The following is a 72,089-nucleotide window of genomic DNA, read 5'->3' on the forward strand; positions in this document are numbered from 1 at the left end:
ATTATCGATGGATTATATTTTTTTGAATGTTTTGATCAGGGAACACTTAATTTTGTGCTGGGAAACACTAATTGGTTCCACATGGAGACACCAGTCTACACATTCGTATTTTCTAGGGAGAAAGCTAGAATAACTGCGGTAAACAAACATGATGTTTCTGTTTGTATAGATGACATTTTATGCACTGGCTTAAGGAAAAGACTTTGTTTTACTCCAAAACCATTTTTACTGCGATTTTCCCGGTTCATTGCATACGAATTCCACCAAACTTAGTCCGGATATGACTGGATGAAACCAGAAATATCCGGTTGTGTTTTGGCTAACTCAATCCCAGATATTGTGAAAGCTTCTTTATTGGTGTTTTCCGGATAATATCAACGGATTTTATGGTTTTGCATGTTTTTTATCAGGGAACATTTAATTTTGTACCTTAGAAACACTAATAGGTTCAACATGGAGACACCAGTCTACACATTCGTATGTTCTAGGGAGAAAGTTAGAGGAACTGCGGCAAACAAACATGATATTTCTGTTTGTATACATGACATTTTATGCACTTGCATAACGAAAAAAACTTTGCTTTTCTCCAAAACCATTTTTACTGTGATTTTCTCGGTCCATTGCATACGAATTCCACCTTGCTTTGTCCGGATATGACTGGATGAAACCAGAAATATCCGGTTGTGTTTTGGCTTACTACAACCCAGATATTGTGAAAGCCTCTGTGTTTATGTTTTCCGGATACTATCAACGGAATTTATGTTTTCGCATGTTATTTATCAGGGAACATTTAATTTTGTGCTGGGAAACACTAATTGGTTCCACATGGAGACACCAGCTCTACACATTCGTATTTTCTAGGGAGAAAGCTAGAGGAACTGCGGCAAACAAACATGATATTTCTGTTTGTATAGATGACATTTTATGCACTTTCCTAAAGAAAAGACTTTGCTTTTCTCCAAAACCATTTTTCCTGTGATATTCTCGATCCATTACATATGAATTCCACCCCACTTTGTCCGGATATGACTGGATGAAACCAGAAATATCCGGTTGTGTTTTGTCTTACTATATCCCAGATATTGCTACAGCCTCAGTGTCTGTGTTTTCTGGATATAATCGATGGATTTTATTGTTTTGAATGTTTTTATCAGGGAACCTTTAATTTTGTACCGTAGAAACACTAATTGGTTCCACATGGAGACACCAGTAACACATTCCTATGTTCTAGGGAGAAAGCTTGAGGAACTGCAAATCGATATGGTATGTCTGTTTGTATAGATGACATTTTATGCACTTGCGATGGAAAAGACTTTTTGCCTTTCTCTAAAACCATTTTTACTGTGATTTTGTTGGTCCATTGCATACGAATTCCAACCCACTTTGTCCGGATATGACTGGATGAAACCAGAAATATCCGGTTGTGTTTTGGCTAACTCAATCCCAGATATTGTGAAAGCTTCTGTATTTGTGTTCTCCGGATATTATGAACGGATTTTATGGTTTTGCATGTTTTTTATCAGGGAACATTTAATTTTGTACCGTAGAAACACTAATTGGTTCCACACGGAGACACCAGCTCTACACATTTGTATTTTCTAGGGAGAAAGCTAGAGGAACTGCGGCAAACAAACATGATATTTCTGTTTGTATAGATGACATTTTATGCACTTTCCTAAGAAAAAGACTTTACTTTTCTCCAAAACCATTTTTACTGTGATTTTCTCGGTCCATTGCATACGAATTCCACCTCACTTTGTCCGGATATGACTGGATGAAACCAGAAATATCCGTTTTCTTTTTTTTTGGCTTACTATATCCCAGATATTACTACAGACTCTGTGTTTGTGTTTTCTGGATATTATCGATGGATTATATTGTTTTGAATGTTTTTATCAGGGAACACTTAATTTTGTGCTGGGAAACACTAATTGTTTGCACATGGAGACACCAGTCTACACATTCGTATTTTCTAGGGAGAAAGCTAGAATAACTGCGGTAAACAAACATGATGTTTCTGTTTGTATAGATGACATTTTATGCACTGGCTTAAGGAAAAGACTTTGTTTTACTCCAAAACCATTTTTACTGCGATTTTCCCGGTTCATTGCATACGAATTCCACCAAACTTAGTCCGGATATGACTGGATGAAACCAGAAATATCCGGTTGTGTTTTGGCTAACTCAATCCCAGATATTGTGAAAGCTTCTGTATTGGTGTTTTCCGGATATTATGAACGGATTTTATGGTTTTGCATGTTTTTTATCAGGGAACATTTAATTTTGTACCTTAGAAACACTAATAGGTTCAACATGGAGACACCAGTCTACACATTCGTATGTTCTAGGGAGAAAGTTAGAGGAACTGCGGCAAACAAACATGATATTTCTGTTTGTATACATGACATTTTATGCACTTGCATAACGAAAAAAACTTTGCTTTTCTCCAAAACCATTTTTACTGTGATTTTCTCGGTCCATTGCATACGAATTCCACCTCGCTTTGTCCGGATATGACTGGATGAAACCAGAAATATCTGGTTGTGTTTTGGCTTACTACAACCCAGATATTGTGAAAGCCTCTGTGTTTATGTTTTCCGGATATTATCAACGGAATTTATGTTTTTGCATGTTATTTATCAGGGAACATTTAATTTTGTGCTGGGAAACACTAATTGGTTCCACATGGAGACACCAGCTCTACACATTCGTATTTTCTAGGGAGAAAGCTAGAGGAACTGCGGCAAACAAACATGATATTTCTGTTTGTATAGATGACATTTTATGCACTTTCCTAAAGAAAAGACTTTGCTTTTCTCCAAAACCATTTTTCCTGTGATATTCTCGATCCATTACATATGAATTCCACCCCACTTTGTCCGGATATGAGTGGATGAAACCAGAAATATCCGGTTGTGTTTTGTATTACAATATCCCAGATATTGCTACAGCCTCAGAGTCTGGTTTTCTGGATATTATCGATGGATTTTATTGTTTTGAATGTTTTTATCAGGGAACCTTTAATTTTGTACCATAGAAATACAATTTGGTTCCACATGGAGACACCAGTAACACATTCCTATGTTCTAGGGAGAAAGCTTGAGGAACTGCAAATCGATATGATATGTCTGTTTGTATAGATGACATTTTATGCACTGGCTTAAGGAAAAGACTTTGTTTTACTCCAAAACCATTTTTACTGCAATTTTCCCGGTTCATTGCATACGAATTCCACCAAACTTAGTCCGGATATGACTGGATGAAACCAGAAATATCCGGTTGTGTTTTGGCTAACTCAATCCCAGATATTGTGAAAGCTTCTGTATTGGTGTTCTCCGGATAATATCAACGGATTTTATGGTTTTGCATGTTTTTTATCAGGGAACATTTAATTTTGTACCTTAGAAACACTAATAGGTTCAACATGGAGATACCAGTCTACACATTCGTATGTTCTAGGGAGAAAGTTAGAGGAACTGCGGCAAACAAACATGATATTTCTGTTTGTATACATGACATTTTATGCACTTGCATAACGAAAAAAACTTTGCTTTTCTCCAAAACCATTTTTACTGTGATTTTCTCGGTCCATTGCATACGAATTCCACCTCGCTTTGTCCGGATATGACTGGATGAAACCAGAAATATCCGGTTGTGTTTTGGCTTACTACAACCCAGATATTGTGAAAGCCTCTGTGTTTATGTTTTCCGGATACTATCAACGGAATTTATGTTTTTGCATGTTATTTATCAGGGAACATTTAATTTTGTGCTGGGAAACACTAATTGGTTCCACATGGAGACACCAGCTCTACACATTCGTATTTTCTAGGGAGAAAGCTAGAGGAACTGCGGCAAACAAACATGATATTTCTGTTTGTATAGATGACATTTTATGCACTTTCCTAAAGAAAAGACTTTGCTTTTCTCCAAAACCATTTTTCCTGTGATATTCTCCATCCATTACATATGAATTCCACCCCACTTTGTCCGGATATGAGTGGATGAAACCAGAAATATCCGGTTGTGTTTTGTCTTACTATATCCCAGATATTGCTACAGCCCCAGTGTCTGTGTTTTCTGGATATTATCGATGGATTTTATTGTTTTGAATGTTTTTATCAGGGAACCTTTAATTTTGTACCGTAGAAACACTAATTGGTTCCACATGGAGACACCAGGAACACATTCCTATGTTCTAGGGAGAAAGCTTGAGGAACTGCAAATCGATATGATATGTCTGTTTGTATAGATGACATTTTATGCACTTGCGATGGAAAAGACTTTTTGCCTTTCTCTAAAACCATTTTTACTGTGATTTTGTTGGTCCATTGCATACGAATTCCAACCCACTTTGTCCGGATATGACTGGATGAAACCAGAAATATCCGGTTGTGTTTTGGCTAACTCAATCCCAGATATTGTGAAAGCTTCTGTATTTGTGTTCTCCGGATATTATGAACGGATTTTATGGTTTTGCATGTTTTTTATCAGGGAACATTTAATTTTGTACCGTAGAAACACTAATTGGTTCCACACGGAGACACCAGCTCTACACATTTGTATTTTCTAGGGAGAAAGCTAGAGGAACTGCGGCAAACAAACATGATATTTCTGTTTGTATAGATGACATTTTATGCACTTTCCTAAGAAAAAGACTTTACTTTTCTCCAAAACCATTTTTACTGTGATTTTCTCGGTCCATTGCATACGAATTCCACCTCTCTTTGTCCGGATATGACTGGATGAAACCAGAAATATCCGTTTTCTTTTTTTTTTTTTTTGGCTTACTATATCCCAGATATTACTACAGACTCTGTGTTTGTGTTTTCTGGATATTATCGATGGATTATATTGTTTTGAATGTTTTTATCAGGGAACACTTAATTTTGTGCTGGGAAACACTAATTGTTTGCACATGGAGACACCAGTCTACACATTCGTATTTTCTAGGGAGAAAGCTAGAATAACTGCGGTAAACAAACATGATGTTTCTGTTTGTATAGATGACATTTTATGCACTGGCTTAAGGAAAAGACTTTGTTTTACTCCAAAACCATTTTTACTGCGATTTTGCCGGTTCATTGCATACGAATTCCACCAAACTTAGTCCGGATATGACTGGATGAAACCAGAAATATCCGGTTGTGTTTTGGCTAACTCAATCCCAGATATTGTGAAAGCTTCTGTATTGGTGTTTTCCGGATATTATGAACGGATTTTATGGTTTTGCATGTTTTTTATCAGGGAACATTTAATTTTGTACCTTAGAAACACTAATAGGTTCAACATGGAGACACCAGTCTACACATTCGTATGTTCTAGGGAGAAAGTTAGAGGAACTGCGGCAAACAAACATGATATTTCTGTTTGTATACATGACATTTTATGCACTTGCATAACGAAAAAAACTTTGCTTTTCTCCAAAACCATTTTTACTGTGATTTTCTCGGTCCATTGCATACGAATTCCACCTCGCTTTGTCCGGATATGACTGGATGAAACCAGAAATATCTGGTTGTGTTTTGGCTTACTACAACCCAGATATTGTGAAAGCCTCTGTGTTTATGTTTTCCGGATATTATCAACGGAATTTATGTTTTTGCATGTTATTTATCAGGGAACATTTAATTTTGTGCTGGGAAACACTAATTGGTTCCACATGGAGACACCAGCTCTACACATTCGTATTTTCTAGGGAGAAAGCTAGAGGAACTGCGGCAAACAAACATGATATTTCTGTTTGTATAGATGACATTTTATGCACTTTCCTAAAGAAAAGACTTTGCTTTTCTCCAAAACCATTTTTCCTGTGATATTCTCGATCCATTACATATGAATTCCACCCCACTTTGTCCGGATATGAGTGGATGAAACCAGAAATATCCGGTTGTGTTTTGTATTACAATATCCCAGATATTGCTACAGCCTCAGAGTCTGGTTTTCTGGATATTATCGATGGATTTTATTGTTTTGAATGTTTTTATCAGGGAACCTTTAATTTTGTACCATAGAAATACAATTTGGTTCCACATGGAGACACCAGTAACACATTCCTATGTTCTAGGGAGAAAGCTTGAGGAACTGCAAATCGATATGATATGTCTGTTTGTATAGATGACATTTTATGCACTGGCTTAAGGAAAAGACTTTGTTTTACTCCAAAACCATTTTTACTGCGATTTTCCCGGTTCATTGCATACGAATTCCACCAAACTTAGTCCGGATATGACTGGATGAAACCAGAAATATCCGGTTGTGTTTTGGCTAACTCAATCCCAGATATTGTGAAAGCTTCTGTATTGGTGTTCTCCGGATAATATCAACGGATTTTATGGTTTTGCATGTTTTTTATCAGGGAACATTTAATTTTGTACCTTAGAAACACTAATAGGTTCAACATGGAGATACCAGTCTACACATTCGTATGTTCTAGGGAGAAAGTTAGAGGAACTGCGGCAAACAAACATGATATTTCTGTTTGTATACATGACATTTTATGCACTTGCATAACGAAAAAAACTTTGCTTTTCTCCAAAACCATCTTTACTGTGATTTTCTCGGTCCATTGCATACGAATTCCACCTCGCTTTGTCCGGATATGACTGGATGAAACCAGAAATATCCGGTTGTGTTTTGGCTTACTACAACCCAGATATTGTGAAAGCCTCTGTGTTTATGTTTTCCGGATACTATCAACGGAATTTATGTTTTTGCATGTTATTTATCAGGGAACATTTAATTTTGTGCTGGGAAACACTAATTGGTTCCACATGGAGACACCAGCTCTACACATTCGTATGTTCTAGGGAGAAAGCTAGAGGAACTGCGGCAAACAAACATGATATTTCTGTTTGTATAGATGACATTTTATGCACTTTCCTAAAGAAAAGACTTTGCTTTTCTCCAAAACCATTTTTCCTGTGATATTCTCCATCCATTACATATGAATTCCACCCCACTTTGTCCGGATATGAGTGGATGAAACCAGAAATATCCGGTTGTGTTTTGTCTTACTATATCCCAGATATTGCTACAGCCTCAGTGTCTGTGTTTTCTGGATATTATCGATGGATTTTATTGTTTTGAATGTTTTTATCAGGGAACCTTTAATTTTGTACCGTAGAAATACAATTTGGTTCCACATGGAGACACCAGGAACACATTCCTATGTTCTAGGGAGAAAGCTTGAGGAACTGCAAATCGATATGATATGTCTGTTTGTATAGATGACATTTTATGCACTGGCTTAAGGAAAAGACTTTGTTTTACTCCAAAACCATTTTTACTGCGATTTTCCCGGTTCATTGCATACGAATTCCACCAAACTTAGTCCGGATATGACTGGATGAAACCAGAAATATCCGGTTGTGTTTTGGCTAACTCAATCCCAGATATTGTGAAAGCTTCTGTATTGGTGTTCTCCGGATAATATCAACGGATTTTATGGTTTTGCATGTTTTTTATCAGGGAACATTTAATTTTGTACCTTAGAAACACTAATAGGTTCAACATGGAGATACCAGTCTACACATTCGTATGTTCTAGGGAGAAAGTTTGAGGAACTGCGGCAAACAAACATGATATTTCTGTTTGTATACATGACATTTTATGCACTTGCATAACGAAAAAAACTTTGCTTTTCTCCAAAACCATTTTTACTGTGATTTTCTCGGTCCATTGCATACGAATTCCACCTCGCTTTGTCCGGATATGACTGGATGAAACCAGAAATATCCGGTTGTGTTTTGGCTTACTACAACCCAGATATTGTGAAAGCCTCTGTGTTTATGTTTTCCGGATACTATCAACGGAATTTATGTTTTTGCATGTTATTTATCAGGGAACATTTAATTTTGTGCTGGGAAACACTAATTGGTTCCACATGGAGACACCAGCTCTACACATTCGTATTTTCTAGGGAGAAAGCTAGAGGAACTGCGGCAAACAAACATGATATTTCTGTTTGTATAGATGACATTTTATGCACTTTCCTAAAGAAAAGACTTTGCTTTTCTCCAAAACCATTTTTCCTGTGATATTCTCCATCCATTACATATGAATTCCACCCCACTTTGTCCGGATATGAGTGGATGAAACCAGAAATATCCGGTTGTGTTTTGTCTTACTATATCCCAGATATTGCTACAGCCCCAGTGTCTGTGTTTTCTGGATATTATCGATGGATTTTATTGTTTTGAATGTTTTTATCAGGGAACCTTTAATTTTGTACCGTAGAAATACAATTTGGTTCCACATGGAGACACCAGGAACACATTCCTATGTTCTAGGGAGAAAGCTTGAGGAACTGCAAATCGATATGATATGTCTGTTTGTATAGATGACATTTTATGCACTTGCGATGGAAAAGACTTTTTGCCTTTCTCTAAAACCATTTTTACTGTGATTTTGTTGGTCCATTGCATACGAATTCCAACCCACTTTGTCCGGATATGACTGGATGAAACCAGAAATATCCGGTTGTGTTTTGGCTAACTCAATCCCAGATATTGTGAAAGCTTCTGTATTTGTGTTCTCCGGATATTATGAACGGATTTTATGGTTTTGCATGTTTTTTTTCAGGGAACATTTAATTTTGTACCGTAGAAACACTAATTGGTTCCACACGGAGACACCAGCTCTACACATTTGTATTTTCTAGGGAGAATGCTAGAGGAACTGCGACAAACAAACATGATATTTCTGTTTGTATAGATGACATTTTATGCACTTTCCTAAGAAAAAGACTTTACTTTTCTCCAAAACCATTTTTACTGTGATTTTCTCGGTCCATTGCATACGAATTCCACCTCACTTTGTCCGGATATGACTGGATGAAACCAGAAATATCCGTTTTCTTTTTTTTTGGCTTACTATATCCCAGATATTACTACAGACTCTGTGTTTGTGTTTTCTGGATATTATCGATGGATTATATTGTTTTGAATGTTTTTATCAGGGAACACTTAATTTTGTGCTGGGAAACACTAATTGTTTGCACATGGAGACACCAGTCTACACATTCGTATTTTCTAGGGAGAAAGCTAGAATAACTGCGGTAAACAAACATGATGTTTCTGTTTGTATAGATGACATTTTATGCACTGGCTTAAGGAAAAGACTTTGTTTTACTCCAAAACCATTTTTACTGCGATTTTCCCGGTTCATTGCATACGAATTCCACCAAACTTAGTCCGGATATGACTGGATGAAACCAGAAATATCCGGTTGTGTTTTGGCTAACTCAATCCCAGATATTGTGAAAGCTTCTGTATTGGTGTTTTCCGGATATTATCAACGGATTTTATGGTTTTGCATGTTTTTTATCAGGGAGCATTTAATTTTGTACCTTAGAAACACTAATATGTTCAACATGGAGACACCAGTCTACACATTCGTATGTTCTAGGGAGAAAGTTAGAGGAACTGCGGCAAACAAACATGATATTTCTGTTTGTATAGATGACATTTTATGCACTTGCATAACGAAAAAAACTTTGCTTTTCTCCAAAACCATTTTTACTGTGATTTTCTCGGTCCATTGCATACGAATTCCACCTCGCTTTGTCCGGATATGACTGGATGAAACCAGAAATATCCGGTTGTGTTTTGGCTTACTACAACCCAGATATTGTGAAAGCCTCTGTGTTTATGTTTTCCGGATATTATCAACGGAATTTATGTTTTTGCATGTTATTTATCAGGGAACATTTAATTTTGTGCTGGGAAACACTAATTGGTTCCACATGGAGACACCAGCTCTACACATTCGTATTTTCTAGGGAGAAAGCTAGAGGAACTGCGGCAAACAAACATGATATTTCTGTTTGTATAGATGACATTTTATGCACTTTCCTAAAGAAAAGACTTTGCTTTTCTCCAAAACCATTTTTCCTGTGATATTCTCGATCCATTACATATGAATTCCACCCCACTTTGTCCGGATATGAGTGGATGAAACCAGAAATATCCGGTTGTGTTTTGTCTTACTATATCCCAGATATTGCTACAGCCTCAGAGTCTGGTTTTCTGGATATTATCGATGGATTTTATTGTTTTGAATGTTTTTATCAGGGAACCTTTAATTTTGTACCATAGAAATACAATTTGGTTCCACATGGAGACACCAGTAACACATTCCTATGTTCTAGGGAGAAAGCTTGAGGAACTGCAAATCGATATGATATGTCTGTTTGTATAGATGACATTTTAAGCACTTGCGATGGAAAAGACTTTTTGCCTTTCTCTAAAACCATTTTTACTGTGATTTTGTTGGTCCATTGCATACGAATTCCAACCCACTTTGTCCGGATATGACTGGATGAAACCAGAAATATCCGGTTGTGTTTTGGCTAACTCAATCCCAGATATTGTGAAAGCTTCTGTATTTGTGTTCTCCGGATATTATGAACGGATTTTATGGTTTTGCATGTTTTTTATCAGGGAACATTTAATTTTGTACCGTAGAAACACTAATTGGTTCCACACGGAGACACCAGCTCTACACATTTGTATTTTCTAGGGAGAAAGCTAGAGGAACTGCGGCAAACAAACATGATATTTCTGTTTGTATAGATGACATTTTATGCACTTTCCTAACAAAAAGACTTTACTTTTCTCCAAAACCATTTTTACTGTGATTTTCTCGGTCCATTGCATACGAATTCCACCTCACTTTGTCCGGATATGACTGGATGAAACCAGAAATATCCGTTTTCTTTTTTTTTGGCTTACTATATCCCAGATATTACTACAGACTCTGTGTTTGTGTTTTCTGGATATTATCGATGGATTATATTGTTTTGAATGTTTTTATCAGGGAACACTTAATTTTGTGCTGGGAAACACTAATTGTTTGCACATGGAGACACCAGTCTACACATTCGTATTTTCTAGGGAGAAAGCTAGATTAACTGCGGTAAACAAACATGATGTTTCTGTTTGTATAGATGACATTTTATGCACTGGCTTAAGGAAAAGACTTTGTTTTACTCCAAAACCATTTTTACTGCGTTTTTCCCGGTTCATTGCATACGAATTCCACCAAACTTAGTCCGGATATGACTGGATGAAACCAGAAATATCCGGTTGTGTTTTGGCTAACTCAATCCCAGATATTGTGAAAGCTTCTGTATTTGTGTTCTCCGGATATTATGAACGGATTTTATGGTTTTGCATGTTTTTTATCAGGGAACATTTAATTTTGTACCTTAGAAACACTAATTGGTTCCACACGGAGACACCAGTCTACACATTCGTATTTTCTAGGGAGAAAGTTAGAGGAACTGCGGCAAACAAACATGATATTTCTGTTTGTATACATGACATTTTATGCACTTGCATAACGAAAAAAACTTTGCTTTTCTCCAAAACCATTTTTACTGCGATTTTCTCGGTCCATTGCATACGAATTCCACCTCGCTTTGTCCGGATATGACTGGATGAAACCAGAAATATCCGGTTGTGTTTGGCTTACTACAACCCAGATATTGTGAAAGCTTCTGTGTTTATGTTTTCTGGATATTATCAACGGAATTTATGTTTTTGCATGTTATTTATCAGGGAAATTTAATTTTGTGCTGGGAAACACTAATTGGTTCCACATGGAGACACCAGCTCTACACATTCGTATTTTCTAGGGAGAAAGCTAGAGGAACTACGGCAAACAAACATGATATTTCTGTTTGTATAGATGACATTTTATGCACTTTCCTAAAGAAAAGACTTTGCTTTTCTCCAAAACCATTTTTCCTGTGATATTCTCGATCCATTACATATGAATTCCACCCCACTTTGTCCGGATATGAGTGGATGAAACCAGAAATATCCGGTTGTGTTTTGTCTTACTATATCCCAGATATTGCTACAGCCTCAGAGTCTGGTTTTCTGGATATTATCGATGGATTTTATTGTTTTGAATGTTTTTATCAGGGAACCTTTAATTTTGTACCATAGAAATACAATTTGGTTCCACATGGAGACACCAGTAACACATTCCTATGTTCTAGGGAGAAAGCTTGAGGAACTGCAAATCGATATGATATGTCTGTTTGTATAGATGACATTTTATGCACTTGCGATGGAAAATACTTTTTGCCTTTCTCTAAAACCATTTTTACTGTGATTTTGTTGGTCCATTGCATACGAATTCCAACCCACTTTGTCCGGATATGACTGGATGAAACCAGAAATATCCGGTTCTGTTTTGGCTTACTACAACCCAGATATTGTGAAAGCCTCTGTGTTTATGTTTTCCGGATACTATCAACGGAATTTATGTTTTTGCATGTTATTTATCAGGGAACATTTAATTTTGTGCTGGGAAACACTAATTGGTTCCACATGGAGACACCAGCTCTACACATTCGTATTTTCTAGGGAGAAAGCTAGAGGAACTGCGGCAAACAAACATGATATTTCTGTTTGTATAGATGACATTTTATGCACTTTCCTAAAGAAAAGACTTTGCTTTTCTCCAAAACCATTTTTCCTGTGATATTCTCGATCCATTACATATGAATTCCACCCCACTTTGTCCGGATATGAGTGGATGAAACCAGAAATATCCGGTTGTGTTTTGTCTTACTATATCCCAGATATTGCTACAGCCTCAGTGTCTGTGTTTTCTGGATATTATCGATGGCTTTTATTGTTTTGAATGTTTTTATCAGGGAACCTTTAATTTTGTACCATAGAAACACTAATTGGTTCCACATGGAGACACCAGTAACACATTCCTATGTTCTAGGGAGAAAGCTTGAGGAACTGCAAATCGATATGATATGTCTGTTTGTATAGATGACATTTTATGCACTTGCGATGGAAAAGACTTTTTGCCTTTCTCTAAAACCATTTTTACTGTGATTTTGTTGGTCCATTGCATACGAATTCCAACCCACTTTGTCCGGATATGACTGGATGAAACCAGAAATATCCGGTTGTGTTTTGGCTAACTCAATCCCAGATATTGTGAAAGCTTCTGTATTTGTGTTCTCAGGATATTATGAACGGATTTTATGGTTTGCATGTTTTTTATCAGGGAACATTTAATTTTGTACCGTAGAAACACTAATTGGTTCCACACGGAGACACCAGCTCTACACATTTGTATTTTCTAGGGAGAAAGCTAGAGGAACTGCGGCAAACAAACATGATATTTCTGTTTGTATAGATGACATTTTATGCACTTTCCTAACAAAAAGACTTTACTTTTCTCCAAAATCATTTTTACTGTGATTTTCTCGGTCCATTGCATACGAATTCCACCTCACTTTGTCCGGATATGACTGGATGAAACCAGAAATATCTGGTTGTGTTTTGGCTTACTACAACCCAGATATTGTGAAAGCCTCTGTGTTTATGTTTTCCGGATATTATCAACGGAATTTATGTTTTTGCATGTTATTTATCAGGGAACATTTAATTTTGTGCTGGGAAACACTAATTGGTTCCACATGGAGACACCAGCTCTACACATTCGTATTTTCTAGGGAGAAAGCTAGAGGAACTGCGGCAAACAAACATGATATTTCTGTTTGTATAGATGACATTTTATGCACTTTCCTAAAGAAAAGACTTTGCTTTTCTCCAAAACCATTTTTCCTGTGATATTCTCGATCCATTACATATGAATTCCACCCCACTTTGTCCGGATATGAGTGGATGAAACCAGAAATATCCGGTTGTGTTTTGTCTTACTATATCCCAGATATTGCTACAGCCTCAGTGTCTGTGTTTTCTGGATATTATCGATGGATTTTATTGTTTTGAATGTTTTTATCAGGGAACCTTTAATTTTGTACCGTAGAAATACAATTTGGTTCCACATGGAGACACCAGTAACACATTCCTATGTTCTAGGGAGAAAGCTTGAGGAACTGCAAATCGATATGATATGTCTGTTTCTATAGATGACATTTTATGCACTTGCGATGGAAAAGACTTTTTGCCTTTCTCTAAAACCATTTTTACAGTGATTTTGTTGGTCCATTGCATACGAATTCCAACCCACTTTGTCCGGATATGACTGGATGAAACCAGAAATATCCGGTTGTGATTTGGCTTACTACAACCCAGATATTGTGAAAGCCTCTGTGTTTATGTTTTCCGGATATTATCAACGGAATTTATGTTTTTGCATGTTATTTATCAGGGAACATTTAATTTTGTACCATAGAAACACTAATTGGTTCCACATGGAGACACCAGCTCTACACATTTGTATGTTCTAGGGAGAAAGCTAGAGGAACTGCGGCAAACAAACATGATATTTCTGTTTGTATAGATGACATTTTATGCACTTTCCTAAAGAAAAGACTTTGCTTTTCTCCAAAACCATTTTTCCTGTGATATTCTCGATCCATTACATATGAATTCCACCCCACTTTGTCCGGATATGAGTGGATGAAACCAGAAATATCCGGTTGTGTTTTGTCTTACTATATCCCAGATATTGCTACAGCCTCAGTGTCTGTGTTTTCTGGATATTATCGATGGATTTTATTGTTTTGAATGTTTTTATCAGGGAACCTTTAATTTTGTACCGTAGAAACACTAATTGGTTCCACATGGAGACACCAGTAACACATTCCTATGTTCTAGGGAGAAAGCTTGAGGAACTGCAAATCGATATGATATGTCTGTTTGTATAGATGACATTTTATGCACTTGCGATGGAAAAGACTTTTTGCCTTTCTCTAAAACCATTTTTACTGTGATTTTGTTGGTCCATTGCATACGAATTCCAACCCACTTTGTCCGGATATGACTGGATGAAACCAGAAATATCCGGTTGTGTTTTGGCTAACTCAATCCCAGATATTGTGAAAGCTTCTGTATTTGTGTTCTCCGGATATTATGAACGGATTTTATGGTTTTGCATGTTTTTTATCAGGGAACATTTAATTTTGTACCGTAGAAACACTAATTGGTTCCACACGGAGACACCAGCTCTACACATTTGTATTTTCTAGGGAGAAAGCTAGAGGAACTGCGGCAAACAAACATGATATTTCTGTTTGTATACATGACATTTTATGCACTTTCCTAACAAAAAGACTTTACTTTTCTCCAAAACCATTTTTACTGTGATTATCTCGGTCCATTGCATACGAATTCCACCTCGCTTTGTCCGGATATGAGTGGATGAAACCAGAAATATCTGGTTGTGTTTTGGCTTACTACAACCCAGATATTGTGAAAGCCTCTGTGTTTATGTTTTCCGGATATTATCAACAGAATTTATGTTTTTGCATGTTATTTATCAGGGAACATTTAATTTTGTGCTGGGAAACACTAATTGGTTCCACATGGAGACACCAGCTCTACACATTCGTATTTTCTAGGGAGAAAGCTAGAGGAACTGCGGCAAACAAACATGATATTTCTGTTTGTATAGATGACATTTTATGCACTTTCCTAAAGAAAAGACTTTGCTTTTCTCCAAAACCATTTTTCCTGTGATATTCTCGATCCATTACATATGAATTCCACCCCACTTTGTCCGGATATGAGTGGATGAAACCAGAAATATCCGGTTGTGTTTTGTCTTACTATATCCCAGATATTGCTACAGCCTCAGTGTCTGTGTTTTCTGGATATTATCGATGGATTTTATTGTTTTGAATGTTTTTATCAGGGAACCTTTAATTTTGCACCGTAGAAATACAATTTGGTTCCACATGGAGACACCGGTAACACATTCCTATGTTCTAGGGAGAAAGCTTGAGGAACTGCAAATCGATATGATATGTCTGTTTGTATAGATGATATTTTATGCACTTGCGATGGAAAAGACTTTTTGCCTTTCTCTAAAACCATTTTTACTGTGATTTTGTTGGTCCATTGCATACGAATTCCAACCCACTTTGTCCGGATATGACTGGATGAAACCAGAAATATCCGGTTGTGATTTGGCTTACTACAACCCAATATTGTGAAAGCCTCTGTGTTTATGTTTTCCGGATATTATCAACGGAATTTATGTTTTTGCATGTTATTTATCAGGGAACATTTAATTTTGTACCATAGAAACACTAATTGGTTCCACATGGAGACACCAGCTCTACACATTTGTATGTTCTAGGGAGAAAGCTAGAGGAACTGCGGCAAACAAACATGATATTTCTGTTTGTATAGATGACATTTTATGCACTTTCCTAAAGAAAAGACTTTGCTTTTCTCCAAAACCATTTTTCTGTGATTTTCTCGGTCCATTACATATCAATTCCACCCCACTTTGTCCGGATATGACTGGATGAAACCAGAAATATCCGGTTGTGTTTTGTCTTACTATATCCCAGATATTGCTACAGCCTCAGTGTCTGTGTTTTCTGGATATTATCGATGGCTTTTATTGTTTTGAATGTTTTTATCAGGGAACCTTTAATTTTGTACCGTAGAAACACTAATTGGTTCCACATGGAGACACCAGTAACACATTCCTATGTTCTAGGGAGAAAGCTTGAGGAACTGCAAATCGATATGATATGTCTGTTTGTATAGATGACATTTTATGCACTTGCGATGGAAAAGACTTTTTGCCTTTCTCTAAAACCATTTTTACTGTGATTTTGTTGGTCCATTGCATACGAATTCCAACCCACTTTGTCCGGATATGACTGGATGAAACCAGAAATATCCGGTTGTGTTTTGGCTAACTCAATCCCAGATATTGTGAAAGCTTCTGTATTTGTGTTCTCCGGATATTATGAACGGATTTTATGGTTTTGCATGTTTTTTATCAGGGAACATTTAATTTTGTACCGTAGAAACACTAATTGGTTCCACACGGAGACACCAGCTCTACACATTTGTATTTTCTAGGGAGAAAGCTAGAGGAACTGCGGCAAACAAACATGATATTTCTGTTTGTATAGATGACATTTTATGCACTTTCCTAACAAAAAGACTTTACTTTTCTCCAAAACCATTTTTACTGTGATTTTCTCGGTCCATTGCATACGAATTCCACCTCGCTTTGTCCGGATATGACTGGATGAAACCAGAAATATCTGGTTGTGTTTTGGCTTACTACAACCCAGATATTGTGAAAGCCTCTGTGTTTATGTTTTCCGGATATTATCAACGGAATTTATGTTTTTGCATGTTATTTATCAGGGAACATTTAATTTTGTGCTGGGAAACACTAACTGGTTCCACATGGAGACAGCAGCTCTACACATTCGTATTTTCTAGGGAGAAAGCTAGAGGAACTGCGGCAAACAAACATGATATTTCTGTTTGTATACATGACATTTTATGCACTTGCATAACGAAAAAAACTTTGCTTTTCTCCAAAACCATTTTTACTGTGATTTTCTCGGTCCATTGCATACGAATTCCACCTCGCTTTGTCCGGATATGACTGGATGAAACCAGAAATATCCGGTTGTGTTTTGGCTTACTACAACCCAGATATTGTGAAAGCCTCTGTGTTTATGTTTTCCGGATATTATCAACGGAATTTATGTTTTTGCATGTTATGTATCAGGGAACATTTAATTTTGTGCTGGGAAACACTAATTGGTTCCACATGGAGACACCAGCTCTACACATTTGTATGTTCTAGGGAGAAAGCTAGAGGAACTGCGGCAAACAAACATGATATTTCTGTTTGTATAGATGACATTTTATGCACTTTCCTAAAGAAAAGACTTTGCTTTTCTCCAAAACCATTTTTCCTGTGATATTCTCGATCCATTACATATGAATTCCACCCCCCCTTTGTCCGGATATGAGTGGATGAAACCAGAAATATCCGGTTGTGTTTTGTCTTACTATATCCCAGATATTGCTACAGCCTCAGTGTCTGTGTTTTCTGGATATTATCGATGGCTTTTATTGTTTTGAATGTTTTTATCAGGGAACCTTTAATTTTGTACCGTAGAAATACAATTTGGTTCCACATGGAGACACCAGTAACACAGTCCTATGTTCTAGGGAGAAAGCTTGAGGAACTGCAAATCGATATGATATGTCTGTTTGTATAGATGATATTTTATGCACTTGCGATGGAAAAGACTTTTTGCCTTTCTCTAAAACCATTTTTACTGTGATTTTGTTGGTCCATTGCATACGAATTCCAACCCACTTTGTCCGGATATGACTGGATGAAACCAGAAATATCCGGTTGTGATTTGGCTTACTACAACCCAGATATTGTGAAAGCCTCTGTGTTTATGTTTTCCGGATATTATCAACGGAATTTATGTTTTTGCATGTTATTTATCAGGGAACATTTAATTTTGTGCTGGGAAACACTAATTGGTTCCACACGGAGACACCAGCTCTACACATTTGTATGTTCTAGGGAGAAAGCTAGAGGAACTGCGGCAAACAAACATGATATTTCTGTTTGTATAGATGACATTTTATGCACTTTCCTAACAAAAAGACTTTACTTTTCTCCAAAACCATTTTTACTGTGATTTTCTCGGTCCATTGCATACGAATTCCACCTCACTTTGTCCGGATATGACTGGATGAAACCAGAAATATCCGTTTTCTTTTTTTTTGGCTTACTATATCCCAGATATTACTACAGACTCTGTGTTTGTGTTTTCTGGATATTATCGATGGATTATATTGTTTTGAATGTTTTTATCAGGGAACACTTAATTTTGTGCTGGGAAACACTAATTGGTTCCACATGGAGACACCAGTCTACACATTCGTATTTTCTAGGGAGAAAGCTAGAATAACTGCGGTAAACAAACATGATGTTTCTGTTTGTATAGATGACATTTTATGCACTGGCTTAAGGAAAAGACTTTGTTTTACTCCAAAACCATTTTTACTGTGATTTTCCCAGTTCATTGCATACGAATTCCACCAAACTTAGTCCGGATATGACTGGATGAAACCAGAAATATCCGGTTGTGTTTTGGCTAACTCAATCCCAGATATTGTGAAAGCTTCTGTATTGGTGTTTTCCGGATATTATCAACGGATTTTATGGTTTTGCATGTTTTTTATCAGGGAACATTTAATTTTGTACCTTAGAAACACTAATAGGTTCAACATGGAGACACCAGTCTACACATTCGTATGTTCTAGGGAGAAAGTTAGAGGAACTGCGGCAAACAAACATGATATTTCTGTTTGTATACATGACATTTTATGCACTTGCATAACGAAAAAAACTTTGCTTTTCTCCAAAACCATTTTTACTGTGATTTTCTCGGTCCATTGCATACGAATTCCACCTCGCTTTGTCCGGATATGACTGGATGAAACCAGAAATATCCGGTTGTGTTTTGGCTTACTACAACCCAGATATTGTGAAAGCCTCTGTGTTTATGTTTTCCGGATATTATCAACGGAATTTATGTTTTTGCATGTTATTTATCAGGGAACATTTAATTTTGTGCTGGGAAACACTAATTGGTTCCACATGGAGACACCAGCTCTACACATTCGTATTTTCTAGGGAGAAAGCTAGAGGAACTGCGGCAAACAAACATGATATTTCTGTTTGTATAGATGACATTTTATGCACTTTCCTAAAGAAAAGACTTTGCTTTTCTCCAAAACCATTTTTCCTGTGATATTCTCGATCCATTACATATGAATTCCACCCCACTTTGTCCGGATATGAGTGGATGAAACCAGAAATATCCGGTTGTGTTTTGTCTTACTATATCCCAGATATTGCTACAGCCTCAGAGTCTGGTTTTCTGGATATTATCGATGGATTTTATTGTTTTGAATGTTTTTATCAGGGAACCTTTAATTTTGTACCGTAGAAATACAATTTGGTTCCACATGGAGACACCAGTAACACATTCCTATGTTCTAGGGAGAAAGCTTGAGGAACTGCAAATCGATATGATATGTCTGTTTGTATAGATGACATTTTATGCACTTGCGATGGAAAAGACTTTTTGCCTTTCTCTAAAACCATTTTTACTGTGATTTTGTTGGTCCATTGCATACGAATTCCAACCCACTTTGTCCGGATATGACTGGATGAAACCAGAAATATCCGGTTGTGTTTTGGCTAACTCAATCCCAGATATTGTGAAAGCTTCTGTATTTGTGTTCTCCGGATATTATGAACGGATTTTATGGTTTTGCATGTTTTTTGTCAGGGAACATTTAATTTTGTACCGTAGAAACACTAATTGGTTCCACACGGAGACACCAGCTCTACACATTTGTATTTTCTAGGGAGAAAGCTAGAGGAACTGCGGCAAACAAACATGATATTTCTGTTTGTATAGATGACATTTTATGCACTTTCCTAACAAAAAGACTTTACTTTTCTCCAAAAGCATTTTTACTGTGATTTTCTCGGTCCATTGCATACGAATTCCACCTCACTTTGTCCGGATATGACTGGATGAAACCAGAAATATCCGTTTTCTTTTTTTTTGGCTTACTATATCCCAGATATTACTACAGACTCTGTGTTTGTGTTTTCTGAATATTATCGATGGATTATATTGTTTTGAATGTTTTTATCAGGGAACACTTAATTTTGTGCTGGGAAACACTAATTGGTTCCACATGGAGACACCAGTCTACACATTCGTATTTTCTAGGGAGAAAGCTAGATTAACTGCGGTAAACAAACATGATGTTTCTGTTTGTATAGATGACATTTTATGCACTGGCTTAAGGAAAAGACTTTGTTTTACTCCAAAACCATTTTTACTGCGTTTTTCCCGGTTTATTGCATACGAATTCCACCAAACTTAGTCCGGATATGACTGGATGAAACCAGAAATATCCGGTTGTGTTTTGGCTAACTCAATCCCAGATATTGTGAAAGCTTCTGTATTTGTGTTCTCCGGATATTATCAACGGATTTTATGGTTTTGCATGTTTTTTATCAGGGAACATTTAATTTTGTACCTTAGAAACACTAATAGGTTCAACATGGAGACACCAGTCTACACATTCGTATGTTCTAGGGAGAAAGTTAGAGGAACTGCGGCAAACAAACATGATATTTCTGTTTGTATACATGACATTTTATGCACTTGCATAACGAAAAAAACTTTGCTTTTCTCCAAAACCATTTTACTGTGATTTTCTCGGTCCATTGCATACGAATTCCACCTCGCTTTGTCCGGATATGACTGGATGAAACCAGAAATATCCGGTTGTGTTTTGGCTTACTATATCCCAGATATTGCTACAGCCTCAGTGTCTGTGTTTTCTGGATATTATCGATGGCTTTTATTGTTTTGAATGTTTTTATCAGGGAACCTTTAATTTTGTACCGTAGAAATACAATTTGGTTCCACATGGAGACACCAGTAACACATTCCTATGTTCTAGGGAGAAAGCTTGAGGAACTGCAAATCGATATGATATGTCTGTTTGTATAGATGACATTTTATGCACTTGCGATGGAAAAGACTTTTTGCCTTTCTCTAAAACCATTTTTACTGTGATTTTGTTGGTCCATTGCATACGAATTCCAACCCACTTTGTCCGGATATGACTGGATGAAACCAGAAATATCCGGTTCTGTTTTGGCTTACTACAATCCAGATATTGTGAAAGCCTCTGTGTTTATGTTTTCCGGATATTATCAACGGAATTTATGTTTTTGCATGTTATTTATTAGGGAACATTTAATTTTGTGCTGGGAAACACTAATTGGTTCCACATGGAGACACCAGCTCTACACATTCGTATTTTCTAGGGAGAAAGCTAGAGGAACTGCGGCAAACAAACATGATATTTCTGTTTGTATAGATGACATTTTATGCACTTTCCTAAAGAAAAGACTTTGCTTTTCTCCAAAACCATTTTTCCTGTGATATTCTCGATCCATTACATATGAATTCCACCCCACTTTGTCCGGATATGAGTGGATGAAACCAGAAATATCCGGTTGTGTTTTGTCTTACTATATCCCAGATATTGCTACAGCCTCAGTGTCTGTGTTTTCTGGATATTATCGATGGCTTTTATTGTTTTGAATGTTTTTATCAGGGAACCTTTAATTTTGTACCGTAGAAACACTAATTGGTTCCACATGGAGACACCAGTAACACATTCCTATGTTCTAGGGAGAAAGCTTGAGGAACTGCAAATCGATATGATATGTCTGTTTGTATAGATGACATTTTATGCACTTGCGATGGAAAAGACTTTTTGCCTTTCTCTAAAACCATTTTTACTGTGATTTTGTTGGTCCATTGCATACGAATTCCAACCCACTTTGTCCGGATATGACTGGATGAAACCAGAAATATCCGGTTGTGTTTTGGCTAACTCAATCCCAGATATTGTGAAAGCTTCTGTATTTGTGTTCTCAGGATATTATGAACGGATTTTATGGTTTGCATGTTTTTTATCAGGGAACATTTAATTTTGTACCGTAGAAACACTAATTGGTTCCACACGGAGACACCAGCTCTACACATTTGTATTTTCTAGGGAGAAAGCTAGAGGAACTGCGGCAAACAAACATGATATTTCTGTTTGTATAGATGACATTTTATGCACTTTCCTAACAAAAAGACTTTACTTTTCTCCAAAACCATTTTTACTGTGATTTTCTCGGTCCATTGCATACGAATTCCACCTCGCTTTGTCCGGATATGAGTGGATGAAACCAGAAATATCTGGTTGTGTTTTGGCTTACTACAACCCAGATATTGTGAAAGCCTCTGTGTTTATGTTTTCCGGATATTATCAACGGAATTTATGTTTTTGCATGTTATTTATCAGGGAACATTTAATTTTGTGCTGGGAAACACTAATTGGTTCCACATGGAGACACCAGCTCTACACATTCGTATTTTCTAGGGAGAAAGCTAGAGGAACTGCGGCAAACAAACATGATATTTCTGTTTGTATAGATGACATTTTATGCACTTTCCTAAAGAAAAGACTTTGCTTTTCTCCAAAACCATTTTTCCTGTGATATTCTCGATCCATTACATATGAATTCCACCCCACTTTGTCCGGATATGAGTGGATGAAACCAGAAATATCCGGTTGTGTTTTGTCTTCCTATATCCCAGATATTGCTACAGCCTCAGTGTCTGTGTTTTCTGGATATTATCGATGGATTTTATTGTTTTGAATGTTTTTATCAGGGAACCTTTAATTTTGTACCATAGAAATACAATTTGGTTCCACATGGAGACACCAGTAACACATTCCTATGTTCTAGGGAGAAAGCTTGAGGAACTGCAAATCGATATGATATGTCTGTTTGTATAGATGACATTTTATGCACTTGCGATGGAAAAGACTTTTTGCCTTTCTCTAAAACCATTTTTACAGTGATTTTGTTGGTCCATTGCATACGAATTCCAACCCACTTTGTCCGGATATGACTGGATGAAACCAGAAATATCCGGTTGTGATTTGGCTTACTACAACCCAGATATTGTGAAAGCCTCTGTGTTTATGTTTTCCGGATATTATCAACGGAATTTATGTTTTTGCATGTTATTTATCAGGGAACATTTAATTTTGTACCATAGAAACACTAATTGGTTCCACATGGAGACACCAGCTCTACACATTTGTATTTTCTAGGGAGAAAGCTAGAGGAACTGCGGCAAACAAACATGATATTTCTGTTTGTATAGATGACATTTTATGCACTTTCCTAAAGAAAAGACTTTGCTTTTCTCCAAAACCATTTTTCCTGTGATATTCTCGATCCATTACATATGAATTCCACCCCACTTTGTCCGGATATGAGTGGATGAAACCAGAAATATCCGGTTGTGTTTTGTCTTACTATATCCCAGATATTGCTACAGCCTCAGTGTCTGTGTTTTCTGGATATTATCGATGGCTTTTATTGTTTTGAATGTTTTTATCAGGGAACCTTTAATTTTGTACCGTAGAAACACTAATTGGTTCCACATGGAGACACCAGTAACACATTCCTATGTTCTAGGGAGAAAGCTTGAGGAACTGCAAATCGATATGATATGTCTGTTTGTATAGATGACATTTTATGCACTTGCGATGGAAAAGACTTTTTGCCTTTCTCTAAAACCATTTTTACTGTGATTTTGTTGGTCCATTGCATACGAATTCCAACCCACTTTGTCCGGATATGACTGGATGAAACCAGAAATATCCGGTTGTGTTTTGGCTAACTCAATCCCAGATATTGTGAAAGCTTCTGTATTTGTGTTCTCAGGATATTATGAACGGATTTTATGGTTTGCATGTTTTTTATCAGGGAACATTTAATTTTGTACCGTAGAAACACTAATTGGTTCCACACGGAGACACCAGCTCTACACATTTGTATTTTCTAGGGAGAAAGCTAGAGGAACTGCGGCAAACAAACATGATATTTCTGTTTGTATAGATGACATTTTATGCACTTTCCTAACAAAAAGACTTTACTTTTCTCCAAAATCATTTTTACTGTGATTTTCTCGGTCCATTGCATACGAATTCCACCTCACTTTGTCCGGATATGACTGGATGAAACCAGAAATATCTGGTTGTGTTTTGGCTTACTACAACCCAGATATTGTGAAAGCCTCTGTGTTTATGTTTTCCGGATATTATCAACGGAATTTATGTTTTTGCATGTTATTTATCAGGGAACATTTAATTTTGTGCTGGGAAACACTAATTGGTTCCACATGGAGACACCAGCTCTACACATTCGTATTTTCTAGGGAGAAAGCTAGAGGAACTGCGGCAAACAAACATGATATTTCTGTTTGTATAGATGACATTTTATGCACTTTCCTAAAGAAAAGACTTTGCTTTTCTCCAAAACCATTTTTCCTGTGATATTCTCGATCCATTACATATGAATTCCACCCCACTTTGTCCGGATATGAGTGGATGAAACCAGAAATATCCGGTTGTGTTTTGTCTTACTATATCCCAGATATTGCTACAGCCTCAGTGTCTGTGTTTTCTGGATATTATCGATGGCTTTTATTGTTTTGAATGTTTTTATCAGGGAACCTTTAATTTTGTACCGTAGAAACACTAATTGGTTCCACATGGAGACACCAGTAACACATTCCTATGTTCTAGGGAGAAAGCTTGAGGAACTGCAAATCGATATGATATGTCTGTTTGTATAGATGACATTTTATGCACTTGCGATGGAAAAGACTTTTTGCCTTTCTCTAAAACCATTTTTACTGTGATTTTGTTGGTCCATTGCATACGAATTCCAACCCACTTTGTCCGGATATGACTGGATGAAACCAGAAATATCCGGTTGTGTTTTGGCTAACTCAATCCCAGATATTGTGAAAGCTTCTGTATTTGTGTTCTCAGGATATTATGAACGGATTTTATGGTTTGCATGTTTTTTATCAGGGAACATTTAATTTTGTACCGTAGAAACACTAATTGGTTCCACACGGAGACACCAGCTCTACACATTTGTATTTTCTAGGGAGAAAGCTAGAGGAACTGCGGCAAACAAACATGATATTTCTGTTTGTATAGATGACATTTTATGCACTTTCCTAACAAAAAGACTTTACTTTTCTCCAAAACCATTTTTACTGTGATTTTCTCGGTCCATTGCATACGAATTCCACCTCGCTTTGTCCGGATATGAGTGGATGAAACCAGAAATATCTGGTTGTGTTTTGGCTTACTACAACCCAGATATTGTGAAAGCCTCTGTGTTTATGTTTTCCGGATATTATCAACGGAATTTATGTTTTTGCATGTTATTTATCAGGGAACATTTAATTTTGTGCTGGGAAACACTAATTGGTTCCACATGGAGACACCAGCTCTACACATTCGTATTTTCTAGGGAGAAAGCTAGAGGAACTGCGGCAAACAAACATGATATTTCTGTTTGTATAGATGACATTTTATGCACTTTCCTAAAGAAAAGACTTTGCTTTTCTCCAAAACCATTTTTCCTGTGATATTCTCGATCCATTACATATGAATTCCACCCCACTTTGTCCGGATATGAGTGGATGAAACCAGAAATATCCGGTTGTGTTTTGTCTTCCTATATCCCAGATATTGCTACAGCCTCAGTGTCTGTGTTTTCTGGATATTATCGATGGATTTTATTGTTTTGAATGTTTTTATCAGGGAACCTTTAATTTTGTACCGTAGAAATACAATTTGGTTCCACATGGAGACACCAGTAACACATTCCTATGTTCTAGGGAGAAAGCTTGAGGAACTGCAAATCGATATGATATGTCTGTTTGTATAGATGACATTTTATGCACTTGCGATGGAAAAGACTTTTTGCCTTTCTCTAAAACCATTTTTACAGTGATTTTGTTGGTCCATTGCATACGAATTCCAACCCACTTTGTCCGGATATGACTGGATGAAACCAGAAATATCCGGTTGTGATTTGGCTTACTACAACCCAGATATTGTGAAAGCCTCTGTGTTTATGTTTTCCGGATATTATCAACGGAATTTATGTTTTTGCATGTTATTTATCAGGGAACATTTAATTTTGTACCATAGAAACACTAATTGGTTCCACATGGAGACACCAGCTCTACACATTCGTATTTTCTAGGGAGAAAGCTAGAGGAACTGCGGCAAACAAACATGATATTTCTGTTTGTATAGATGACATTTTATGCACTTTCCTAAAGAAAAGACTTTGCTTTTCTCCAAAACCATTTTTCCTGTGATATTCTCGATCCATTACATATGAATTCCACCCCACTTTGTCCGGATATGAGTGGATGAAACCAGAAATATCCGGTTGTGTTTTGTCTTACTATATCCCAGATATTGCTACAGCCTCAGTGTCTGTGTTTTCTGGATATTATCGATGGCTTTTATTGTTTTGAATGTTTTTATCAGGGAACCTTTAATTTTGTACCGTAGAAACACTAATTGGTTCCACATGGAGACACCAGTAACACATTCCTATGTTCTAGGGAGAAAGCTTGAGGAACTGCAAATCGATATGATATGTCTGTTTGTATAGATGACATTTTATGCACTTGCGATGGAAAAGACTTTTTGCCTTTCTCTAAAACCATTTTTACTGTGATTTTGTTGGTCCATTGCATACGAATTCCAACCCACTTTGTCCGGATATGACTGGATGAAACCAGAAATATCCGGTTGTGTTTTGGCTAACTCAATCCCAGATATTGTGAAAGCTTCTGTATTTGTGTTCTCAGGATATTATGAACGGATTTTATGGTTTGCATGTTTTTTATCAGGGAACATTTAATTTTGTACCGTAGAAACACTAATTGGTTCCACACGGAGACACCAGCTCTACACATTTGTATTTTCTAGGGAGAAAGCTAGAGGAACTGCGGCAAACAAACATGATATTTCTGTTTGTATAGATGACATTTTATGCACTTTCCTAACAAAAAGACTTTACTTTTCTCCAAAATCATTTTTACTGTGATTTTCTCGGTCCATTGCATACGAATTCCACCTCACTTTGTCCGGATATGACTGGATGAAACCAGAAATATCTGGTTGTGTTTTGGCTTACTACAACCCAGATATTGTGAAAGCCTCTGTGTTTATGTTTTCCGGATATTATCAACGGAATTTATGTTTTTGCATGTTATTTATCAGGGAACATTTAATTTTGTGCTGGGAAACACTAATTGGTTCCACATGGAGACACCAGCTCTACACATTCGTATTTTCTAGGGAGAAAGCTAGAGGAACTGCGGCAAACAAACATGATATTTCTGTTTGTATAGATGACATTTTATGCACTTTCCTAAAGAAAAGACTTTGCTTTTCTCCAAAACCATTTTTCCTGTGATATTCTCGATCCATTACATATGAATTCCACCCCACTTTGTCCGGATATGAGTGGATGAAACCAGAAATATCCGGTTGTGTTTTGTCTTCCTATATCCCAGATATTGCTACAGCCTCAGTGTCTGTGTTTTCTGGATATTATCGATGGATTTTATTGTTTTGAATGTTTTTATCAGGGAACCTTTAATTTTGTACCGTAGAAATACAATTTGGTTCCACATGGAGACACCAGTAACACATTCCTATGTTCTAGGGAGAAAGCTTGAGGAACTGCAAATCGATATGATATGTCTGTTTGTATAGATGACATTTTATGCACTTGCGATGGAAAAGACTTTTTGCCTTTCTCTAAAACCATTTTTACAGTGATTTTGTTGGTCCATTGCATACGAATTCCAACCCACTTTGTCCGGATATGACTGGATGAAACCAGAAATATCCGGTTGTGATTTGGCTTACTACAACCCAGATATTGTGAAAGCCTCTGTGTTTATGTTTTCCGGATATTATCAACGGAATTTATGTTTTTGCATGTTATTTATCAGGGAACATTTAATTTTGTACCATAGAAACACTAATTGGTTCCACATGGAGACACCAGCTCTACACATTTGTATGTTCTAGGGAGAAAGCTAGAGGAACTGCGGCAAACAAACATGATATTTCTGTTTGTATAGATGACATTTTATGCACTTTCCTAAAGAAAAGACTTTGCTTTTCTCCAAAACCATTTTTCCTGTGATATTCTCGATCCATTACATATGAATTCCACCCCACTTTGTCCGGATATGAGTGGATGAAACCAGAAATATCCGGTTGTGTTTTGTCTTACTATATCCCAGATATTGCTACAGCCTCAGTGTCTGTGTTTTCTGGATATTATCGATGGCTTTTATTGTTTTGAATGTTTTTATCAGGGAACCTTTAATTTTGTACCGTAGAAACACTAATTGGTTCCACATGGAGACACCAGTAACACATTCCTATGTTCTAGGGAGAAAGCTTGAGGAACTGCAAATCGATATGATATGTCTGTTTGTATAGATGACATTTTATGCACTTGCGATGGAAAAGACTTTTTGCCTTTCTCTAAAACCATTTTTACTGTGATTTTGTTGGTCCATTGCATACGAATTCCAACCCACTTTGTCCGGATATGACTGGATGAAACCAGAAATATCCGGTTGTGTTTTGGCTAACTCAATCCCAGATATTGTGAAAGCTTCTGTATTTGTGTTCTCAGGATATTATGAACGGATTTTATGGTTTGCATGTTTTTTATCAGGGAACATTTAATTTTGTACCGTAGAAACACTAATTGGTTCCACACAGAGACACCAGCTCTACACATTTGTATTTTCTAGGGAGAAAGCTAGAGGAACTGCAGCAAACAAACATGATATTTCTGTTTGTATAGATGACATTTTATGCACTTTCCTAACAAAAAGACTTTACTTTTCTCCAAAATCATTTTTACTGTGATTTTCTCGGTCCATTGCATACGAATTCCACCTCACTTTGTCCGGATATGACTGGATGAAACCAGAAATATCTGGTTGTGTTTTGGCTTACTACAACCCAGATATTGTGAAAGCCTCTGTGTTTATGTTTTCCGGATATTATCAACGGAATTTATGTTTTTGCATGTTATTTATCAGGGAACATTTAATTTTGTGCTGGGAAACACTAATTGGTTCCACATGGAGACACCAGCTCTACACATTCGTATTTTCTAGGGAGAAAGCTAGAGGAACTGCGGCAAACAAACATGATATTTCTGTTTGTATAGATGACATTTTATGCACTTTCCTAAAGAAAAGACTTTGCTTTTCTCCAAAACCATTTTTCCTGTGATATTCTCGATCCATTACATATGAATTCCACCCCACTTTGTCCGGATATGAGTGGATGAAACCAGAAATATCCGGTTGTGTTTTGTCTTACTATATCCCAGATATTGCTACAGCCTCAGTGTCTGTGTTTTCTGGATATTATCGATGGATTTTATTGTTTTGAATGTTTTTATCAGGGAACCTTTAATTTTGTACCGTAGAAATACAATTTGGTTCCACATGGAGACACCAGTAACACATTCCTATGTTCTAGGGAGAAAGCTTGAGGAACTGCAAATCGATATGATATGTCTGTTTGTATAGATGACATTTTATGCACTTGCGATGGAAAAGACTTTTTGCCTTTCTCTAAAACCATTTTTACAGTGATTTTGTTGGTCCATTGCATACGAATTCCAACCCACTTTGTCCGGATATGACTGGATGAAACCAGAAATATCCGGTTGTGATTTGGCTTACTACAACCCAGATATTGTGAAAGCCTCTGTGTTTATGTTTTCCGGATATTATCAACGGAATTTATGTTTTTGCATGTTATTTATCAGGGAACATTTAATTTTGTACCATAGAAACACTAATTGGTTCCACATGGAGACACCAGCTCTACACATTTGTATGTTCTAGGGAGAAAGCTAGAGGAACTGCGGCAAACAAACATGATATTTCTGTTTGTATAGATGACATTTTATGCACTTTCCTAAAGAAAAGACTTTGCTTTTCTCCAAAACCATTTTTCCTGTGATATTCTCGATCCATTACATATGAATTCCACCCCACTTTGTCCGGATATGAGTGGATGAAACCAGAAATATCCGGTTGTGTTTTGTCTTACTATATCCCAGATATTGCTACAGCCTCAGTGTCTGTGTTTTCTGGATATTATCGATGGCTTTTATTGTTTTGAATGTTTTTATCAGGGAACCTTTAATTTTGTACCGTAGAAACACTAATTGGTTCCACATGGAGACACCAGTAACACATTCCTATGTTCTAGGGAGAAAGCTTGAGGAACTGCAAATCGATATGATATGTCTGTTTGTATAGATGACATTTTATGCACTTGCGATGGAAAAGACTTTTTGCCTTTCTCTAAAACCATTTTTACTGTGATTTTGTTGGTCCATTGCATACGAATTCCAACCCACTTTGTCCGGATATGACTGGATCAAACCAGAAATATCCGGTTGTGTTTTGGCTAACTCAATCCCAGATATTGTGAAAGCTTCTGTATTTGTGTTCTCAGGATATTATGAACGGATTTTATGGTTTGCATGTTTTTTATCAGGGAACATTTAATTTTGTACCGTAGAAACACTAATTGGTTCCACACGGAGACACCAGCTCTACACATTTGTATTTTCTAGGGAGAAAGCTAGAGGAACTGCGGCAAACAAACATGATATTTCTGTTTGTATAGATGACATTTTATGCACTTTCCTAACAAAAAGACTTTACTTTTCTCCAAAACCATTTTTACTGTGATTTTCTCGGTCCATTGCATACGAATTCCACCTCGCTTTGTCCGGATATGAGTGGATGAAACCAGAAATATCTGGTTGTGTTTTGGCTTACTACAACCCAGATATTGTGAAAGCCTCTGTGTTTATGTTTTCCGGATATTATCAACGGAATTTATGTTTTTGCATGTTATTTATCAGGGAACATTTAATTTTGTGCTGGGAAACACTAATTGGTTCCACATGGAGACACCAGCTCTACACATTCGTATTTTCTAGGGAGAAAGCTAGAGGAACTGCGGCAAACAAACATGATATTTCTGTTTGTATAGATGACATTTTATGCACTTTCCTAAAGAAAAGACTTTGCTTTTCTCCAAAACCATTTTTCCTGTGATATTCTCGATCCATTACATATGAATTCCACCCCACTTTGTCCGGATATGAGTGGATGAAACCAGAAATATCCGGTTGTGTTTTGTCTTACTATATCCCAGATATTGCTACAGCCTCAGTGTCTGTGTTTTCTGGATATTATCGATGGCTTTTATTGTTTTGAATGTTTTTATCAGGGAACCTTTAATTTTGTACCATAGAAACACTAATTGGTTCCACATGGAGACACCAGTAACACATTCCTATGTTCTAGGGAGAAAGCTTGAGGAACTGCAAATCGATATGATATGTCTGTTTGTATAGATGACATTTTATGCACTTGCGATGGAAAAGACTTTTTGCCTTTCTCTAAAACCATTTTTACTGTGATTTTGTTGGTCCATTGCATACGAATTCCAACCCACTTTGTCCGGATATGACTGGATGAAACCAGAAATATCCGGTTGTGTTTTGGCTAACTCAATCCCAGATATTGTGAAAGCTTCTGTATTTGTGTTCTCAGGATATTATGAACGGATTTTATGGTTTGCATGTTTTTTATCAGGGAACATTTAATTTTGTACCGTAGAAACACTAATTGGTTCCACACGGAGACACCAGCTCTACACATTTGTATTTTCTAGGGAGAAAGCTAGAGGAACTGCGGCAAACAAACATGATATTTCTGTTTGTATAGATGACATTTTATGCACTTTCCTAACAAAAAGACTTTACTTTTCTCCAAAACCATTTTTACTGTGATTTTCTCGGTCCATTGCATACGAATTCCACCTCGCTTTGTCCGGATATGAGTGGATGAAACCAGAAATATCTGGTTGTGTTTTGGCTTACTACAACCCAGATATTGTGAAAGCCTCTGTGTTTATGTTTTCCGGATATTATCAACGGAATTTATGTTTTTGCATGTTATTTATCAGGGAACATTTAATTTTGTGCTGGGAAACACTAATTGGTTCCACATGGAGACACCAGCTCTACACATTCGTATTTTCTAGGGAGAAAGCTAGAGGAACTGCGGCAAACAAACATGATATTTCTGTTTGTATAGATGACATTTTATGCACTTTCCTAAAGAAAAGACTTTGCTTTTCTCCAAAACCATTTTTCCTGTGATATTCTCGATCCATTACATATGAATTCCACCCCACTTTGTCCGGATATGAGTGGATGAAACCAGAAATATCCGGTTGTGTTTTGTCTTACTATATCCCAGATATTGCTACAGCCTCAGTGTCTGTGTTTTCTGGATATTATCGATGGCTTTTATTGTTTTGAATGTTTTTATCAGGGAACCTTTAATTTTGTACCGTAGAAACACTAATTGGTTCCACATGGAGACAGCAGTAACACATTCCTATGTTCTAGGGAGAAAGCTTGAGGAACTGCAAATCGATATGATATGTCTGTTTGTATAGATGACATTTTATGCACTTGCGATGGAAAAGACTTTTTGCCTTTCTCTAAAACCATTTTTACTGTGATTTTGTTGGTCCATTGCATATGAATTCCAACCCACTTTGTCCGGATATGACTGGATGAAACCAGAAATATCCAGTTGTGTTTTGGCTAACTCAATCCCAGATATTGTGAAAGCTTCTGTATTTGTGTTCTCAGGATATTATGAACGGATTTTATGGTTTGCATGTTTTTTATCAGGGAACATTTAATTTTGTACCGTAGAAACACTAATTGGTTCCACACGGAGACACCAGCTCTACACATTTGTATTTTCTAGGGAGAAAGCTAGAGGAACTGCGGCAAACAAACATGATATTTCTGTTTGTATAGATGACATTTTATGCACTTTCCTAACAAAAAGACTTTACTTTTCTCCAAAACCATTTTTACTGTGATTTTCTCGGTCCATTGCATACGAATTCCACCTCGCTTTGTCCGGATATGAGTGGATGAAACCAGAAATATCTGGTTGTGTTTTGGCTTACTACAACCCAGATATTGTGAAAGCCTCTGTGTTTATGTTTTCCGGATATTATCAACGGAATTTATGTTTTTGCATGTTATTTATCAGGGAACATTTAATTTTGTGCTGGGAAACACTAATTGGTTCCACATGGAGACACCAGCTCTACACATTCGTATTTTCTAGGGAGAAAGCTAGAGGAACTGCGGCAAACAAACATGATATTTCTGTTTGTATAGATGACATTTTATGCACTTTCCTAAAGAAAAGACTTTGCTTTTCTCCAAAACCATTTTTCCTGTGATATTCTCGATCCATTACATATGAATTCCACCCCACTTTGTCCGGATATGAGTGGATGAAACCAGAAATATCCGGTTGTGTTTTGTCTTACTATATCCCAGATATTGCTACAGCCTCAGTGTCTGTGTTTTCTGGATATTATCGATGGCTTTTATTGTTTTGAATGTTTTTATCAGGGAACCTTTAATTTTGTACCGTAGAAACACTAATTGGTTCCACATGGAGACACCAGTAACACATTCCTATGTTCTAGGGAGAAAGCTTGAGGAACTGCAAATCGATATGATATGTCTGTTTGTATAGATGACATTTTATGCACTTGCGATGGAAAAGACTTTTTGCCTTTCTCTAAAACCATTTTTACTGTGATTTTGTTGGTCCATTGCATATGAATTCCAACCCACTTTGTCCGGATATGACTGGATGAAACCAGAAATATCCAGTTGTGTTTTGGCTAACTCAATCCCAGATATTGTGAAAGCTTCTGTATTTGTGTTCTCAGGATATTATGAACGGATTTTATGGTTTGCATGTTTTTTATCAGGGAACATTTAATTTTGTACCGTAGAAACACTAATTGGTTCCACACGGAGACACCAGCTCTACACATTTGTATTTTCTAGGGAGAAAGCTAGAGGAACTGCGGCAAACAAACATGATATTTCTGTTTGTATAGATGACATTTTATGCACTTTCCTAACAAAAAGACTTTACTTTTCTCCAAAACCATTTTTACTGTGATTTTCTCGGTCCATTGCATACGAATTCCACCTCGCTTTGTCCGGATATGAGTGGATGAAACCAGAAATATCTGGTTGTGTTTTGGCTTACTACAACCCAGATATTGTGAAAGCCTCTGTGTTTATGTTTTCCGGATATTATCAACGGAATTTATGTTTTTGCATGTTATTTATCAGGGAACATTTAATTTTGTGCTGGGAAACACTAATTGGTTCCACATGGAGACACCAGCTCTACACATTCGTATTTTCTAGGGAGAAAGCTAGAGGAACTGCGGCAAACAAACATGATATTTCTGTTTGTATAGATGACATTTTATGCACTTTCCTAAAGAAAAGACTTTGCTTTTCTCCAAAACCATTTTTCCTGTGATATTCTCGATCCATTACATATGAATTCCACCCCACTTTGTCCGGATATGAGTGGATGAAACCAGAAATATCCGGTTGTGTTTTGTCTTACTATATCCCAGATATTGCTACAGCCTCAGTGTCTGTGTTTTCTGGATATTATCGATGGCTTTTATTGTTTTGAATGTTTTTATCAGGGAACCTTTAATTTTGTACCGTAGAAACACTAATTGGTTCCACATGGAGACACCAGTAACACATTCCTATGTTCTAGGGAGAAAGCTTGAGGAACTGCAAATCGATATGATATGTCTGTTTGTATAGATGACATTTTATGCACTTGCGATGGAAAAGACTTTTTGCCTTTCTCTAAAACCATTTTTACTGTGATTTTGTTGGTCCATTGCATATGAATTCCAACCCACTTTGTCCGGATATGACTGGATGAAACCAGAAATATCCAGTTGTGTTTTGGCTAACTCAATCCCAGATATTGTGAAAGCTTCTGTATTTGTGTTCTCAGGATATTATGAACGGATTTTATGGTTTGCATGTTTTTTATCAGGGAACATTTAATTTTGTACCGTAGAAACACTAATTGGTTCCACACGGAGACACCAGCTCTACACATTTGTATTTTCTAGGGAGAAAGCTAGAGGAACTGCGGCAAACAAACATGATATTTCTGTTTGTATAGATGACATTTTATGCACTTTCCTAACAAAAAGACTTTACTTTTCTCCAAAACCATTTTTACTGTGATTTTCTCGGTCCATTGCATACGAATTCCACCTCGCTTTGTCCAGATATGAGTGGATGAAACCAGAAATATCTGGTTGTTTTGGCTTACTACAACCCAGATATTGTGAAAGCCTCTGTGTTTATGTTTTCCGGATATTATCAACGGAATTTATGTTTTTGCATGTTATTTATCAGGGAACATTTAATTTTGTGCTGGGAAACACTAATTGGTTCCACATGGAGACACCAGCTCTACACATTCGTATTTTCTAGGGAGAAAGCTAGAGGAACTGCGGCAAACAAACATGATATTTCTGTTTGTATAGATGACATTTTATGCACTTTCCTAAAGAAAAGACTTTGCTTTTCTCCAAAACCATTTTTCCTGTGATATTCTCGATCCATTACATATGAATTCCACCCCACTTTGTCCGGATATGAGTGGATGAAACCAGAAATATCCGGTTGTGTTTTGTCTTACTATATCCCAGATATTGCTACAGCCTCAGTGTCTGTGTTTTCTGGATATTATCGATGGATTTTATTGTTTTGAATGTTTTTATCAGGGAACCTTTAATTTTGTACCGTAGAAATACAATTTGGTTCCACATGGAGACACCAGTAACACATTCCTATGTTCTAGGGAGAAAGCTTGAGGAACTGCAAATCGATATGATATGTCTGTTTGTATAGATGACATTTTATGCACTTGCGATGGAAAAGACTTTTTGCCTTTCTCTAAAACCATTTTTACTGTGATTTTGTTGGTCCATTGCATACGAATTCCAACCCACTTTGTCCGGATATGACTGGATGAAACCAGAAATATCCGGTTGTGTTTTGGCTAACTCAATCCCAGATATTGTGAAAGCTTCTGTATTTGTGTTCTCAGGATATTATGAACGGATTTTATGGTTTGCATGTTTTTTATCAGGGAACATTTAATTTTGTACCGTAGAAACACTAATTGGTTCCACACGGAGACACCAGCTCTACACATTTGTATTTTCTAGGGAGAAAGCTAGAGGAACTGCAGCAAACAAACATGATATTTCTGTTTGTATAGATGACATTTTATGCACTTTCCTAACAAAAAGACTTTACTTTTCTCCAAAATCATTTTTACTGTGATTTTCTCGGTCCATTGCATACGAATTCCAGCTCACTTTGTCCGGATATGACTGGATGAAACCAGAAATATCTGGTTGTGTTTTGGCTTACTACAACCCAGATATTGTGAAAGCCTCTGTGTTTATGTTTTCCGGATATTATCAACGGAATTTATGTTTTTGCATGTTATTTATCAGGGAACATTTAATTTTGTGCTGGGAAACACTAATTGGTTCCACATGGAGACACCAGCTCTACACATTCGTATTTTCTAGGGAGAAAGCTAGAGGAACTGCGGCAAACAAACATGATATTTCTGTTTGTATAGATGACATTTTATGCACTTTCCTAAAGAAAAGACTTTGCTTTTCTCCAAAACCATTTTTCCTGTGATATTCTCGATCCATTACATATGAATTCCACCCCACTTTGTCCGGATATGAGTGGATGAAACCAGAAATATCCGGTTGTGTTTTGTCTTACTATATCCCAGATATTGCTACAGCCTCAGTGTCTGTGTTTTCTGGATATTATCGATGGATTTTATTGTTTTGAATGTTTTTATCAGGGAACCTTTAATTTTGTACCGTAGAAATACAATTTGGTTCCACATGGAGACACCAGTAACACATTCCTATGTTCTAGGGAGAAAGCTTGAGGAACTGCAAATCGATATGATATGTCTGTTTGTATAGATGACATTTTATGCACTTGCGATGGAAAAGACTTTTTGCCTTTCTCTAAAACCATTTTTACAGTGATTTTGTTGGTCCATTGCATACGAATTCCAACCCACTTTGTCCGGATATGACTGGATGAAACCAGAAATATCCGGTTGTGATTTGGCTTACTACAACCCAGATATTGTGAAAGCCTCTGTGTTTATGTTTTCCGGATATTATCAACGGAATTTATGTTTTTGCATGTTATTTATCAGGGAACATTTAATTTTGTACCATAGAAACACTAATTGGTTCCACATGGAGACACCAGCTCTACACATTTGTATGTTCTAGGGAGAAAGCTAGAGGAACTGCGGCAAACAAACATGATATTTCTGTTTGTATAGATGACATTTTATGCACTTTCCTAAAGAAAAGACTTTGCTTTTCTCCAAAACCATTTTTCCTGTGATATTCTCGATCCATTACATATGAATTCCACCCCACTTTGTCCGGATATGAGTGGATGAAACCAGAAATATCCGGTTGTGTTTTGTCTTACTATATCCCAGATATTGCTACAGCCTCAGTGTCTGTGTTTTCTGGATATTATCGATGGCTTTTATTGTTTTGAATGTTTTTATCAGGGAACCTTTAATTTTGTACCGTAGAAACACTAATTGGTTCCACATGGAGACACCAGTAACACATTCCTATGTTCTAGGGAGAAAGCTTGAGGAACTGCAAATCGATATGATATGTCTGTTTGTATAGATGACATTTTATGCACTTGCGATGGAAAAGACTTTTTGCCTTTCTCTAAAACCATTTTTACTGTGATTTTGTTGGTCCATTGCATATGAATTCCAACCCACTTTGTCCGGATATGACTGGATGAAACCAGAAATATCCAGTTGTGTTTTGGCTAACTCAATCCCAGATATTGTGAAAGCTTCTGTATTTGTGTTCTCAGGATATTATGAACGGATTTTATGGTTTGCATGTTTTTTATCAGGGAACATTTAATTTTGTACCGTAGAAACACTAATTGGTTCCACACGGAGACACCAGCTCTACACATTTGTATTTTCTAGGGAGAAAGCTAGAGGAACTGCGGCAAACAAACATGATATTTCTGTTTGTATAGATGACATTTTATGCACTTTCCTAACAAAAAGACTTTACTTTTCTCCAAAACCATTTTTACTGTGATTTTCTCGGTCCATTGCATACGAATTCCACCTCGCTTTGTCCGGATATGAGTGGATGAAACCAGAAATATCTGGTTGTGTTTTGGCTTACTACAACCCAGATATTGTGAAAGCCTCTGTGTTTATGTTTTCCGGATATTATCAACGGAATTTATGTTTTTGCATGTTATTTATCAGGGAACATTTAATTTTGTGCTGGGAAACACTAATTGGTTCCACATGGAGACACCAGCTCTACACATTCGTATTTTCTAGGGAGAAAGCTAGAGGAACTGCGGCAAACAAACATGATATTTCTGTTTGTATAGATGACATTTTATGCACTTTCCTAAAGAAAAGACTTTGCTTTTCTCCAAAACCATTTTTCCTGTGATATTCTCGATCCATTACATATGAATTCCACCCCACTTTGTCCGGATATGAGTGGATGAAACCAGAAATATCCGGTTGTGTTTTGTCTTACTATATCCCAGATATTGCTACAGCCTCAGTGTCTGTGTTTTCTGGATATTATCGATGGCTTTTATTGTTTTGAATGTTTTTATCAGGGAACCTTTAATTTTGTACCGTAGAAACACTAATTGGTTCCACATGGAGACACCAGTAACACATTCCTATGTTCTAGGGAGAAAGCTTGAGGAACTGCAAATCGATATGATATGTCTGTTTGTATAGATGACATTTTATGCACTTGCGATGGAAAAGACTTTTTGCCTTTCTCTAAAACCATTTTTACAGTGATTTTGTTGGTCCATTGCATACGAATTCCAACCCACTTTGTCCGGATATGACTGGATGAAACCAGAAATATCCGGTTGTGATTTGGCTTACTACAACCCAGATATTGTGAAAGCCTCTGTGTTTATGTTTTCCGGATATTATCAACGGAATTTATGGTTTGCATGTTTTTTATCAGGGAACATTTAATTTTGTACCGTAGAAACACTAATTGGTTCCACATGGAGACACCAGCTCTACACATTTGTGTGTTCTAGGGAGAAAGCTAGAGGAACTGCGGCAAACAAACATGATATTTCTGTTTGTATAGATGACATTTTATGCACTTTCCTAAAGAAAAGACTTTGCTTTTCTCCAAAACCATTTTTCTGTGATTTTCTCGGTCCATTACATATCAATTCCACCCCACTTTGTCCGGATATGACTGGATGAAACCAGAAATATCCGGTTGTGTTTTGTCTTACTATATCCCAGATATTGCTACAGCCTCAGTGTCTGTGTTTTCTGGATATTATCGATGGCTTTTATTGTTTTGAATGTTTTTATCAGGGAACCTTTAATTTTGTACCGTAGAAACACTAATTGGTTCCACATGGAGACACCAGTAACACATTCCTATGTTCTAGGGAGAAAGTTGAGGAACTGCAAATCGATATGATATGTCTGTTTGTATAGATGACATTTTATGCACTTGCGATGGAAAAGACTTTTTGCCGTTCTCTAAAACCATTTTTACTGTGATTTTGTTGGTCCATTGCATACGAATTCCAACCCACTTTGTCCGGATATGACTGGATGAAACCAGAAATATCCGGTTGTGTTTTGGCTAACTCAATCCCAGATATTGTGAAAGCTTCTGTATTTGTGTTCTCAGGATATTATGAACGGATTTTATGGTTTGCATGTTTTTTATCAGGGAACATTTAATTTTGTACCATAGAAACACTAATTGGTTCCACACGGAGACACCAGCTCTACACATTTGTATTTTCTAGGGAGAAAGCTAGAGGAACTGCGGCAAACAAACATGATATTTCTGTTTGTATAGATGACATTTTATGCACTTTCCTAACAAAAAGACTTTACTTTTCTCCAAAACCATTTTTACTGTGATTTTCTCGGTCCATTGCATACGAATTCCACCTCGCTTTGTCCGGATATGAGTGGATGAAACCAGAAATATCTGGTTGTGTTTTGGCTTACTACAACCCAGATATTGTGAAAGCCTCTGTGTTTATGTTTTCCGGATATTATCAACGGAATTTATGTTTTTGCATGTTATTTATCAGGGAACATTTAATTTTGTGCTGGGAAACACTAATTGGTTCCACATGGAGACACCAGCTCTACACATTCGTATTTTCTAGGGAGAAAGCTAGAGGAACTGCGGCAAACAAACATGATATTTCTGTTTGTATAGATGACATTTTATGCACTTTCCTAAAGAAAAGACTTTGCTTTTCTCCAAAACCATTTTTCCTGTGATATTCTCGATCCATTACATATGAATTCCACCCCACTTTGTCCGGATATGAGTGGATGAAACCAGAAATATCCGGTTGTGTTTTGTCTTACTATATCCCAGATATTGCTACAGCCTCAGTGTCTGTGTTTTCTGGATATTATCGATGGATTTTATTGTTTTGAATGTTTTTATCAGGGAACCTTTAATTTTGTACCGTAGAAACACTAATTGGTTCCACATGGAGACACCAGTAACACATTCCTATGTTCTAGGGAGAAAGCTTGAGGAACTGCAAATCGATATGATATGTCTGTTTGTATAGATGACATTTTATGCACTTGCGATGGAAAAGACTTTTTGCCTTTCTCTAAAACCATTTTTACTGTGATTTTGTTGGTCCATTGCATACGAATTCCAACCCACTTTGTCCGGATATGACTGGATGAAACCAGAAATATCCGGTTGTGTTTTGGCTAACTCAATCCCAGATATTGTGAAAGCTTCTGTATTTGTGTTCTCAGGATATTATGAACGGATTTTATGGTTTGCATGTTTTTTATCAGGGAACATTTAATTTTGTACCGTAGAAACACTAATTGGTTCCACACGGAGACACCAGCTCTACACATTCGTATTTTCTAGGGAGAAAGCTAGAGGAACTGCGGCAAACAAACATGATATTTCTGTTTGTATAGATGACATTTTATGCACTTTCCTAAAGAAAAGACTTTGCTTTTCTCCAAAACCATTTTTCCTGTGATATTCTCGATCCATTACATATGAATTCCACCCCACTTTGTCCGGATATGAGTGGATGAAACCAGAAATATCCGGTTGTGTTTTGTCTTACTATATCCCAGATATTGCTACAGCCTCAGTGTCTGTGTTTTCTGGATATTATCGATGGATTTTATTGTTTTGAATGTTTTTATCAGGGAACCTTTAATTTTGTACCGTAGAAATACAATTTGGTTCCACATGGAGACACCAGTAACACATTCCTATGTTCTAGGGAGAAAGCTTGAGGAACTGCAAATCGATATGATATGTCTGTTTGTATAGATGACATTTTATGCACTTGCGATGGAAAAGACTTTTTGCCTTTCTCTAAAACCATTTTTACAGTGATTTTGTTGGTCCATTGCATACGAATTCCAACCCACTTTGTCCGGATATGACTGGATGAAACCAGAAATATCCGGTTGTGATTTGGCTTACTACAACCCAGATATTGTGAAAGCCTCTGTGTTTATGTTTTCCGGATATTATCAACGGAATTTATGTTTTTGCATGTTATTTATCAGGGAACATTTAATTTTGTACCATAGAAACACTAATTGGTTCCACATGGAGACACCAGCTCTACACATTTGTATGTTCTAGGGAGAAAGCTAGAGGAACTGCGGCAAACAAACATGATATTTCTGTTTGTATAGATGACATTTTATGCACTTTCCTAAAGAAAAGACTTTGCTTTTCTCCAAAACCATTTTTCCTGTGATATTCTCGATCCATTACATATGAATTCCACCCCACTTTGTCCGGATATGAGTGGATGAAACCAGAAATATCCGGTTGTGTTTTGTCTTACTATATCCCAGATATTGCTACAGCCTCAGTGTCTGTGTTTTCTGGATATTATCGATGGCTTTTATTGTTTTGAATGTTTTTATCAGGGAACCTTTAATTTTGTACCGTAGAAACACTAATTGGTTCCACATGGAGACACCAGTAACACATTCCTATGTTCTAGGGAGAAAGCTTGAGGAACTGCAAATCGATATGATATGTCTGTTTGTATAGATGACATTTTATGCACTTGCGATGGAAAAGACTTTTTGCCTTTCTCTAAAACCATTTTTACTGTGATTTTGTTGGTCCATTGCATATGAATTCCAACCCACTTTGTCCGGATATGACTGGATGAAACCAGAAATATCCAGTTGTGTTTTGGCTAACTCAATCCCAGATATTGTGAAAGCTTCTGTATTTGTGTTCTCAGGATATTATGAACGGATTTTATGGTTTGCATGTTTTTTATCAGGGAACATTTAATTTTGTACCGTAGAAACACTAATTGGTTCCACACGGAGACACCAGCTCTACACATTTGTATTTTCTAGGGAGAAAGCTAGAGGAACTGCGGCAAACAAACATGATATTTCTGTTTGTATAGATGACATTTTATGCACTTTCCTAACAAAAAGACTTTACTTTTCTCCAAAACCATTTTTACTGTGATTTTCTCGGTCCATTGCATACGAATTCCACCTCGCTTTGTCCGGATATGAGTGGATGAAACCAGAAATATCTGGTTGTGTTTTGGCTTACTACAACCCAGATATTGTGAAAGCCTCTGTGTTTATGTTTTCCGGATATTATCAACGGAATTTATGTTTTTGCATGTTATTTATCAGGGAACATTTAATTTTGTGCTGGGAAACACTAATTGGTTCCACATGGAGACACCAGCTCTACACATTCGTATTTTCTAGGGAGAAAGCTAGAGGAACTGCGGCAAACAAACATGATATTTCTGTTTGTATAGATGACATTTTATGCACTTTCCTAAAGAAAAGACTTTGCTTTTCTCCAAAACCATTTTTCCTGTGATATTCTCGATCCATTACATATGAATTCCACCCCACTTTGTCCGGATATGAGTGGATGAAACCAGAAATATCCGGTTGTGTTTTGTCTTACTATATCCCAGATATTGCTACAGCCTCAGTGTCTGTGTTTTCTGGATATTATCGATGGCTTTTATTGTTTTGAATGTTTTTATCAGGGAACCTTTAATTTTGTACCGTAGAAACACTAATTGGTTCCACATGGAGACACCAGTAACACATTCCTATGTTCTAGGGAGAAAGCTTGAGGAACTGCAAATCGATATGATATGTCTGTTTGTATAGATGACATTTTATGCACTTGCGATGGAAAAGACTTTTTGCCTTTCTCTAAAACCATTTTTACAGTGATTTTGTTGGTCCATTGCATACGAATTCCAACCCACTTTGTCCGGATATGACTGGATGAAACCAGAAATATCCGGTTGTGATTTGGCTTACTACAACCCAGATATTGTGAAAGCCTCTGTGTTTATGTTTTCCGGATATTATCAACGGAATTTATGGTTTGCATGTTTTTTATCAGGGAACATTTAATTTTGTACCGTAGAAACACTAATTGGTTCCACATGGAGACACCAGCTCTACACATTTGTGTGTTCTAGGGAGAAAGCTAGAGGAACTGCGGCAAACAAACATGATATTTCTGTTTGTATAGATGACATTTTATGCACTTTCCTAAAGAAAAGACTTTGCTTTTCTCCAAAACCATTTTTCTGTGATTTTCTCGGTCCATTACATATCAATTCCACCCCACTTTGTCCGGATATGACTGGATGAAACCAGAAATATCCGGTTGTGTTTTGTCTTACTATATCCCAGATATTGCTACAGCCTCAGTGTCTGTGTTTTCTGGATATTATCGATGGCTTTTATTGTTTTGAATGTTTTTATCAGGGAACCTTTAATTTTGTACCGTAGAAACACTAATTGGTTCCACATGGAGACACCAGTAACACATTCCTATGTTCTAGGGAGAAAGTTGAGGAACTGCAAATCGATATGATATGTCTGTTTGTATAGATGACATTTTATGCACTTGCGATGGAAAAGACTTTTTGCCGTTCTCTAAAACCATTTTTACTGTGATTTTGTTGGTCCATTGCATACGAATTCCAACCCACTTTGTCCGGATATGACTGGATGAAACCAGAAATATCCGGTTGTGTTTTGGCTAACTCAATCCCAGATATTGTGAAAGCTTCTGTATTTGTGTTCTCAGGATATTATGAACGGATTTTATGGTTTGCATGTTTTTTATCAGGGAACATTTAATTTTGTACCATAGAAACACTAATTGGTTCCACACGGAGACACCAGCTCTACACATTTGTATTTTCTAGGGAGAAAGCTAGAGGAACTGCGGCAAACAAACATGATATTTCTGTTTGTATAGATGACATTTTATGCACTTTCCTAACAAAAAGACTTTACTTTTCTCCAAAACCATTTTTACTGTGATTTTCTCGGTCCATTGCATACGAATTCCACCTCGCTTTGTCCGGATATGACTGGATGAAACCAGAAATATCTGGTTGTGTTTTGGCTTACTACAACCCAGATATTGTGAAAGCCTCTGTGTTTATGTTTTCCGGATATTATCAACGGAATTTATGTTTTTGCATGTTATTTATCAGGGAACATTTAATTTTGTGCTGGGAAACACTAATTGGTTCCACATGGAGACACCAGCTCTACACATTCGTATTTTCTAGGGAGAAAGCTAGAGGAACTGCGGCAAACAAACATGATATTTCTGTTTGTATAGATGACATTTTATGCACTTTCCTAAAGAAAAGACTTTGCTTTTCTCCAAAACCATTTTTCCTGTGATATTCTCGATCCATTACATATGAATTCCACCCCACTTTGTCCGGATATGAGTGGATGAAACCAGAAATATCCGGTTGTGTTTTGTCTTACTATATCCCAGATATTGCTACAGCCTCAGTGTCTGTGTTTTCTGGATATTATCGATGGCTTTTATTGTTTTGAATGTTTTTATCAGGGAACCTTTAATTTTGTACCATAGAAACACTAATTGGTTCCACATGGAGACACCAGTAACACATTCCTATGTTCTAGGGAGAAAGCTTGAGGAACTGCAAATCGATATGATATGTCTGTTTGTATAGATGACATTTTATGCACTTGCGATGGAAAAGACTTTTTGCCTTTCTCTAAAACCATTTTTACTGTGATTTTGTTGGTCCATTGCATACGAATTCCAACCCACTTTGTCCGGATATGACTGGATGAAACCAGAAATATCCGGTTGTGTTTTGGCTAACTCAATCCCAGATATTGTGAAAGCTTCTGTATTTGTGTTCTCAGGATATTATGAACGGATTTTATGGTTTGCATGTTTTTTATCAGGGAACATTTAATTTTGTACCGTAGAAACACTAATTGGTTCCACACGGAGACACCAGCTCTACACATTTGTATTTTCTAGGGAGAAAGCTAGAGGAACTGCGGCAAACAAACATGATATTTCTGTTTGTATAGATGACATTTTATGCACTTTCCTAACAAAAAGACTTTACTTTTCTCCAAAACCATTTTTACTGTGATTTTCTCGGTCCATTGCATACGAATTCCACCTCGCTTTGTCCGGATATGAGTGGATGAAACCAGAAATATCTGGTTGTGTTTTGGCTTACTACAACCCAGATATTGTGAAAGCCTCTGTGTTTATGTTTTCCGGATATTATCAACGGAATTTATGTTTTTGCATGTTATTTATCAGGGAACATTTAATTTTGTGCTGGGAAACACTAATTGGTTCCACATGGAGACACCAGCTCTACACATTCGTATTTTCTAGGGAGAAAGCTAGAGGAACTGCGGCAAACAAACATGATATTTCTGTTTGTATAGATGACATTTTATGCACTTTCCTAAAGAAAAGACTTTGCTTTTCTCCAAAACCATTTTTCCTGTGATATTCTCGATCCATTACATATGAATTCCACCCCACTTTGTCCGGATATGAGTGGATGAAACCAGAAATATCCGGTTGTGTTTTGTCTTACTATATCCCAGATATTGCTACAGCCTCAGTGTCTGTGTTTTCTGGATATTATCGATGGCTTTTATTGTTTTGAATGTTTTTATCAGGGAACCTTTAATTTTGTACCGTAGAAACACTAATTGGTTCCACATGGAGACACCAGGAACACATTCCTATGTTCTAGGGAGAAAGCTTGAGGAACTGCAAATCGATATGATATGTCTGTTTGTATAGATGACATTTTATGCACTTGCGATGGAAAAGACTTTTTGCCTTTCTCTAAAACCATTTTTACTGTGATTTTGTTGGTCCATTGCATATGAATTCCAACCCACTTTGTCCGGATATGACTGGATGAAACCAGAAATATCCAGTTGTGTTTTGGCTAACTCAATCCCAGATATTGTGAAAGCTTCTGTATTTGTGTTCTCAGGATATTATGAACGGATTTTATGGTTTGCATGTTTTTTATCAGGGAACATTTAATTTTGTACCGTAGAAACACTAATTGGTTCCACACGGAGACACCAGCTCTACACATTTGTATTTTCTAGGGAGAAAGCTAGAGGAACTGCGGCAAACAAACATGATATTTCTGTTTGTATAGATGACATTTTATGCACTTTCCTAACAAAAAGACTTTACTTTTCTCCAAAACCATTTTTACTGTGATTTTCTCGGTCCATTGCATACGAATTCCACCTCGCTTTGTCCGGATATGAGTGGATGAAACCAGAAATATCTGGTTGTGTTTTGGCTTACTACAACCCAGATATTGTGAAAGCCTCTGTGTTTATGTTTTCCGGATATTATCAACGGAATTTATGTTTTTGCATGTTATTTATCAGGGAACATTTAATTTTGTGCTGGGAAACACTAATTGGTTCCACATGGAGACACCAGCTCTACACATTCGTATTTTCTAGGGAGAAAGCTAGAGGAACTGCGGCAAACAAACATGATATTTCTGTTTGTATAGATGACATTTTATGCACTTTCCTAAAGAAAAGACTTTGCTTTTCTCCAAAACCATTTTTCCTGTGATATTCTCGATCCATTACATATGAATTCCACCCCACTTTGTCCGGATATGAGTGGATGAAACCAGAAATATCCGGTTGTGTTTTGTCTTACTATATCCCAGATATTGCTACAGCCTCAGTGTCTGTGTTTTCTGGATATTATCGATGGCTTTTATTGTTTTGAATGTTTTTATCAGGGAACCTTTAATTTTGTACCATAGAAACACTAATTGGTTCCACATGGAGACACCAGTAACACATTCCTATGTTCTAGGGAGAAAGCTTGAGGAACTGCAAATCGATATGATATGTCTGTTTGTATAGATGACATTTTATGCACTTGCGATGGAAAAGACTTTTTGCCTTTCTCTAAAACCATTTTTACTGTGATTTTGTTGGTCCATTGCATATGAATTCCAACCCACTTTGTCCGGATATGACTGGATGAAACCAGAAATATCCAGTTGTGTTTTGGCTAACTCAATCCCAGATATTGTGAAAGCTTCTGTATTTGTGTTCTCAGGATATTATGAACGGATTTTATGGTTTGCATGTTTTTTATCAGGGAACATTTAATTTTGTACCGTAGAAACACTAATTGGTTCCACACGGAGACACCAGCTCTACACATTTGTATTTTCTAGGGAGAAAGCTAGAGGAACTGCGGCAAACAAACATGATATTTCTGTTTGTATAGATGACATTTTATGCACTTTCCTAACAAAAAGACTTTACTTTTCTCCAAAACCATTTTTACTGTGATTTTCTCGGTCCATTGCATACGAATTCCACCTCGCTTTGTCCGGATATGAGTGGATGAAACCAGAAATATCTGGTTGTGTTTTGGCTTACTACAACCCAGATATTGTGAAAGCCTCTGTGTTTATGTTTTCCGGATATTATCAACGGAATTTATGTTTTTGCATGTTATTTATCAGGGGACATTTAATTTTGTGCTGGGAAACACTAATTGGTTCCACATGGAGACACCAGCTCTACACATTCGTATTTTCTAGGGAGAAAGCTAGAGGAACTGCGGCAAACAAACATGATATTTCTGTTTGTATAGATGACATTTTATGCACTTTCCTAAAGAAAAGACTTTGCTTTTCTCCAAAACCATTTTTCCTGTGATATTCTCGATCCATTACATATGAATTCCACCCCACTTTGTCCGGATATGAGTGGATGAAACCAGAAATATCCGGTTGTGTTTTGTCTTACTATATCCCAGATATTGCTACAGCCTCAGTGTCTGTGTTTTCTGGATATTATCGATGGCTTTTATTGTTTTGAATGTTTTTATCAGGGAACCTTTAATTTTGTACCGTAGAAACACTAATTGGTTCCACATGGAGACACCAGTAACACATTCCTATGTTCTAGGGAGAAAGCTTGAGGAACTGCAAATCGATATGATATGTCTGTTTGTATAGATGACATTTTATGCACTTGCGATGGAAAAGACTTTTTGCCTTTCTCTAAAACCATTTTTACTGTGATTTTGTTGGTCCATTGCATATGAATTCCAACCCACTTTGTCCGGATATGACTGGATGAAACCAGAAATATCCAGTTGTGTTTTGGCTAACTCAATCCCAGATATTGTGAAAGCTTCTGTATTTGTGTTCTCAGGATATTATGAACGGATTTTATGGTTTGCATGTTTTTTATCAGGGAACATTTAATTTTGTACCGTAGAAACACTAATTGGTTCCACACGGAGACACCAGCTCTACACATTTGTATTTTCTAGGGAGAAAGCTAGAGGAACTGCGGCAAACAAACATGATATTTCTGTTTGTATAGATGACATTTTATGCACTTTCCTAACAAAAAGACTTTACTTTTCTCCAAAACCATTTTTACTGTGATTTTCTCGGTCCATTGCATACGAATTCCACCTCGCTTTGTCCAGATATGAGTGGATGAAACCAGAAATATCTGGTTGTTTTGGCTTACTACAACCCAGATATTGTGAAAGCCTCTGTGTTTATGTTTTCCGGATATTATCAACGGAATTTATGTTTTTGCATGTTATTTATCAGGGAACATTTAATTTTGTGCTGGGAAACACTAATTGGTTCCACATGGAGACACCAGCTCTACACATTCGTATTTTCTAGGGAGAAAGCTAGAGGAACTGCGGCAAACAAACATGATATTTCTGTTTGTATAGATGACATTTTATGCACTTTCCTAAAGAAAAGACTTTGCTTTTCTCCAAAACCATTTTTCCTGTGATATTCTCGATCCATTACATATGAATTCCACCCCACTTTGTCCGGATATGAGTGGATGAAACCAGAAATATCCGGTTGTGTTTTGTCTTACTATATCCCAGATATTGCTACAGCCTCAGTGTCTGTGTTTTCTGGATATTATCGATGGATTTTATTGTTTTGAATGTTTTTATCAGGGAACCTTTAATTTTGTACCGTAGAAATACAATTTGGTTCCACATGGAGACACCAGTAACACATTCCTATGTTCTAGGGAGAAAGCTTGAGGAACTGCAAATCGATATGATATGTCTGTTTGTATAGATGACATTTTATGCACTTGCGATGGAAAAGACTTTTTGCCTTTCTCTAAAACCATTTTTACTGTGATTTTGTTGGTCCATTGCATACGAATTCCAACCCACTTTGTCCGGATATGACTGGATGAAACCAGAAATATCCGGTTGTGTTTTGGCTAACTCAATCCCAGATATTGTGAAAGCTTCTGTATTTGTGTTCTCAGGATATTATGAACGGATTTTATGGTTTGCATGTTTTTTATCAGGGAACATTTAATTTTGTACCGTAGAAACACTAATTGGTTCCACACGGAGACACCAGCTCTACACATTTGTATTTTCTAGGGAGAAAGCTAGAGGAACTGCAGCAAACAAACATGATATTTCTGTTTGTATAGATGACATTTTATGCACTTTCCTAACAAAAAGACTTTACTTTTCTCCAAAATCATTTTTACTGTGATTTTCTCGGTCCATTGCATACGAATTCCAGCTCACTTTGTCCGGATATGACTGGATGAAACCAGAAATATCTGGTTGTGTTTTGGCTTACTACAACCCAGATATTGTGAAAGCCTCTGTGTTTATGTTTTCCGGATATTATCAACGGAATTTATGTTTTTGCATGTTATTTATCAGGGAACATTTAATTTTGTGCTGGGAAACACTAATTGGTTCCACATGGAGACACCAGCTCTACACATTCGTATTTTCTAGGGAGAAAGCTAGAGGAACTGCGGCAAACAAACATGATATTTCTGTTTGTATAGATGACATTTTATGCACTTTCCTAAAGAAAAGACTTTGCTTTTCTCCAAAACCATTTTTCCTGTGATATTCTCGATCCATTACATATGAATTCCACCCCACTTTGTCCGGATATGAGTGGATGAAACCAGAAATATCCGGTTGTGTTTTGTCTTACTATATCCCAGATATTGCTACAGCCTCAGTGTCTGTGTTTTCTGGATATTATCGATGGATTTTATTGTTTTGAATGTTTTTATCAGGGAACCTTTAATTTTGTACCGTAGAAATACAATTTGGTTCCACATGGAGACACCAGTAACACATTCCTATGTTCTAGGGAGAAAGCTTGAGGAACTGCAAATCGATATGATATGTCTGTTTGTATAGATGACATTTTATGCACTTGCGATGGAAAAGACTTTTTGCCTTTCTCTAAAACCATTTTTACAGTGATTTTGTTGGTCCATTGCATACGAATTCCAACCCACTTTGTCCGGATATGACTGGATGAAACCAGAAATATCCGGTTGTGATTTGGCTTACTACAACCCAGATATTGTGAAAGCCTCTGTGTTTATGTTTTCCGGATATTATCAACGGAATTTATGTTTTTGCATGTTATTTATCAGGGAACATTTAATTTTGTGCTGGGAAACACTAATTGGTTCCACATGGAGACACCAGCTCTACACATTCGTATTTTCTAGGGAGAAAGCTAGAGGAACTGCGGCAAACAAACATGATATTTCTGTTTGTATAGATGACATTTTATGCACTTTCCTAAAGAAAAGACTTTGCTTTTCTCCAAAACCATTTTTCCTGTGATATTCTCGATCCATTACATATGAATTCCACCCCACTTTGTCCGGATATGAGTGGATGAAACCAGAAATATCCGGTTGTGTTTTGTCTTACTATATCCCAGATATTGCTACAGCCTCAGTGTCTGTGTTTTCTGGATATTATCGATGGCTTTTATTGTTTTGAATGTTTTTATCAGGGAACCTTTAATTTTGTACCGTAGAAACACTAATTGGTTCCACATGGAGACACCAGTAACACATTCCTATGTTCTAGGGAGAAAGCTTGAGGAACTGCAAATCGATATGATATGTCTGTTTGTATAGATGACATTTTATGCACTTGCGATGGAAAAGACTTTTTGCCTTTCTCTAAAACCATTTTTACTGTGATTTTGTTGGTCCATTGCATATGAATTCCAACCCACTTTGTCCGGATATGACTGGATGAAACCAGAAATATCCAGTTGTGTTTTGGCTAACTCAATCCCAGATATTGTGAAAGCTTCTGTATTTGTGTTCTCAGGATATTATGAACGGATTTTATGGTTTGCATGTTTTTTATCAGGGAACATTTAATTTTGTACCGTAGAAACACTAATTGGTTCCACACGGAGACACCAGCTCTACACATTTGTATTTTCTAGGGAGAAAGCTAGAGGAACTGCGGCAAACAAACATGATATTTCTGTTTGTATAGATGACATTTTATGCACTTTCCTAACAAAAAGACTTTACTTTTCTCCAAAACCATTTTTACTGTGATTTTCTCGGTCCATTGCATACGAATTCCACCTCGCTTTGTCCGGATATGAGTGGATGAAACCAGAAATATCTGGTTGTGTTTTGGCTTACTACAACCCAGATATTGTGAAAGCCTCTGTGTTTATGTTTTCCGGATATTATCAACGGAATTTATGTTTTTGCATGTTATTTATCAGGGAACATTTAATTTTGTGCTGGGAAACACTAATTGGTTCCACATGGAGACACCAGCTCTACACATTCGTATTTTCTAGGGAGAAAGCTAGAGGAACTGCGGCAAACAAACATGATATTTCTGTTTGTATAGATGACATTTTATGCACTTTCCTAAAGAAAAGACTTTGCTTTTCTCCAAAACCATTTTTCCTGTGATATTCTCGATCCATTACATATGAATTCCACCCCACTTTGTCCGGATATGAGTGGATGAAACCAGAAATATCCGGTTGTGTTTTGTCTTACTATATCCCAGATATTGCTACAGCCTCAGTGTCTGTGTTTTCTGGATATTATCGATGGCTTTTATTGTTTTGAATGTTTTTATCAGGGAACCTTTAATTTTGTACCGTAGAAACACTAATTGGTTCCACATGGAGACACCAGTAACACATTCCTATGTTCTAGGGAGAAAGCTTGAGGAACTGCAAATCGATATGATATGTCTGTTTGTATAGATGACATTTTATGCACTTGCGATGGAAAAGACTTTTTGCCTTTCTCTAAAACCATTTTTACAGTGATTTTGTTGGTCCATTGCATACGAATTCCAACCCACTTTGTCCGGATATGACTGGATGAAACCAGAAATATCCGGTTGTGATTTGGCTTACTACAACCCAGATATTGTGAAAGCCTCTGTGTTTATGTTTTCCGGATATTATCAACGGAATTTATGGTTTGCATGTTTTTTATCAGGGAACATTTAATTTTGTACCGTAGAAACACTAATTGGTTCCACATGGAGACACCAGCTCTACACATTTGTGTGTTCTAGGGAGAAAGCTAGAGGAACTGCGGCAAACAAACATGATATTTCTGTTTGTATAGATGACATTTTATGCACTTTCCTAAAGAAAAGACTTTGCTTTTCTCCAAAACCATTTTTCTGTGATTTTCTCGGTCCATTACATATCAATTCCACCCCACTTTGTCCGGATATGACTGGATGAAACCAGAAATATCCGGTTGTGTTTTGTCTTACTATATCCCAGATATTGCTACAGCCTCAGTGTCTGTGTTTTCTGGATATTATCGATGGCTTTTATTGTTTTGAATGTTTTTATCAGGGAACCTTTAATTTTGTACCGTAGAAACACTAATTGGTTCCACATGGAGACACCAGTAACACATTCCTATGTTCTAGGGAGAAAGTTGAGGAACTGCAAATCGATATGATATGTCTGTTTGTATAGATGACATTTTATGCACTTGCGATGGAAAAGACTTTTTGCCGTTCTCTAAAACCATTTTTACTGTGATTTTGTTGGTCCATTGCATACGAATTCCAACCCACTTTGTCCGGATATGACTGGATGAAACCAGAAATATCCGGTTGTGTTTTGGCTAACTCAATCCCAGATATTGTGAAAGCTTCTGTATTTGTGTTCTCAGGATATTATGAACGGATTTTATGGTTTGCATGTTTTTTATCAGGGAACATTTAATTTTGTACCATAGAAACACTAATTGGTTCCACACGGAGACACCAGCTCTACACATTTGTATTTTCTAGGGAGAAAGCTAGAGGAACTGCGGCAAACAAACATGATATTTCTGTTTGTATAGATGACATTTTATGCACTTTCCTAACAAAAAGACTTTACTTTTCTCCAAAACCATTTTTACTGTGATTTTCTCGGTCCATTGCATACGAATTCCACCTCGCTTTGTCCGGATATGAGTGGATGAAACCAGAAATATCTGGTTGTGTTTTGGCTTACTACAACCCAGATATTGTGAAAGCCTCTGTGTTTATGTTTTCCGGATATTATCAACGGAATTTATGTTTTTGCATGTTATTTATCAGGGAACATTTAATTTTGTGCTGGGAAACACTAATTGGTTCCACATGGAGACACCAGCTCTACACATTCGTATTTTCTAGGGAGAAAGCTAGAGGAACTGCGGCAAACAAACATGATATTTCTGTTTGTATAGATGACATTTTATGCACTTTCCTAAAGAAAAGACTTTGCTTTTCTCCAAAACCATTTTTCCTGTGATATTCTCGATCCATTACATATGAATTCCACCCCACTTTGTCCGGATATGAGTGGATGAAACCAGAAATATCCGGTTGTGTTTTGTCTTACTATATCCCAGATATTGCTACAGCCTCAGTGTCTGTGTTTTCTGGATATTATCGATGGCTTTTATTGTTTTGAATGTTTTTATCAGGGAACCTTTAATTTTGTACCGTAGAAACACTAATTGGTTCCACATGGAGACACCAGTAACACATTCCTATGTTCTAGGGAGAAAGCTTGAGGAACTGCAAATCGATATGATATGTCTGTTTGTATAGATGACATTTTATGCACTTGCGATGGAAAAGACTTTTTGCCTTTCTCTAAAACCATTTTTACTGTGATTTTGTTGGTCCATTGCATACGAATTCCAACCCACTTTGTCCAGATATGACTGGATGAAACCAGAAATATCCGGTTGTGTTTTGGCTAACTCAATCCCAGATATTGTGAAAGCTTCTGTATTTGTGTTCTCCGGATATTATGAACGGATTTTATGGTTTTGCATGTTTTTTATCAGGGAACATTTAATTTTGTACCGTAGAAACACTAATTGGTTCCACACGGAGACACCAGCTCTACACATTTGTATTTTCTAGGGAGAAACCTAGAGGAACTGCGGCAAACAAACATGATATTTCTGTTTGTATAGATGACATTTTATGCACTTTCCTAACAAAAAGACTTTACTTTTCTCCAAAACCATTTTTACTGTGATTTTCTCGGTCCATTGCATACGAATTCCACCTCACTTTGTCCGGATATGACTGGATGAAACCAGAAATATCCGTTTTCTTTTTTTTTGGCTTACTATATCCCAGATATTACTACAGACTCTGTGTTTGTGTTTTCTGGATATTATCGATGGATTATATTGTTTTGAATGTTTTTATCAGGGAACACTTAATTTTGTGCTGGGAAACACTAATTGGTTCCACATGGAGACACCAGTCTACACATTCGTATATTCTAGGGAGAAAGCTAGATTAACTGCGGTAAACAAACATGATGTTTCTGTTTGTATAGATGACATTTTATGCACTGGCTTAAGGAAAAGACTTTGTTTTACTCCAAAACCATTTTTACTGCGATTTTCCCGGTTCATTGCATACGAATTCCACCAAACTTAGTCCGGATATGACTGGATGAAACCAGAAATATCCGGTTGTGTTTTGGCTAACTCAATCCCAGATATTGTGAAAGCTTCTGTATTGGTGTTTTCCGGATATTATCAACGGATTTTATGATTTTGCATGTTTTTTATCAGGGAACATTTAATTTTGTACCTTAGAAACACTAATAGGTTCAACATGGAGACACCAGTCTACACATTCGTATGTTCTAGGGAGAAAGTTAGAGGAACTGTGGCAAACAAACATGATATTTCTGTTTGTATAGATGACATTTTATGCACTTGCATAACGAAAAAAAACTTTGCTTTTCTCCAAAACCATTTTTACTGTGATTTTCTCGGTCCATTGCATATGAATTCCACCTCGCTTTGTCCGGATATGACTGGATGAAACCAGAAATATCCGGTTGTGTTTTGGCTTACTACAACCCAGATATTGTGAAAGCCTCTGTGTTTATGTTTTCCGGATATTATCAACGGAATTTATGTTTTTGCATGTTATTTATCAGGGAACATTTAATTTTGTGCTGGGAAACACTAATTGGTTCCACATGGAGACACCAGCTCTACACATTTGTATGTTCTAGGGAGAAAGCTAGAGGAACTGCGGCAAACAAACATGATATTTCTGTTTGTATAGATGACATTTTATGCACTTTCCTAAAGAAAAGACTTTGCTTTTCTCCAAAACCATTTTTCTGTGATTTTCTCGGTCCATTACATATCAATTCCACCCCACTTTGTCCGGATATGACTGGATGAAACCAGAAATATCCGGTTGTGTTTTGTCTTACTATATCCCAGATATTGCTACAGCCTCAGTGTCTGTGTTTTCTGGATATTATCGATGGCTTTTATTGTTTTGAATGTTTTTATCAGGGAACCTTTAATTTTGTACCGTAGAAACACTAATTGGTTCCACATGGAGACACCAGTAACACATTCCTATGTTCTAGGGAGAAAGCTTGAGGAACTGCAAATCGATATGATATGTCTGTTTGTATAGATGACATTTTATGCACTTGCGATGGAAAAGACTTTTTGCCGTTCTCTAAAACCATTTTTACTGTGATTTTGTTGGTCCATTGCATACGAATTCCAACCCACTTTGTCTGGATATGACTGGATGAAACCAGAAATATCCGGTTGTGTTTTGGCTAACTCAATCCCAGATATTGTGAAAGCTTCTGTATTTGTGTTCTCAGGATATTATGAACGGATTTTATGGTTTGCATGTTTTTTATCAGGGAACATTTAATTTTGTACCGTAGAAACACTAATTGGTTCCACACGGAGACACCAGCTCTACACATTTGTATTTTCTAGGGAGAAAGCTAGAGGAACTGCGGCAAACAAACATGATATTTCTGTTTGTATAGATGACATTTTATGCACTTTCCTAACAAAAAGACTTTACTTTTCTCCAAAACCATTTTTACTGTGATTTTCTCGGTCCATTGCATACGAATTCCACCTCGCTTTGTCCGGATATGAGTGGATGAAACCAGAAATATCTGGTTGTGTTTTGGCTTACTACAACCCAGATATTGTGAAAGCCTCTGTGTTTATGTTTTCCGGATATTATCAACGGAATTTATGTTTTTGCATGTTATTTATCAGGGAACATTTAATTTTGTGCTGGGAAACACTAATTGGTTCCACATGGAGACACCAGCTCTACACATTCGTATTTTCTAGGGAGAAAGCTAGAGGAACTGCGGCAAACAAACATGATATTTCTGTTTGTATAGATGATATTTTATGCACTTTCCTAAAGAAAAGACTTTGCTTTTCTCCAAAACCATTTTTCCTGTGATATTCTCGATCCATTACATATGAATTCCACCCCACTTTGTCCGGATATGAGTGGATGAAACCAGAAATATCCGGTTGTGTTTTGTCTTACTATATCCCAGATATTGCTACAGCCTCAGTGTCTGTGTTTTCTGGATATTATCGATGGCTTTTATTGTTTTGAATGTTTTTATCAGGGAACCTTTAATTTTGTACCGTAGAAACACTAATTGGTTCCACATGGAGACACCAGTAACACATTCCTATGTTCTAGGGAGAAAGCTTGAGGAACTGCAAATCGATATGATATGTCTGTTTGTATAGATGACATTTTATGCACTTGCGATGGAAAAGACTTTTTGCCTTTCTCTAAAACCATTTTTACTGTGATTTTGTTGGTCCATTGCATACGAATTCCAACCCACTTTGTCCAGATATGACTGGATGAAACCAGAAATATCCGGTTGTGTTTTGGCTAACTCAATCCCAGATATTGTGAAAGCTTCTGTATTTGTGTTCTCCGGATATTATGAACGGATTTTATGGTTTTGCATGTTTTTTATCAGGGAACATTTAATTTTGTACCGTAGAAACACTAATTGGTTCCACACGGAGACACCAGCTCTACACATTTGTATTTTCTAGGGAGAAACCTAGAGGAACTGCGGCAAACAAACATGATATTTCTGTTTGTATAGATGACATTTTATGCACTTTCCTAACAAAAAGACTTTACTTTTCTCCAAAACCATTTTTACTGTGATTTTCTCGGTCCATTGCATACGAATTCCACCTCACTTTGTCCGGATATGACTGGATGAAACCAGAAATATCCGTTTTCTTTTTTTTTGGCTTACTATATCCCAGATATTACTACAGACTCTGTGTTTGTGTTTTCTGGATATTATCGATGGATTATATTGTTTTGAATGTTTTTATCAGGGAACACTTAATTTTGTGCTGGGAAACACTAATTGGTTCCACATGGAGACACCAGTCTACACATTCGTATATTCTAGGGAGAAAGCTAGATTAACTGCGGTAAACAAACATGATGTTTCTGTTTGTATAGATGACATTTTATGCACTGGCTTAAGGAAAAGACTTTGTTTTACTCCAAAACCATTTTTACTGCGATTTTCCCGGTTCATTGCATACGAATTCCACCAAACTTAGTCCGGATATGACTGGATGAAACCAGAAATATCCGGTTGTGTTTTGGCTAACTCAATCCCAGATATTGTGAAAGCTTCTGTATTGGTGTTTTCCGGATATTATCAACGGATTTTATGATTTTGCATGTTTTTTATCAGGGAACATTTAATTTTGTACCTTAGAAACACTAATAGGTTCAACATGGAGACACCAGTCTACACATTCGTATGTTCTAGGGAGAAAGTTAGAGGAACTGTGGCAAACAAACATGATATTTCTGTTTGTATAGATGACATTTTATGCACTTGCATAACGAAAAAAAACTTTGCTTTTCTCCAAAACCATTTTTACTGTGATTTTCTCGGTCCATTGCATATGAATTCCACCTCGCTTTGTCCGGATATGACTGGATGAAACCAGAAATATCCGGTTGTGTTTTGGCTTACTACAACCCAGATATTGTGAAAGCCTCTGTGTTTATGTTTTCCGGATATTATCAACGGAATTTATGTTTTTGCATGTTATTTATCAGGGAACATTTAATTTTGTGCTGGGAAACACTAATTGGTTCCACATGGAGACACCAGCTCTACACATTTGTATGTTCTAGGGAGAAAGCTAGAGGAACTGCGGCAAACAAACATGATATTTCTGTTTGTATAGATGACATTTTATGCACTTTCCTAAAGAAAAGACTTTGCTTTTCTCCAAAACCATTTTTCCTGTGATATTCTCCATCCATTACATATGAATTCCACCTCACTTTGTCCGGATATGAGTGGATGAAACCAGAAATATCCGGTTGTGTTTTGTCTTACTATATCCCAGATATTGCTACAGCCTCAGTGTCTGTGTTTTCTGGATATTATCGATGGCTTTTATTGTTTTGAATGTTTTTATCAGGGAACATTTAATTTTGTACCGTAGAAACACTAATTGGTTCCACATGGAGACACCAGTAACACATTCCTATGTTCTAGGGAGAAAGCTTGAGGAACTGCAAATCGATATGATATGTCTGTTTGTATAGATGACATTTTATGCACTTGCGATGGAAAAGACTTTTTGCCTTTCTCTAAAACCAATTTTACTGTGATTTTGTTGGTCCATTGCATACGAATTCCAACCCACTTTGTCCGGATATGACTGGATGAAACCAGAAATATCCGGTTGTGTTTTGGCTAACTCAATCCCAGATATTGTGAAAGCTTCTGTATTTGTGTTCTCCGGATATTATGAACGGATTTTATGGTTTTGCATGTTTTTTATCAGGGAACATTTAATTTTGTACCGTAGAAACACTAATTGGTTCCACACGGAGACACCAGCTCTACACATTTGTATTTTCTAGGGAGAAAGCTAGAGGAACTGCGGCAAACAAACATGATATTTCTGTTTGTATAGATGACATTTTATGCACTTTCCTAAGAAAAAGACTTTACTTTTCTCCAAAACCATTTTTACTGTGATTTTCTCGGTCCATTGCATACGAATTCCACCTCGCTTTGTCCGGATATGACTGGATGAAACCAGAAATATCTGGTTGTGTTTTGGCTTACTACAACCCAGATATTGTGAAAGCCTCTGTGTTTATGTTTTCCGGATATTATCAACGGAATTTATGTTTTTGCATGTTATTTATCAGGGAACATTTAATTTTGTGCTGGGAAACACTAATTGGTTCCACATGGAGACACCAGCTCTACACATTCGTATTTTCTAGGGAGAAAGCTAGAGGAACTGCGGCAAACAAACATGATATTTCTGTTTGTATAGATGACATTTTATGCACTTGCATAACGAAAAAAACTTTGCTTTTCTCCAAAACCATTTTTACTGTGATTTTCTCGGTCCATTGCATACGAATTCCACCTCACTTTGTCCGGATATGACTGGATGAAACCAGAAATATCCGGTTGTGTTTTGGCTTACTACAACCCAGATATTGTGAAAGCCTCTGTGTTTATGTTTTCCAGATATTATCAACGGAATTTATGTTTTTGCATGTTATGTATCAGGGAACATTAAATTTTGTGCTGGGAAACACTAATTGGTTCCACATGGAGACACCAGCTCTACACATTCGTATTTTCTAGGGAGAAAGCTAGAGGAACTGCGGCAAACAAACATGATATTTCTGTTTGTATAGATGACATTTTATGCACTTTCCTAAAGAAAAGACTTTGCTTTTCTCCAAAACCATTTTTCCTGTGATATTCTCGATCCATTACATATGAATTCCACCCCCCCTTTGTCCGGATATGAGTGGATGAAACCAGAAATATCCGGTTGTGTTTTGTCTTACTATATCCCAGATATTGCTACAGCCTCAGTGTCTGTGTTTTCTGGATATTATCGATGGCTTTTATTGTTTTGAATGTTTTTATCAGGGAACCTTTAATTTTGTACCGTAGAAATACAATTTGGTTCCACATGGAGACACCAGTAACACATTCCTATGTTCTAGGGAGAAAGCTTGAGGAACTGCAAATCGATATGATATGTCTGTTTGTATAGATGATATTTTATGCACTTGCGATGGAAAAGACTTTTTGCCTTTCTCTAAAACCATTTTTACTGTGATTTTGTTGGTCCATTGCATACGAATTCCAACCCACTTTGTCCGGATATGACTGGATGAAACCAGAAATATCCGGTTGTGATTTGGCTTACTACAACCCAGATATTGTGAAAGCCTCTGTGTTTATGTTTTCCGGATATTATCAACGGAATTTATGTTTTTGCATGTTATTTATCAGGGAACATTTAATTTTGTGCTGGGAAACACTAATTGGTTCCACACGGAGACACCAGCTCTACACATTTGTATGTTCTAGGGAGAAAGCTAGAGGAACTGCGGCAAACAAACATGATATTTCTGTTTGTATAGATGACATTTTATGCACTTTCCTAACAAAAAGACTTTACTTTTCTCCAAAACCATTTTTACTGTGATTTTCTCGGTCCATTGCATACGAATTCCACCTCACTTTTTCCGGATATGACTGGATGAAACCAGAAATATCCGTTTTCTTTTTTTTTGCTTACTATATCCCAGATATTACTACAGACTCTGTGTTTGTGTTTTCTGGATATTATCGATGGATTATATTGTTTTGAATGTTTTTATCAGGGAACACTTAATTTTGTGCTGGGAAACACTAATTGGTTCCACATGGAGACACCAGTCTACACATTCGTATTTTCTCGGGAGAAAGCTAGAATAACTGCGGTAAACAAACATGATGTTTCTGTTTGTATAGATGACATTTTATGCACTGGCTTAAGGAAAAGACTTTGTTTTACTCCAAAACCATTTTTACTGCGATTTTCCCGGTTCATTGCATACGAATTCCACCAAACTTAGTCCGGATATGACTGGATGAAACCAGAAATATCCGGTTGTGTTTTGGCTAACTCAATCCCAGATATTGTGAAAGCTTCTGTATTGGTGTTTTCCGGATATTATCAACGGATTTTATGATTTTGCATGTTTTTTATCAGGGAACATTTAATTTTGTACCTTAGAAACACTAATAGGTTCAACATGGAGACACCAGTCTACACATTCGTATGTTCTAGGGAGAAAGTTAGAGGAACTGTGGCAAACAAACATGATATTTCTGTTTGTATAGATGACATTTTATGCACTTGCATAACGAAAAAAAACTTTGCTTTTCTCCAAAACCATTTTTACTGTGATTTTCTCGGTCCATTGCATATGAATTCCACCTCGCTTTGTCCGGATATGACTGGATGAAACCAGAAATATCTGGTTGTGTTTTGGCTTACTACAACCCAGATATTGTGAAAGCCTCTGTGTTTATGTTTTCCGGATATTATCAACGGAATTTATGTTTTTGCATGTTATTTATCAGGGAACATTTAATTTTGTGCTGGGAAACACTAATTGGTTCCACATGGAGACACCAGCTCTACACATTTGTATGTTCTAGGGAGAAAGCTAGAGGAACTGCGGCAAACAAACATGATATTTCTGTTTGTATAGATGACATTTTATGCACTTTCCTAAAGAAAAGACTTTGCTTTTCTCCAAAACCATTTTTCCTGTGATATTCTCCATCCATTACATACGAATTCCACCCCACTTTGTCCGGATATGAGTGGATGAAACCAGAAATATCCGGTTGTGTTTTGTCTTACTATATCCCAGATATTGCTACAGCCTCAGTGTCTGTGTTTTCTGGATATTATCGATGGCTTTTATTGTTTTGAATGTTTTTATCAGGGAACATTTAATTTTGTACCGTAGAAACACTAATTGGTTCCACATGGAGACACCAGTAACACATTCCTATGTTCTAGGGAGAAAGCTTGAGGAACTGCAAATCGATATGATATGTCTGTTTGTATAGATGACATTTTATGCACTTGCGATGGAAAAGACTTTTTGCCTTTCTCTAAAACCATTTTTACTGTGATTTTGTTGGTCCATTGCATACGAATTCCAACCCACTTTGTCCGGATATGACTGGATGAAACCAGAAATATCCGGTTGTGTTTTGGCTAACTCAATCCCAGATATTGTGAAAGCTTCTGTATTTGTGTTCTCCGGATATTATGAACAGATTTTATGGTTTTGCATGTTTTTTATCAGGGAACATTTAATTTTGTACCGTAGAAACACTAATTGATTCCACACGGAGACACCAGCTCTACACATTTGTATTTTCTAGGGAGAAAGCTAGAGGAACTGCGGCAAACAAACATGATATTTCTGTTTGTATAGATGACATTTTATGCACTTTCCTAAGAAAAAGACTTTACTTTTCTCCAAAACCATTTTTACTGTGATTTTCTCGGTCCATTGCATACGAATTCCACCTCGCTTTGTCCGGATATGACTGGATGAAACCAGAAATATCTGGTTGTGTTTTGGCTTACTACAACCCAGATATTGTGAAAGCCTCTGTGTTTATGTTTTCCGGATATTATCAACGGAATTTATGTTTTTGCATGTTATTTATCAGGGAACATTTAATTTTGTGCTGGGAAACACTAATTGGTTCCACATGGAGACACCAGCTCTACACATTCGTATTTTCTAGGGAGAAAGCTAGAGGAACTGCGGCAAACAAACATGATATTTCTGTTTGTATAGATGACATTTTATGCACTTTCCTAAAGAAAAGACTTTGCTTTTCTCCAAAACCATTTTTCCTGTGATATTCTCGATCCATTACATATGAATTCCACCCCACTTTGTCCGGATATGAGTGGATGAAACCAGAAATATCCGGTTGTGTTTTGTCTTACTATATCCCAGATATTGCTACAGCCTCAGTGTCTGTGTTTTCTGGATATTATCGATGGATTTTATTGTTTTGAATGTTTTTATCAGGGAACATTTAATTTTGTACCATAGAAATACAATTTGGTTCCACATGGAGACACCAGTAACACATTCCTATGTTCCAGGGAGAAAGCTTGAGGAACTGCAAATCGATATGATATGTCTGTTTGTATAGATGACATTTTATGCACTTGCGATGGAAAAGACTTTTTGCCTTTCTCTAAAACCATTTTTACTGTGATTTTGTTGGTCCATTGCATACGAATTCCAACCCACTTTGTCCGGATATGACTGGATGAAACCAGAAATATCTGGTTGTGTTTTGGCTTACTACAACCCAGATATTGTGAAAGCCTCTGTGTTTATGTTTTCTGGATATTATCAACGGAATTTATGTTTTTGCATGTTATTTATCAGGGAACATTTAATTTTGTACCATAGAAACACTAATTGGTTCCACATGGAGACACCAGCTCTACACATTCGTATGTTCTAGGGAGAAAGCTAGAGGAACTGCGGCAAACAAACATGATATTTCTGTTTGTATAGATGACATTTTATGCACTTTCCTAAAGAAAAGACTTTGCTTTTCTCCAAAACCATTTTTCCTGTGATATTCTCGATCCATTACATAGGAATTCCACCCCACTTTGTCCGGATATGAGTGGATGAAACCAGAAATATCCGGTTGTGTTTTGTCTTACTATATCGCAGATATTGCTACAGCCTCAGTGTCTGTGTTTTCTGGATATTATCGATGGATTTTATTGTTTTGAATGTTTTTATCAGGGAACATTTAATTTTGTACCGTAGAAACACTAATTGGTTCCACATGCAGACACCAGGAACACATTCCTATGTTCTAGGGAGAAAGCTTGAGGAACTGCAAATCGATATGATATGTCTGTTTGTATAGATGACATTTTATGCACTTGCGATGGAAAAGACTTTTTGCCTTTCTCTAAAACCATTTTTACTGTGATTTTCTCGGTCCATTGCATACGAATTCCAACCCACTTTGTCCGGATATGACTGGATGAAACCAGAAATATCCGGTTGTGTTTTGGCTAACTCAATCCCAGATATTGTGAAAGCTTCTGTATTTGTGTTCTCCGGATATTATGAACGGATTTTATGGTTTTGCATGTTTTTTATCAGGGAACATTTAATTTTGTACCGTAGAAACACTAATTGGTTCCACACGGAGACACCAGCTCTACACATTTGTATTTTCTAGGGAGAAAGCTAGAGGAACTGCGGCAAACAAACATGATATTTCTGTTTGTATAGATGACATTTTATGCACTTTCCTAACAAAAAGACTTTACTTTTCTCCAAAACCATTTTTACTATGATTCTCTCGGTCCATTGCATACGAATTCCACCTCACTTTGTCCGGATATGACTGGATGAAACCAGAAATATCCGTTTTCTTTTTTTTTGGCTTACTATATCCCAGATATTACTACAGACTCTGTGTTTGTGTTTTCTGGATATTATCGATGGATTATATTGTTTTGAATGTTTTTATCAGGGAACACTTAATTTTGTGCTGGGAAACACTAATTGGTTCCACATGGAGACACCAGTCTACACATTCGTATTTTCTAGGGAGAAAGCTAGAATAACTGCGGTAAACAAACATGATGTTTCTGTTTGTATAGATGACATTTTATGCACTGGCTTAAGGAAAAGACTTTGTTTTACTCCAAAACCATTTTTACTGCGATTTCCCCGGTTCATTGCATACGAATTCCACCAAACTTAGTCCGGATATGACTGGATGAAACCAGAAATATCCGGTTGTGTTTTGGCTAACTCAATCCCAGATATTGTGAAAGCTTCTGTATTGGTGTTTTCCGGATATTATCAACGGATTTTATGGTTTTGCATGTTTTTTATCAGGGAACCTTTAATTTTGTACCGTAGAAATACAATTTGGTTCCACAAGGAGACACCAGTAACACATTCCTATGTTCTAGGGAGAAAGCTTGAGGAACTGCAAATCGATATGATATGTCTGTTTGTATAGATGACATTTTATGCACTTGCGATGGAAAAGACTTTTTGCCTTTCTCTAAAACCATTTTTACTGTGATTTTGTTGGTCCATTGCATACGAATTCCAACCCACTTTGTCCGGATATGACTGGATGAAACCAGAAATATCCGGTTGTGTTTTGGCTTACTACAACCCAGATATTGTGAAAGCCTCTGTGTTTATGTTTCCGGATATTATCAACGGAATTTATGTTTTTGCATGTTATTTATCAGGGAACATTTAATTTTGTGCTGGGAAACACTAATTGGTTGCACACGGAGACACCAGCTCTACACATTTGTATTTTCTAGGGAGAAAGCTAGAGGAACTGCGGCAAACAAACATGATATTTCTGTTTGTATAGATGACATTTTATGCACTTTCCTAACAAAAAGACTTTACTTTTCTCCAAAAGCATTTTTACTGTGATTTTCTCGGTCCATTGCATACGAATTCCACCTCGCTTTGTCCGGATATGACTGGATGAAACCAGAAATATCTGGTTGTGTTTTGGCTTACTACAACCCAGATATTGTGAAAGCCTCTGTGTTTATGTTTTCCGGATATTATCAACGGAATTTATGTTTTTGCATGTTATTTATCAGGGAACATTTAATTTTGTGCTGGGAAACACTAATTGGTTCCACATGGAGACACCAGCTCTACACATTCGTATTTTCTAGGGAGAAAGCTAGAGGAACTGCGGCAAACAAACATGATATTTCTGTTTGTATAGATGACATTTTATGCACTTTCCTAAAGAAAAGACTTTGCTTTTCTCCAAAACCATTTTTCCTGTGATATTCTCCATCCATTACATATGAATTCCACCCCACTTTGTCCGGATATGAGTGGATGAAACCAGAAATATCCGGTTGTGTTTTGTCTTACTATATCCCAGATATTGCTACAGCCTCAGTGTCTGTGTTTTCTGGATATTATCGATGGCTTTTATTGTTTTGAATGTTTTTATCAGGGAACATTTAATTTTGTACCGTAGAAATACAATTTGGTTCCACATGGAGACACCAGTAACACATTCCTATGTTCTAGGGAGAAAGCTTGAGGAACTGCAAATCGATATGATATGTCTGTTTGTATAGATGACATTTTATGCACTTGCGATGGAAAAGACTTTTTGCCTTTCTCTAAAACCATTTTTACTGTGATTTTGTTGGTCCATTGCATACGAATTCCAACCCACTTTGTCCGGATATGACTGGATGAAACCAGAAATATCCGGTTGTGTTTTGGCTAACTCAATCCCAGATATTGTGAAAGCTTCTGTATTTGTGTTCTCCGGATATTATGAACGGATTTTATGGTTTTGCATGTTTTTTATCAGGGAAAATTTAATTTTGTACCGTAGAAACACTAATTGGTTCCACACGGAGACACCAGCTCTACACATTTGTATTTTCTAGGGAGAAAGCTAGAGGAACTGCGGCAAACAAACATGATATTTCTGTTTGTATAGATGACATTTTATGCACTTTCCTAACAAAAAGACTTTACTTTTCTCCAAAACCATTTTTACTATGATTCTCTCGGTCCATTGCATACGAATTCCACCTCACTTTGTCCGGATATGACTGGATGAAATCAGAAATATCCGTTTTCTTTTTTTTTGGCTTACTATATCCCAGATATTACTACAGCCTCAGTGTCTGTGTTTTCTGGATATTATCGATGGATTATATTGTTTTGAATGTTTTTATCAGGGAACATTAAATTTTGTGCTGGGAAACACTAATTGGTTCCACATGGAGACACCAGTCTACACATTCGAATTTTCTAGGGAGAAAGCTAGAATAACTGCGGTAAACAAACATGATGTTTCTGTTTGTATAGATGACATTTTATGCACTGGCTTAAGGAAAAGACTTTGTTTTACTCCAAAACCATTTTTACTGCGATTTCCCCGGTTCATTGCATACGAATTCCACCAAACTTAGTCCGGATATGACTGGATGAAACCAGAAATATCCGGTTGTGTTTTGGCTAACTCAATCCCAGATATTGTGAAAGCTTCTGTATTGGTGTTTTCCGGATATTATCAACGGATTTTATGGTTTTGCATGTTTTTTATCAGGGAACCTTTAATTTTGTACCGTAGAAATACAATTTGGTTCCACAAGGAGACACCAGTCTACACATTCCTATGTTCTAGGGAGAAAGCTTGAGGAACTGCAAATCGATATGATATGTCTGTTTGTATAGATGACATTTTATGCACTGGCTTAAGGAAAAGACTTTGTTTTACTCCAAAACCATTTTTACTGCGATTTTCCTTGTTCATTGCATACGAATTCCACCAAACTTAGTCCGGATATGAGTGGATGAAACCAGAAATATCCGGTTGTGTTTTGTCTTACTATATCCCAGATATTGCTACAGCCTCAGTGTCTGTGTTTTCTGGATATTATCGATGGCTTTTATTGTTTTGAATGTTTTTATCAGGGAACATTTAATTTTGTACCGTAGAAACACTAATTGGTTCCACATGGAGACACCAGCTCTACACATTCGTATTTTCTAGGGAGAAAGCTAGAGGAACTGTGGCAAACAAACATGATATTTCTGTTTGTATAGATGACATTTTATGCACTTTCCTAAAGAAAAGACTTTGCTTTTCTCCAAAACCATTTTTCCTGTGATATTCTCCATCCATTACATATGAATTCCACCCCACTTTGTCCGGATATGAGTGGATGAAACCAGAAATATCCGGTTGTGTTTTGTCTTACTATATCCCAGATATTGCTACAGCCTCAGAGTCTGGTTTTCTGGATATTATCGATGGATTTTATTGTTTTGAATGTTTTTATCAGGGAACCTTTAATTTTGTACCATAGAAATACAATTTGGTTCCACATGGAGACACCAGTAACACATTCCTATGTTCTAGGGAGAAAGCTTGAGGAACTGCAAATCGATATGATATGTCTGTTTGCATAGATGACATTTTATGCACTGGCTTAAGGAAAAGACTTTGTTTTACTCCAAAACCATTTTTACTGCGATTTTCCCAGTTCATTGCATACGAATTCCACCAAACTTAGTCCGGATATGAGTGGATGAAACCAGAAATATCCGGTTGTGTTTTGTCTTACTATATCCCAGATATTGCTACAGCCTCAGTGTCTGTGTTTTCTGGATATTATCGATGGCTTTTATTGTTTTGAATGTTTTTATCAGGGAACATTTAATTTTGTACCATAGAAATACAATTTGGTTCCACATGGAGACACCAGTAACACATTCCTATGTTCTAGGGAGAAAGCTTGAGGAACTGCAAATCGATATGATATGTCTGTTTGTATAGATGACATTTTATGCACTTGCGATGGAAAAGACTTTTTGCCTTTCTCTAAAACCATTTTTACTGTGATTTTGTTGGTCCATTGCATACGAATTCCAACCCACTTTGTCCGGATATGACTGGATGAAACCAGAAATATCCGGTTGTGTTTTGGCTAACTCAATCCCAGATAATGTGAAAGCTTCTGTATTTGTGTTCTCCGGATATTATGAACGGATTTTATGGTTTTGCATGTTTTTTATCAGGGAACATTTAATTTTGTACCGTAGAAACACTAATTGGTTGCACACGGAGACACCAGCTCTACACATTTGTATTTTCTAGGGAGAAAGCTAGAGGAACTGCGGCAAACAAACATGATATTTCTGTTTGTATAGATGACATTTTATGCACTTTCCTAAGAAAAAGACTTTACTTTTCTCCAAAACCATTTTTACTGTGATTTTCTCGGTCCATTGCATACGAATTCCACCTCGCTTTGTCCGGATATGAGTGGATGAAACCAGAAATATCTGGTTGTGTTTTGGCTTACTACAACCCAGATATTGTGAAAGCCTCTGTGTTTATGTTTTCCGGATATTATCAACGGAATTTATGTTTTTGCATGTTATTTATCAGGGAACATTTAATTTTGTGCTGGGAAACACTAATTGGTTCCACATGGAGACACCAGCTCTACACATTCGTATTTTCTAGGGAGAAAGCTAGAGGAACTGCGGCAAACAAACATGATATTTCTGTTTGTATAGATGACATTTTATGCACTTTCCTAAAGAAAAGACTTTGCTTTTCTCCAAAACCATTTTTCCTGTGATATTCTCGATCCATTACATATGAATTCCACCCCACTTTGTCCGGATATGAGTGGATGAAACCAGAAATATCCGGTTGTGTTTTGTCTTACTATATCCCAGATATTGCTACAGCCTCAGTGTCTGTGTTTTCTGGATATTATCGATGGCTTTTATTGTTTTGAATGTTTTTATCAGGGAACCTTTAATTTTGTACCGTAGAAATACAATTTGGTTCCACATGGAGACACCAGTAACACATTCCTATGTTCTAGGGAGAAAGCTTGAGGAACTGCAAATCGATATGATATGTCTGTTTGTATAGATGACATTTTATGCACTTGCGATGGAAAAGACTTTTTGCCTTTCTCTAAAACCATTTTTACTGTGATTTTGTTGGTCCATTGCATACGAATTCCAACCCACTTTGTCCGGATATGACTGGATGAAACCAGAAATATCCGGTTGTGATTTGGCTTACTACAACCCAGATATTGTGAAAGCCTCTGTGTTTATGTTTTCCGGATATTATCAACGGAATTTATGTTTTTGCATGTTATTTATCAGGGAACATTTAATTTTGTGCTGGGAAACACTAATTGGTTCCACATGGAGACACCAGCTCTACACATTCGTATGTTCTAGGGAGAAAGCTAGAGGAACTGCGGCAAACAAACATGATATTTCTGTTTGTATAGATGACATTTTATGCACTTTCCTAAAGAAAAATCTTTGCTTTTCTCCAAAACCATTTTTCCTGTGATATTCTCGATCCATTACATATGAATTCCACCCCACTTTGTCCGGATATGAGTGGATGAAACCAGAAATATCCGGTTGTGTTTTGTCTTACTATATCCCAGATATTGCTACAGCCTCAGTGTCTGTGTTTTCTGGATATTATCGATGGCTTTTATTGTTTTGAATGTTTTTATCAGGGAACATTTAATTTTGTACCGTAGAAACACTAATTGGTTCCACATGGAGACACCAGTAACACATTCCTATGTTCTAGGGAGAAAGCTTGAGGAACTGCAAATCGATATGATATGTCTGTTTGTATAGATGACATTTTATGCACTTGCGATGGAAAAGACTTTTTGCCTTTCTCTAAAACCATTTTTACTGTGATTTTGTTGGTCCATTGCATACGAATTCCAACCCACTTTGTCCGGATATGACTGGATGAAACCAGAAATATCCGGTTGTGTTTTGGCTAACTCAATCCCAGATATTGTGAAAGCTTCTGTATTTGTGTTCTCCGGATATTATGAACGGATTTTATGGTTTTGCATGTTTTTTATCAGGGAACATTTAATTTTGTACCGTAGAAACACTAATTGGTTCCACACGGAGACACCAGCTCCACACATTTGTATTTTCTAGGGAGAAAGCTAGAGGAACTGCGGCAAACAAACATGATATTTCTGTTTGTATAGATGACATTTTATGCACTTTCCTAACAAAAAGACTTTACTTTTCTCCAAAACCATTTTTACTATGATTCTCTCGGTCCATTGCATACGAATTCCACCTCACTTTGTCCGGATATGACTGGATGAAACCAGAAATATCCGTTTTCTTTTTTTTTTGGCTTACTATATCCCAGATATTACTACAGCCTCAGTGTCTGTGTTTTCTGGATATTATCGATGGATTATATTGTTTTGAATGTTTTTATCAGGGAACATTAAATTTTGTGCTGAGAAACACTAATTGGTTCCACATGGAGACACCAGTCTACACATTCGTATTTTCTAGGGAGAAAGCTAGAATAACTGCGGTAAACAAACATGATGTTTCTGTTTGTATAGATGACATTTTATGCACTGGCTTAAGGAAAAGACTTTGTTTTACTCCAAAACCATTTTTACTGCGATTTTCCCGGTTCATTGCATACGAATTCCACCAAACTTAGTCCGGATATGACTGGATGAAACCAGAAATATCCGGTTGTGTTTTGGCTTACTACAACCCAGATATTGTGAAAGCCTCTGTGTTTATGTTTCCGGATATTATCAACGGAATTTATGTTTTTGCATGTTATTTATCAGGGAACATTTAATTTTGTGCTGGGAAACACTAATTGGTTCCACACGGAGACACCAGCTCTACACATTTGTATTTTCTAGGGAGAAAGCTAGA

This window comes from Lepus europaeus, chromosome 19 (genome assembly GCF_033115175.1).
Source record: "Lepus europaeus isolate LE1 chromosome 19, mLepTim1.pri, whole genome shotgun sequence".
In the NCBI taxonomy this organism is placed as follows: domain Eukaryota; kingdom Metazoa; phylum Chordata; class Mammalia; order Lagomorpha; family Leporidae; genus Lepus; species Lepus europaeus.